At 46.9% G+C, this 72089-nt stretch overlaps 1 long non-coding RNA gene across 1 annotated transcript; it reads right to left on the reverse strand.

Annotated features, from left to right (window-relative positions):
• Window positions 1-12521: 12521 nt before the first annotated feature.
• LOC146802154 (uncharacterized) lies at window positions 12522-48743 on the reverse strand. Its single transcript, XR_014967365.1, has 4 exons — window positions 47991-48743; window positions 25954-26099; window positions 14979-15069; window positions 12522-14863 (listed from the first exon to the last, which is right to left on the reverse strand). It is a non-coding gene; the product is annotated as an uncharacterized LOC146802154 (long non-coding RNA).
• Window positions 48744-72089: the final 23346 nt, after the last annotated feature.

The following is a 72089-nucleotide window of genomic DNA, read 5'->3' on the forward strand; positions in this document are numbered from 1 at the left end:
CAAAGATTCTGATGTGGTCCCCAACCCAGACATCTCCAAGGAGCGAGATCCCGATGCTGTCCCACCGGTGAAAGTCTCGAAGGGAAGAGGCCTCTCGCAGCCACACGCCACACCAAAAGGGCGTCTCTCTGGTGAGTTTCCGGGCCCATTTCGTGTGGCACAATGCCGTGTGCCAAGCCAAGAGAACCATCCTGGTGACGGGGGGGAAATCCTGAGGTATGGGGGCTCCATACAAGTAGGCCTGGAGTTGTGGGAAGTCCATCGAACCAAGTTCTGCCCGGTACGCCGGGTCGGACCAGCCGCCCGCGAACCAATCATGGACCACGATGAGCCTCGTGGCTAGATAGTAAAGGTGGAGGTTGGTGACTCCCATGCCCCCATCATAGGGAGGTATGCGGCAATGTGCCACAGACATTCGCGGTCTCCCGCTTCCCCATAGAAACCGGGTAAGGATACCATCAATTTCACAGAACCAGCTCCCCGGAAGATGAAAGGCGACATTTTGTAGAATGTAAAAAAAACGGGGGAGAACCATCATTTTAAAGAGGGCACTCCTGCCAAGGGGCTTGAGAGGGAGGGACTGCCACCTCCGAAGGTCCGCCTTTGTCTTGTTGACCAGGGGCGTAATATTCAGGGCCCATTCGAGTTCCGGAAGTAGGGCGATCTAAACACCCAGGTATTTGAAAGACAGCCTGCGTAGGGGAGTATTCGTCTGCCAGTCGAAGTAGGCACAGGACGGGTGAAGAGGCACCAGAGTGGACTTCGCCGGGTTGAGCCGCAGGCCCGAAACCCGTTCAAAGGTGGAGAGGGCATCTAGGCATTGTGGGCCGGAGCTCTCAGGGTCTGCCAGAAAAAGGAGGACGTCGTCGGCGTAAAGGGCAATCTGGTCGACCTGAAAGGGGTCCCAAGCCCACCCGCAGGTGCCGGAGTCCTGGCGTATAAGAGAGGCCAGGGGCTCCATTGCTAGCGCAAATAAGAGTGGCGAGAGCGGGCAGCCTTGGCGAGTGCCCCTCTGGATGGGAAATTTCTCCAAAAGCACCCCGTTGATTAAGGCCCTCGCCGAAGGACTGAAATAAAGGACACGGATGAGGCGCCGGAACGGAAGGCCGAACCCCATAATTTCCAGCACGTCCTCCAAATAGCTCCAATCAACCGTGTCAAACGCTTTCTTAAAATCAATGAGAAGTAAGGCCAGATACGGGGTGAGGCGGTGGCGATGCGCGAGGGGGATGTGGAGGCGGCGTATACAGTGCCGAGTACCTCGGGCGGGCATAAAACCACTCTGGTCCGGGTGGACTAAGACGGGTAAGTGGGGGCGGATACGCTGAGCCAATACAGTGGCAAAGATTTTCACCTCGGTGTTGATGAGGGAAATGAGGTGGTAGTCCGCACAGGCAAGAGAGGGCGGCTGTGTCTTCGGGAGGACCACAATGGTGGCCACGTCCATTTTGGGGGGAATGGAACCCGTGTCCACCACGTGTTGGAACAGCACCACTAGGTGCGGGACCAGTAGGTCGCGGTAGGTCGCATAATATTCTTGGGGGTAGCCGTCCGTCCCAGGCATCTTGCCCGAGTGTAGGAGCGAAATAGCCCCTTGTATCTCTTCCGGGGAAAGGGGGAGATCCAGGGTCTTGGAGACTTCCCAGGGAAGGCAGGGGCAGCTGGGTCCCGGTCTCTAACAGCACTGCAGCCAAGGAGGCCGTGCATAGAGTGGCATAGTAACCTGCAAAGGCTTGGGCGATGGCCCGCGAGGTGAAATGGTGACAAACAGCCGCGTCGCAAACCTCCAGGATGACGCCGTGCGCTTTGGGGTACGAGACTAGGTTATGGAGTAGTTTGCCATTTTTATCACCCCAGCCATACACGCGCGCCACAGAGGAACGCCATAGCATTTTAGCGTAGTCTAAGGAGGTGTGACAAATTTCCTTGCGGAGCAGAGCAAGTTGTCGGGTGGAATCAGGACTATCAGTATCGGCCTGGGCTGCCTCCAACAGTGCAGCGCATGCCTACAGTTGTAAGGCGGGCGGCCTGAGCTGCGCGCCTTGCATGGACCAAGCCCCTAGCCACTCCTCATATAGTAGCCTTGCCTGCCTCCCACAACGTAGCAGGCGAGGTGACCGACCCGTGTTGATCAGAAAGTATTGCCACAGCTCTTGTTCAAGGGAGTCAACCAACTCCTTATCCTGCAGGAACTAAGCGTTCATACGCCAGGTCGTACGACCTCCATCGGGATGAGTCCCGAGACGGAGGGAGACAGGGGAGTGGTCCGAGATGCCCCGAGGCAGAATATTGGCCCCCGACACCAACTGACAATCGGTGGCCGGCAAGAGGAATAGGTAGATACGGGAGTGAGTGTGATGGGCCACCGCGGTGTGGGTGTATTGGTCCCGACGGGGATTCCATACCCTCCAAGCGTCGCAGAGACCCAGGGCGGAGGACCAATCAGAAAGTCGCTTAGCGGAGGTTAGACGGGACGCAGAGGGAGCGCCTGATGTGTCGCACGGTGGGTGCATAACAGCATTGAAATCGCCCCCGATGACCTCCAGCCCCGGAGGAAAGGAGGGAAAAACGCTTGTGACGTGCCGAACGGTAGAAGGCAGTGTGGTGGGAGGAACATATACACTGAGGCGATTAATAAGATGCCCCTCGATCTTGCCATCAAGGCCACATAGCGGCCTTGTGTGTCTGTCTCGGCCCGTGTCAAGGAAAAGGGAAGACCCTTACGAATCCGTATGGCCACCCCCCCTTTCTCTCCCCCCCCCCCCCCCCCCCCCCCGGGAGCCCTGCCAGACCCTGTCAAACCCATAGCGGGTGAGGAAAGTGCAGTGAGTACCCAGAAGGTGCATCTCCTGCAGGAAAATAATGTCAGGCGCATGGCGTTGGGCGCTGCGGAGAACAGCAGTGCGTTTAATGCAGTCTAGTAGGCCATTAACGTTCCTGGACAGAATATGGAGGGGTCTACCCATGGCGGACAGCATTGGGGTGGGTATTGTGGGCAGAGGATGTGTGGGGGTACCCGGTCCCAAGGGAGGTATCACCCCATGGCTGGGGTACGGGGATGTAGTCTGTGTGGCGTAGCAAGGCCCATGCCCTCACCGGAGTCTTGGGTGCTCGAAGAGGTGCTATGAGAAACAAGAGACAGCAGCCCGTAGGCGGCCGAAAACAATAAACAACCGGGAGACAACAGTCTATCCCCCTCCCATACCCCTCAACTCCCCCCACCCTACACTAATCGGGGCCTGGGGTTGAATTCCGTGCTGTCTGTTAAGGCTCATGTCATTGTCGGTGGCATGTGTGCATAAAAGGCTACCAAGGAAAACAAGAAACAGGCAACAGAAAAACAAAAACAGGAAACTTGGGACAGCGGTCCCCCCCATGCTCATCCTATCCCCACCCCCCACCCTATACTTCAGGAACAGAAGCATCTGTCGCCCTATCAAAACAACAATACAGAAACAAACTAAAACGCTTGGGATCGAACAAGGTATGGAGGACTCCTCCTCGTGACAGGATGTCCGTAATTAAGTTCAAGAAGAGAGGGAACAGGGTAAGCTGGACTGTGCCACCGGCCGCGAAGCCAGGCCCGGTGGGCAGAGGCGGACTCAGGCTGGGATGCTGAGAAGTGTTGGGCTACGAGAAATTTCAGAGTCCAGGAGATCGGGCATGCAGGAGGATGGTGAGGCCCCCCCACGTCCCAAGTGGCCAGAGGAGCCGGAGCGCCGTACAGCCCGAAGGTCCCCCTGGGACGGCCCGGTCACTTGGGAAGGATTCGACGGGGAGTCAGATCGGGCCCCCCTATGCCCACGGCGCCTACGTGAGCGTTTGCGTTGGGGCCAGTGCGAGTGGGTCCGCTCTCCGCACCATCTTGAAAAGGAGTCTGATCAATTGGCCTAATGGGACGCTCCTCCATGGCCCAGGTCCATGCATCCGCTGGACAGTCAAATAATAGGGTTTTATTGGCGAAAACACCACCCAGCGGCGTGCCGGGAAGAGGAGTCGATATTGAGGGCTCGTAGCTTCTGCTTGACCTCACCAAATGAGCGGCTCTGACCTAGGACCTTCCGAGTGTAATCTGGAAAGATCAGGATCGAATGTTTTTCATAAGGGAGGCATCGCTGCTTGCTGGCTTCAGCCAAGATGGAATCGCGGTCTTTGTAATTGAGGATTCTCATTATAACCAGGCGGGGCGGGACGGCGCACCCGCCGGAGGTCTCGGGGCCAGGGATCGGTGCACTCGTTCTATTGCGAACCAGGGAGAGAGGGAGCCCTCCGGGAGCCAGGATCCATTTCTCAATGAATTCAGCGGGGCGGCCCTGCTCTGCCCCCTCCGGGAACCCCACCAGGCGGAGATTGTTGCCGCGCGATCTGTTTTCAGCGTCCTCGGACCGCCGATGCAGCTCCTTTGTGTGTGCCTGGAGAAGCGCCACCTGCCACTTAAGTTGCTGAACGTCGTCTTCCACTGATGATATACGGGATTCAGTTTCTGTGATCCGGGCCGTGGCGTATCGGAGGTCCTGCCGGTTGAGGGTCATGTCCACCCGGACCTCTGCTATCTTGCCCTTCACTGAGGACTGCGAGGTGTGGATGGCCTGCAGGATGGTGGATAGATCTGATGCCAGTGGCGTGTCTTTTTCTGCAGCACCCCCCGTGGCCTCACTGTCCGTGGTTGTGAAGCGGTCCATTTTGGTCTGGGTGGCCGGGGTATTGGCTGGTCCATTCCGGCCCATGGCGCCGCTCTGTGGGGCAGAGGGGGAACCACTCCGAGTGACTCGAGGCACAGACGCCACAGGAGGGCCACCGAGTCGCCCAGAGGGCTTGAGATTTAAGGGGCAACCCGAGGTGGAGGCAGTGGCCCCTCCAAGGCTGCCCGTAGCCTGACTAAGATGGCTGATGCAGAGACACCCGGCGGGAAGACGAGGATGTCAGTTTCAGATCACCAGGGCTCTGTCAGCAAGCCGGGGGGGGAAGGTCTCACAGGAAGACCCATTCGCCGCTCGATAGGCGTGGCCGAACACTCCCTATCGTCGCTGCACCAGCCCTGGAGGGAAGGGGAAGGGCCCAGTGCCAAGGTCTGCCTGAGGAGGCTCAGGGAGTCCGAAGGAGAGCAGCAAAAGTTCAGGCCTTGTCTCCAGGAAAAGGGGCCCAATATTCAGGCAGGCCGCCAGAGCTCCGCGGGTGGGCCTAGGATGTAGGAGGGCCCGAGGGAGGACCCCCTCCGCTGCTCGATGCACGCGGCCGATCACCCTATCTCCAAAGCACCAACCGGGAGGCTGAGCGGGTGAGTGCAGCACCACTGGCGGCTAAAGGGGAGCGTGGGCCCGGTGAATTCAAAGCCGCAGGCCTGAAGGCTGGAGGAATGCAACGTCGCGAGGATCACCACCGCCGCTCGAAGAAGCAGCCGATACCACCTTGCCCCTGAGATGGGCCGCCCGCGCTTGCAGAGGCGGCCCCCTCCCAACTACCCCGGGACCCCCTCCTGCAGCCGGGACTTATCACCAATGAAGATGTTATGCAGCGCCGGCCCCTCAGGTCTTGTGCCCCCACTCCGACGGCCGAATCCAGCTGCGGTGCACCCGTGCACAGGCCGGGGGCTCTCGGGTCCGGGTATCGGCCCCAGAAGATTGGAGGAATCTCCGCTGCTCAGGCCGCCACCCTACATCCAGCCACCCCACCGCTCGACACAGCTGCCGAAGGGCACAAACCGCCACAGGGATGGCCGCGATGGTCCCCGGTGTGGAGGGCTTGCCCGGCGGCTCCTTGTCACACAGAGCCTGCCCGACCAGCTGGCTCAGCCGGGCCCTCAGCCACGCACTCACAGATAAGTGCCCCAGGGAGAGCGAACCGTGCTCCGGCGCCCACAGCACACCGTCAGGCTTCCCCAATCGCGGAGAGCACTCCGGGTACCTCCGCGCAATGCCTTCCGAGACGGAGCTCAAAGTTCCAGGGGCTTCAGAGCGCGGCGAACAGCACGGCCGCTCCGCCATCTTGGAGGCCGGTGCCCACCAATCGAACAATCCTCCTCAGAAAAGCACCCCTCCGCTGAAAATCGGCTGTCAGGCATGCAGCCGGGTGCACGGCAGTCGCCCAGGCGATGAAATGTAAATTAATGGCTCTCTCTTTGGCTGGATGGCAAGCGGATGGCGGAGGGGTCCGGGAGCGCACTCAAGGTGCGACCGCCATCTAGGCTCGGCAAACTCCGCCCCCTATATATTAATTGTTAATTATGAAGCACGTTTTACTCAATTTTATTTATCTTGTTCTTTGGATAGATTGTTCATCAGCCTATATAAAAATTAAAACAATATATAATATAAAATGAAAAAAGGAATAAAACAGAATACATAGTTTATTTTAGTAACTATTGGTATTTTTGATGACTTGAGAATTTATGACAATTATTAAACATATTGTAACACATTGCTTTCATTTGACAATTCATTTTTTTCCTCGGGTGTACAAGTTTGGAACACTAACTCTTCCTCCTTTTTCAGATAATTCTGCATAGATGTTTTTCCTATAAGGATGCACCTGTAAGACTTTGCTTCTGGAGATTCAAGTCCAACTACTCTTCTCCCTAGCACCTTCACTGCATCCTCCTATACTTCACCTTGTTCCCGTTTGGAACCTATACGTTTCAAAGAAGAAGAAGAAGAGAAGTTTTAAGTGTTTGATTACAGAAAATACTTATTTTCTCGCATTTAAAAGAGACAGATCAATCTAGATGCATGACTATTGACCAACCTGAAGATTCTATTCTAGATCTTTCACTTTGTGATGTATTGCTTTTAAGTGGCTGCTTGGAGTGGCATTAAAATAAATATGCATATTGTTAGCCTCTGTGTCTTTAATGAAATCCAGATTCTCTGATCATAATATTAGGAGAATCGCAATTCTCAAGTAAGTAGTGAAATGTACATCTTTTTAAAACAGTGCTGAACTACACCAGTTTTTCATAATCCTTCCTACAGTGGGAAAGGGCCACTGGGCATTGTAAACCATCCATTTATAATATTGAGTAGCCTCCAATTGAAACGTCCACCACTGGATGACCATCCATTAGTGGGTGGATGGTTGTGATAGTATATGCATGATGCCACCCTGTTCAAATTAAACTGCTAATTGTTTTTTTTTTGCACTACATAGTGCAACTGTTTTTAAGGCTTGAGTGTCATTGATGTTGCTATTCATTATGTTAACCATAAGACTTTGCCCCTGCTTTTGTTAGTTACTAATTTTGAACAGGCTCAACATTCCCAGCTGCAGAATGCCCAAAACTGCTTTTACTGAGGCCAGCCTTTAAGATCTGAGTAGCGAGTATTCCTGTTCTAGCAGACACTCACGCTCAGGATCACTATTACGCTCTTCCAATTGGTTGACACCAAGTGAGGAGAAAATATTTCTGAATAGCACTCCGCAGAGGAAACTAGGTGGATTAATGTACTAGTCCCTTTTTCCAGCCCATCATGGTGATGACTGGTTACTTTGCATGATATCTCTTTCCAATTGTTTTGCCACTCTTGTCGTCCTATGTGGCAATGTTCTGTAATGGGGATGGAATGTCTAAAAGTTTTTGGAACAAGTAATACTAACATTTTGTTTCTTTCAGAATTCACAACTTTAGCAGAGAACGGACAGATATGATCTATTATGCAGCTAAACCATAATAGAGATGTTTATTGATTGAGTTTGAATAACTATTTCTGTAATCTAAAACCGTGGTACTAATCTAGATGTGTCAATGTTTGACCTTTGAACCAAATCTTTTGAAAACCTTCAACATGCTAGATTCTGTGAGAGACTGTGTTAGCAAATGTACTGAATAGAAAAGAGTGTCAGCTGTACAAGTTTCAGGAAAATATCTAGCACCTACTCATATGGCCCAGGAACAATAACACTTGCATTGAGACAGAGAGATTCTTAATAGGTAAGAAAGGGCCTGGAGTTGTCACAATCTGAATTCTAACATCCTACTGGGTACAGAAAGTGTAATCCAAAGGCTATGTTATCAAGGAAGAAGGGCTGATCTGGGGGTCATGAGAAAAGTACACATTGTGGCACAATTTTCATTGTAATTACATAAAATTCAATGCCACCTAAAATCTACTTTCTTTTCCTTCTGCCGCTTATAGAACTTACCAACCTGGGAGGATCTCCCATCAAGAAAATCCATTGCTATCGGCAACGATAGAGCTTGTAAGTGATATTATATCCTCCATTATATTTGTTTGCACTTAAATTTCTTCAGAATTTTTGGGAAAGGGAGTGCAGTGCTACTTTCATCTTGCATCAATCTTGTGAGAGATAGATGTGGGGGTGCGGGAAGAGGTATGGTAGATGTTAGAAATGGGATCTCTGGTTGGCTAAGGCTTGCGCCAAAGCCAGGCAGAGACCACCACTCTAAGTCAGGGCTGGGGAGTTACACGCCAAAGATAACCCCTGCTCACCCCCTTGGTAGCTTGGCACGAGCAGTCAGGCTTATCCCGGAGGCAATGTGTAAAGCGTTTGTGCGCGCACACAGCAACAACACCCTAGGCCCACCACAAAAGAAACTCCACACAAGGTTATATATAAAAAATAGCCTTTGTATTATAATAAACACATTAGATGATAATCACATAATTTACACTGTGCCAACTGGCACTGGGCAGAATTTTACAGGGGACTATTTACACAAGACAGGGCCACATGGGCCACTGTCAGAATTAGTACAAAATCACCAATTGTAAATGTAGAACATATACCAACTGTAACACACATTATAACGGTAAAGCACAACCAGTAACTACTGGCGCAATAATGACCTCAGCATTATCACAATAGAATCAGGTATAAAACCTACCCTGTATACATCACAGGGGCATAAACACATTATGCAATTTATCACAAGTCTAACGCATTAGACTCTACCTCCTAAGTATAATTACACTAGGGGCGTACATCACACAGGGAAGTATACTCTCCCTAACATAAACCTAAACAGGTAAAACAACCTCCTATGCAGAAATCATATCTAGAGGTATAAAACACAGGGTGCGCAAAACATACTACACACGGTACATTTCCTAACACCAAAATCACCTTAGGGCCTGGCGCCATATAAACCTAACAATCCCAACAGCCCCCCTGGCCAACTGGCCATCGCAAAGGAGGGGCTCAAATGCCCTGTGTCCCAACAGTCAAGGCGCGCTGCCTAGCAGCGTAATCCAATTGCGCCACTGCGCAAACCTAAACGGTGCAGCTGCCCATTACTTGCTGTACAGCTGGAAAACAGTCAACTGGGGCTTGGGCTCGCAATGGCCCTTGGAACAAGTATGCTAGGCGTTGGAGCCACACGGGGCTCTGAAAGTAAATAATGTGCCCAGACAATAAAAGCATGGGCCCCTCTGGGCATTCCTAAAATAATGATGGCAATCGTTGGAGCCACCTAGGCTCTAGGAACAAATCCGGCGCACATTGGAGCCCTCTAGGCTCTTGAAAATAAACATGTCCCCTGACGTTGGGGCGGCCCGCTCTCTTGCGGGACCGCCCAGGCGCCGACAATGCGCCTCGATTTGCCACTATGACTCTGGGGCCCACTGGGGCTCTTTTCCACCAATTGACCATGTCTCCCAACCGCTCTGAGACGGGGCCGCTCTGACTCTGTACCTCGCATAGGCACAGTAACCAAGCAACACCACGGAGCCCCACTCACCGGCTCTGCCTGGAGACTGGACTGGAGGCTGGACTCTTCCGGTCTCCTTCCTCGTGGTGCGGGGCTCTCCTTTCCTCACATTGGCTATCTCTGGGTCGCGGCCTGCTCCGGCCGCCTTTCTTCACCCGGGCCCCCTCCTGGGACACGGGACTTTTACCTCACACCCGGAGCCCGCGAGGCTCCACAGGACTTCTCTCCGGTGCAGCGCGCGGGGCTTCCCTTCACACACGGGAGCCCCTCGCGACCCGGCACTGCCTCTCGTCTTCCGCTTCCGTCCGACGGCCCCGCCCACAACCAGGCGTGCCGCGGACGGCAGCGGCGATCTCAGTGGGAAAAGAGGGGTAGGCTCCCTCTCAAAGTTTAAACAAAAAGTGGGGTAGGCACCCGCGAGTCAAAATCAAGATACCGGTGGGGTGGGCAGCCGCCGGGACGGCCAGTAAGCGGGGCAGGCACCCGCCAGGATGGACAACCAGCGGGGTGGGCACCCGCCAGTCAAAATACAAAAATAGCCAGCCATGCGGGGTGGCACCCGCTTGACTACGGCAATGTGGGGGGAATCCCTACGCTGGGGATTCCCTCCGGAGCGATGGGAAGCTTGACGCGGAGATCCCCTCTCCTAGGGGAATTGAAAGAAAGCGCACACGTGACGCTATATGCAGTCCCAGTCCTCCAGGCCATGGAAAATGATGAGTCCCTAGGAATTAAGGGAAATGCAGGGCAGAAGGGTCCCCCAAAAGAAGTCCTCCAGGCATCCAGAGGCTGAGCAGGGGCCAGGGAGGCAAGCCTTCCCTGAGCCCCAGCAGCAGCACGCTCCTGGTAGTTTCTAGTCCAAGAACAAGAACATTTTCATGGGGTCACAGCTCCTCTTTTATACACAAAATCCTTTGTCTCCAAAGGTGCAGGGAAGGGGCGAACCAGATGCAACTGGTTCCTGAGCACTTTGTTTTGCTCAGCCCCTCTCCCTATTCACAGGACAGGCCAGGGACATTAGACGCACCACAGGGGGTGGAGCCAGCATTGTGTAGGGAAAGCCCAGCCTTATTCAGGTCCCAGGTGTACTCCTCCCTGCCATCAACATGCAGATCTCTCCATTCACCACCGGGGCAGACCCATCCTGACTCCTGGAGCCAGACACACCAGCCAATCACAAGCCAGACAGTCACTGCACATTACACAGACATGCCAGCTTCTAGAAGTGGCACTTCTACACTAGACACCGTAACGCAGCACACATCATTGCGCAGCATTCACTCTCACAAGTTCGCACATACCAAACTCGACCCTGCACTCCTCTCACATCAGGACTTAACACGGTCACTCAGATCCCCATGCATTCCTATGGGAGGGCAGGTCAGTCTCACTAAAACATACACAGAGCGCACACACTTTCCACTGGGACACAGTGTAAAAGCGCCTAGAGGCCTAAAACCACTAATACAACATAGGAAAAAGGCTAGGATAAATGCAAAAAGTTCTAGGGGTGAACTTGCCAGAAGGGCCAAGTCCAACAGTAGAAAAGACTGAAGTGTATAAAGAAGGGCAGACAAACTGTTTGCACATTTCAGAATTCTGTGTGTGAAAATTTCCACTTTCAAGGGCATGAACTATTCTTACTATATATGATCATGGTTTCTTTCTGCCAGACAACAGAAAGGTTCCCATCAAGTGAATCAAATAGTATTCAACTTTTGTATGGTGCTTCATATAGCTATTTCGATTTCAAATGATACCTTGAAAAAATATGAAAAAAAAATACCATTCTGTTTCTTAATCAGATATAACATAGAAGATGCAAGAGTATTAAGTGTTTTTCCACCACATTTATGAAGGAGTTTTTTCAGGTTAACCACAGATGATCTCAGAACATAGTGACATTTGTTTTAGGACTTAATTTTCATTCAGTATCTCCTCTTTATACCCCTTATGTCTAGACTAACTTTTAAATTATTTTGGTAGGGTGCACTCTGGAATTGTTAATGTCTAGAATTGTTCCAAGTGTGAGATAAAGATAAACAAAGAGAAGGACCATTCTAGTTGTTAGGTTTGCTTCCATGACCACTATGTTGTGGAGAACTATGAGCAGTTTGCATCACAAAATGCCAGTGAGTGGAAGTACTATGGCCAAGATGTACTAATATCTGGTTTTAGAAGACTTGTCGTAAACTGGCCCCAGAAGTTTTGCAACCACTAAACATTTTTAATAATTGACCTATGTAGTAGTGCATCATAATCCAACCTATCTCATTCATATTGGTGAGGTAGCTTGCAAATTGCGTCTCACTGACACTGGAAGTCATCACACGGGTAGTGGCCTGCTGAAGTCAGCGTCCCTCACAGCTATAATTTCTTTTTAATACAGCAAACATTTTTTTTTTTAAAGGAAACTTTTGTTTACATTTATATACAACAAACTTCCCTTCTGGGAATGGGTTCCCACCTCTTTTGAAGTGTCAGTTAAATATCAATGTTTTGCAACCGATCGGAAAACACTGATATATTAGATACTAATTCAGTATTTGAAAAGGACACCCAACTTTCATAAAGAAAGGACACCTACAGCACACCCCTTCCAGATATCAAATCTGTGTTCATTCTGAATTACACTTTAGAAGTATGAAAAACTTTTCAAACTGCTAAAATAGGAAGAAAAAAGAAGAAAAAGCATTTTAAGGGTAGAAAATGTAGAATTAGTACATTTGCGACTGATAAATGCTTAGCACATCTGGTCTTATGTCCTAAAGATGCATCTAGCTTTTTCACCCCATACACTTCTATTCAGAATCTCTAAACAAGCACTTTATACAAAGAAATGGAGTATGCTGATCACCCATATATATGTTACAAAACCCAATAATAGCGCAATTGCTCTATCCACAACATGTGGTGGGAGACTGGTTGAAAATCAAACACAGGCAAATTAGAGCTATGCTCTTGGCAAGTTCAATTATTAATATGCATTGGAAAACTCCCACCCACCCTGCTTATGAGGAGTGGTGAAATAAAATTAAGATGGGCTTCTCTTTGTAAAGGGTTTATGCTAAACATATTTTTGGGGGAAATATTTTCATTGCAATTTTGATTAAATACATCACATGGATGAACATTAGACCACGGAGGTGCAGGAAATTCATGTCAAATGCAGGTCTGAAACAATGATAATGCAAAACCCACAAACCAACCACGCCTCCCCTCCCTCCAGCATCGGGAAAGGCCCAGTGATAAACAAGCACATGGAATAGCAGACAACAACACTAACAGATTGAAGCCCCATGTCTGTCTCTCACTCTCTGCACACTCTCCGATCAGTGTTCCTTCTTCCAGTATGTCGTCCAAAGAAAAAATACGATATCCACTTGCCCCAGACTGAGAACAGCAAGTGGGCACGGGGCAAGTCACCATCATTGAGGATATCCAATATAAAGAATTTCGGTTCCAAGGGAAGAGACAGTGAGTATATAGTTCTAAGTTCCCCCATAACAGCACACCAGTAGGTCTGTATGCGGGGACAATTCAAAAGTGTATGAAAAAAGGAACCCTCCATTTCTCTGCATCTCAGGCAGTGCGGGTCGGGGGCCCTCCCGATAGTGTAGAGATGGCGTCTATTATAGTAGATGAGGTGAAGAATTTTAAAATGAACAAGCGAGAGCTGCATCTTAATTGCCACCTCCCTAGGGTGGTCCCAATCAATATCTTCCATGCTTCGCACATCGGCCTCCCACCTCCATCTCAAGCCCTGTAGGTTACCCGGTTTATTGTTAATGAGGGTCCTATAGGTAGATGAAACAGCGCTTCATCCTAGATTTTCCATCAACAGCTTCCTTTCCAGTGGTGCGAAGTCAGGGATACCTTCCACCAGGAGCCTTTCTGCCCTCCATGCGTGTCTGACCTGAGCATATTTAAGGAATTGATTTTTGTGCATGGCATAGTCTTGCTGAAGGGAGGAGAACGGTACAATATCACCATGTTCAATGAGATCTCCTAGTTTAGAAACCCCAATCAAGTTCCAGGCTTGAAAGCCTTTCAACTTGTTGAATTCAAGCAGCCATCTCCCCTCCCACAGCGGTGTCTCCCTAGAGGGTTTTCTTTGCCACTCCGTTGACTTCTTAGCCTTGACCCAAGCTGCAATTGCCACTTGTGTTGCCCAGAGGAGCTGGCAGGCCCCACTACACCAATATAAATAAGGAAGATAGGATTTCATCTTCCGCTGGGAGAATTCTAAACAAAAGGTAGAATGAGGTGGGATGCCTAATATTAGGCACGTATGTCCGGTAGTGCGATGCCACAGTTATACTGATTTCTTTGGAGGGTCAATAGGGGGTGCCTGCGATCCCGCAGAAGGGTCCATAGATCGCCCTCTATCATAGTAAACATCTCTGGTGGAATCGGATAGAACATGTGTTGGGGAACATAGACTAATTTAGGCAGCAACAACATTTTAAACATGTGTAACATAAAGGAGAGTGATCTTATTAAGAGTATGGGGGGCTGGGATCAATACATGATTCATCTCAAAGGTGTGCCATCCTACACTATCAATCTTATGACATCTCACCTAGAAAAACCTTGTCATTGTTTCTCTAGCCGTCAATTAAATGACACCTGACAATTTAAGCATTCTTAACCAACTTACACTGAATTTATCACATCCACAACTTAACCATAGTCCCAAGGAGATGAACAAGGAATTATATTTGTCAGTAGATAATTTAGTCAATAAAATATCTTACATTTGAAAAAAGCAGAGTGTACATATGACATTGTTGCCCACACGTACATATGTGTGCAATTTAAACAAATCAATTAAGGACAAACATGCATAAACTGGAATATTACATCAAAATGTTTAAACGTGATTATAACAATCAAGGCAACATATGTAGTGTCCTGCAGTTTAGAACCTAAAGGGGTTATATCACATTTTAACCCTCTCCTGTACAGTCTAAAGCACACTGTTAGGCCTTTCTAGTGGTGGTCGGAGCACTTCATCTTTTTGAAGGTGGTGTCATGATTTGCATCACCAATATTGTATGAGTCAATATATAATCCTTACAATTGATGATAGTTCGTGGCCACACCCGTAGGTGCCGTGACGCATTTCGACCTTCGTGTTGGGCCTGGAATGTATTTCAATAAAGGTCTTCTTCAGGGCTCAGGGTTCTTATTGGAGGGACACTGTTCGAAATATCAAATTAAACAAATATTGTGTGTTAGATATTCTTGTATTTCCTAAATCAGTTTTAAAATGGGAAATATTTCCTTAGAGGAATATACTTGTGTGGCAACATACCGTTTATGCAGGAACTTCTTGCTGCTGTACTCAAGATAAACGTTATATTTCTTTTATGGGTTCGAGCCGTACATCGATTCGACATGTGACCCTAAATATAAGAAGAAAAGAGATTTGGTAATCAATTTTATTCTTTTTTTCTATGTTGGAAGATTTTTTAACAATTAGATACTTATTCTTTGTATAACACAAAAGGAATAAATGAGCGGACATACCTGATGGAATAAATGATCTGAGGGTGAGTGTAACTAGACACCATAGTGTTTTTATGGTGGCGAAGTGCCTCCCGTTGTGTGAATACTGAATGCGAGTGGTAGCCTTATTTATTCAAAATAATTTTTATTCGCGATTTTGAACTTCATATTCATGCAGTCCCATCCTTTATAGACCCAGATAACTACGAGGATAACTGACACTCTCCCTTTTTGGATCTCACATGTGTCGCTTCCAGGAAAAACTTATGTATGCCCTAATGGGATAGCCGAAAACCCTTATAGTGCTCGCCCGGATATTTATTGTGACTGCGAAGTGCAAATTGGGTGCGGACAAAACTATTTTAGGAGTGCGTATCGGCAACCAAGTGTCTCAGGGGATAGAGGCGATATACCAATTCTTTATCATTTACCTAAGTCATGTGTTCTGAACTTTTTCTGCCAAAATGGAGTTCATGTTTCCTCCTGGTGGAAGTGGAAGTGTGGGGTTTTTTAAAAAGTCAACTTTCCCTGATGTGTGTGCTTCTAATTGGATTGAGGACTCTGTCTTGCAGCGTGTTGGTTTTCATTGCCATAGTGAGGGCTGCACGCTAACACCAGGGAACGGGAATACCAGCGGAAAATCAATCATTGTTATTCACTGTTCTGCTGGTTCTATCATTTCGTCAGCTTCAATTTGCACCGGTGTTACAACAATAAATTAATAAGTTATTCAATTTGCATGAGGGATACTTCCACCTTCCCTAATCGGCATCTTTGTTCAAATGGCCTCCACAGCCATTAACTGCACATCGAGGAGCATTCTTTTGAGTGCACGCAACTTTATTTACTTACACATACTATATCATTGTAACATGGCATGAAGCTAGCTGGGCAGGATTGTAATCTTTGCCTTCCCTGGTGCTTGTGTTCTAATAACTCAATAACTCATCTCCAAGGCTACAACCCCTAATTGTCTATGAGGTATTAATTGTCTGTTGGCCCTGGCTTCAGGAAGGTGTATTTTAGCAGGGCTTAACTCGTATATGAGTCTCCCGGATCTTCTCCATTATTCGCTGATAGAACATCCATTACTGGTCCACTGGCATACATCCTAATTCTCTATGTGGGTAAATTTCTAAATTACACAAGATAGTAGACGCTTTTATCTAATTAGAAAAGGTTTTAAACATAGCAGCCCTCCCAAGCAGTGTAAGGAGCAAGCCTCACCCATCTCCCTTCTCCTCCCAGCAAACAAGCACAACCCTTCCTAAGTTTCGCTTAAAGTATAGTTCCCTCCGCAACGCCAGAAAAATCCCTAGATATTTAAAGACCAAAGTGTATGCATTAGGCGATGATTGGGGGGGGGTACTACGGTATTTTCCTGTGGGAGATAGAGTATGGACTACTCCCAGTTGACACGGTATCCAGAGTGGCTTTTGTATTCCAGAAGCACCTGGAAATGCAGGGGAACAGACCAGGTAGGATTAGTAATGAAGAGGAGAAAATTGTCCGCATGCAGTGAGAACTTTTCTTCAAAGATGGTCGTCACAGAAACACAGAAGCCCTAGATCTCTGGGTGATCTTGAATCTTACATTCAAGCAATTCTATGCTAAGAGCGAATATGAGAGGGAACAGGGGGCATCCCTGTCTTGTGCCTCTCCCTATCAGGAATTCTGAAGATTGCACACCATTGACTCTGACGGAGGCCATCAGGCCTGATATTACAATCGGACCCACTTCCTACTGGGGGCAAAAACTGAAAATTTCAAGTTTGTCTCTAAGAAAGGCCAATGCACCGCATCAAAAGCTTTTTCAGCATTGAGTGCTAACAGAAAATGTGAGTTGAGTTGATACTGTATTGCGTTTAGCCAGATATGTGCTCTACGTAGGGTATGTCGGTTAGATCGTCCAGGCATAAAGCCCAATTGGTCTCAATGTATCAAATGTGTGATGAATTGATCTCTATATTCAGCAGGTAGATCGGGTGATAAGATCCACACTGTCCCTTGGGTGTACCATCCTTATGTATTACTGCGATGGTCGCCTGCATGAGATCAGAAGGGAGAGTCTCTCCCTGATAGGCCTCCAGAAACATAGCCAGGAGATGGGACCCCAAGAGATCCAAATACCTTTTAAAAAAATCCATGGGTATCACATTGGGGCATGGTGTCTTGTTAGGTTTCAGCTTGTTCACGGCCACACAGACTTCCTCTAAGGAGATTTCTGCGTCTAGGGCTTCCCAAGGCCAAGTCTTCCAGGACTGGGACTGTGATCAATTCAAGGTAGGACGCAGTCTGGGGCGAGGGTTGCAGTTGTCTAGCCCTCAGGTGCGTGTGGTAGCTGGCTAAAGCACCCGCAATTTGACTATTTGTTTCAGCAGTCTCTCCATCTGGCAGGACTATGCAGTGCACCCATCTGGCCTCTAATCCCTTCCTTCCTAGCCAGGCAAATAGCCTGCCTGCCTTATCACCAGACTCACAAAATTAATGGAAGGTGGCTCTCATCTGGGTCTTGGCAGTGTCCTGCGCAAGTGCTCAGTATTCCTCCCGCAGCAATGTTAATTGGCGGAGGTCCCGGGGTCAGGCTCGGGGTCCAAAGATTTTCAACTGCCAGGAACCATCTGTCCGGGCATTCCATGGAGCTGGATGCTCTCTCTCGCTTCTGTGCAATTAAGTTCTAGGCCTGTCCCGGAGGACCATTTTGTGTGCTTCAAAGAGTACTATTTTCGAAGTGACGGAGTCTACATTCTCCTTGAAGTAAAGTTTAGCATTAACCCTAAGGCCGATCGCCACCATGCAATCATGTACGTCCCAGGCGTTCAGTTTCTACTCCTATACCCCCTGCCCAATAGCACCAGCAAGAGCAAGTGGTCTGACAGGCCCCTGGCCAGATAGTCTACCTGTTGCACAACAGTCGACTCTCCTTCAGGGGACAGAATATTAACTAAGCAGGAAAAAACCCTACGGGGCCCTGAAAAATAGGAGTAGCCCCTATCAAATGGATGTACACTCCTTCATAGGTTGGAAAGTTCCAGGGTGCTCGTGAAGCTCGCAATCGGGGTGGTGTGGATGTGGGAACCCACCAAGCTCAACCTGTCTAGCTGTGGTGCCATTACATTGTTTAAGTCTCCCCACACGATATGAAGTGTGGATCCCGCCTCTAGTAGAATATGCGCAACTTTCTCCAGCATAGGGGACTGTAGCCGAGGGGGTGCATAGAAACTGATCAATGTAATGTCCACATATCCCCATAGCCCCTTAACTCTGATGTAGCGACCCAGTGGGTTGACCCATGACTTTGAGATCGCGAAGTGAGGATGTTTCCCAATAAGGATGGCTACCCGTCTGGACTTGGATGTATATCCTGCATGTGCGAGCATAACGTATACTTCCCGTCCCATGAATTTACACTGTGACCCCTTTAGATGGGTTCCATGTAGTAATACTATAGAGGGTTTATCCCGCCTTATATTGTGGGAGACCAGACCCCTTTTGACTGTCTCCAAGACCATTCACATTCCAGGTTAGGACTGAAAACTCCCCAGTCTCCATTTTTGAGGTACTAGCTTATAAAAGGTTGACACCCCTCGGGCGACAGACAGGGTGCCATCCAGGACAAGAAGGTGGCCCATATCGAGACAAGTTTGTTGCTCAAAATAGATCACAAAGAACATAGAGAACAAAGAAAACTAAAAACCCCCACGCTGTAGCCCCCCACCCACTAACACAATTTAATCCACTCCAAAACTATAAGACCGCACGCGACTGTCCCTGGTAACGGTGACCCGTTGAAAGGTAACCAACAGAAGTCATTGTGCTCACAGGTCCAGCATCCAATGCAGGTGCCAAAGTGCTATTATGGTTCTGCTACAAGGTCTACATTGGGACCATCCAGTTCTTTTTCTACGGCATTGATAGCCTCCACTAAAGGTTGGGGAGTCTCTGCTTCTGTCCCTTGACCTACCCCCGTGGACTCTAATGAGGGAGCCTCGTCCGAATCAGTATTATACTAAACATATTTGAACGCCAGGATGGTATTTTCACATTACATTTCAAAACTGCATTTTAATACGAATAGATTTGCATCCCCGTTGTCTCTTAATATGTGTACCTGGTCTTGATTTCTTCTTTTATCCAAATGTCATTTATTTCTCCTAAATGTTATATGCAGATGATCAGATATTAGTTTGAATATTTTATGATTTATATTTTTCATAAGAAAAATAACTCCAAGAAACGTAGTGAGAGCAGACTCACCCTAAAATAAAATGAATGATTTTTCATCTGAACTTTCATTTTTGGGTCAAAGCATCTCAGTTATCCAAAGTGCCACTGTCAGATGGTACAGTGTCTTACCTTTAGAGGTGACATTGACATGCTTTCCAGCTTCTACTTCAGCATCAGGATTGATACTACCTTCAACAACACGTCAATGTTCTGCAAGCTTCTCATGCATATAGAATTGGCTTCGACAGTGAGGTTCTCTATGCTGGATGTCTGCCCCTATGGCTTTTGCAATTGATGAATTCCTCAATACTGAATCACTTGTCAACATACATGAGTATACTAAGAGCAGCAATAAAGGTATTAGCATCATGGAGACTTTTGAGACTGAGTAGCCATCATGGCACCTACAAATAATTGCCATAATTTCTAGAGCTGATAATGCAAATGTGTTTCACTGCAGCATCTACTGGGCCATGCTCTCAAAGGCAGGATAAAAATTCTAAGGTTCCATAAGGAGATTCTCTTTTGTAGAGGTCAGGGTCCAATTAAGTGGGTTGTGGCTTTAAAAGTTAAAACAAGTTAATTTTAATCAGGCACCCTTCTCTCTTTGGGAAAGCTCGATAAATAAAGCAAAATAACTAAAGAGATAAGCAAGATGGCTTGTGCCACCAACTACCTACCTATTGTTTTGCAATAACCTGGGCCTTAGGGGCCTCAACTCCAGTCACCTCTCCTATAGGAAAGAATCTAGGTGTTCCAAATTATCATTGATTCCTCAGATATATCCGTCTCCTGAAAGCTACTCCCTCCAGATCTGTACTTCAAAGATTTAAAAATATATATTTTTGCATGTCTGCACAAGTATTCTGCAATCAATGCACATTTGTTTGCTTGCTTTGATTCTTTTAATGTACTGTATCTGGTACAGTCAATAGACGTCATCTGCAAATTCTTATTCAGAATGTAGATGGCTTGTGGTCCACTGGTATTAATCGTATTTCACTTTGTTTGGTACTTAAGGTTGTATGAAGGTGCAAGAACAATGTCATCGTGTACCAATCCTTTTGGTAGTGCAACCAAGGAGATGCATGTAGCAGATGGAGAGATTGTGGGAACACTTTAATTAAACTTGTCAGTTCGAAATGACGGCCGTGGTCAAGATGTGTTCACTAGATGAAAGCTGAGTGTGTTGCAAGAGCATAGTATGAATAATTAGTGACAGTACAGAATGCTGCCTGATATCTGTGGATAAAAATCATAAGGACTTCTCTACCCAAGTGGGCACAAAATGGAGGGCCGATGGCTCTAGATTAAGACAGTTGTGAAAAAGGAGCCTGATTGATGGGAGCACCAGATTAGGCAGCAATGCAAGACTTCTTAGGACACATGAGAACATGATTAAAAAGCAAACATGGATTGGCAAAACTAATAGGCCTGATGTTGGCCTCTAGCCATTTATCATTCAGGAAGCTGCAGGGCCCTCAATAAATCGAACAATATATATATAGGCTAAAGGCAATACTGTATTTCTGGTCTCAAAAAAGTACACATTAACATTGTTCACCTGGCAGTGAAGGGAACTACTGTGTGTGTGGGTGTGCTTCTTGTGAAAGGGCAAAAGACACACAATTTATGGACGGAATGCAGAACAAATCAAGCTATTCACCCCCAGTCAAGAGATCTGGGTTAAATCCATCATTCTTTTGCTCACCATGCCACCCCAATTTTTATGAAAATCAGTCTTGACCCTGTGCCTCATGGGAACATTCCAGCCTGAACCGCCAGGCCAGGTACTCCCTGGACTGGAAATAAGCATCCTAGGACCGGTTTTGGGGTTTGACCAGGATAGCTTGTGAAAGGTCAGCATGCCATAACTCATAGTAAAGTTGGTCAATGGCTGAAAGTGGACTAACATTGCTTTATGATGCATCCTGGAGTGGGAGAAAGAAAACATGACAGAAATAACCACAGACTAATGAATGAAGTCTGTCTGAAAACCCTGATAAGTAACTATGTTATACATATTTTTAGTAAAATTAAAACACAGACCTATAAGGAAGGAAGGAAGGCAAAGGGAAAAAGGAGGGAAAGAAGGAAAGAAGAAAAAATGAGGGAAAACGTCAAGAAAGAATAGAAGAAAGAAAGAAATACAGAAACAAGCAAATAAACAAAGAAAGGAGACAAAAAGAAAGAGAAGGAGAAAGAAAGATTGTAGAAGAGAAAGAAAAGGGAAAGAATGAAAGAAAGGAGGAAAGAGACATATATAAGGAATTAATATAAGAAAGAAGGAAGTAAGGCAAAACAGAAATAAAGAAAAACAGAGGGAGAGAATGGAAAAAGGGAAATAAAGCAAACAAGAAAGAACAAACAAAAGAAGGAAATTAAAAGGCAGAAAAGAAAGGAAGTAAAGAAAGAAGAAAATAAGGTAAAAAGAAAGAAAACAGAAAGAAGAAATGCAAAGCAAAAGTAAGAAGGGAAGAAGACACAAAAGAAGGAAAGAAGAAAAGAAAGAAGGAATGAAAAAGTAAATAAGGCAAGAAATAAAGATGCAAAAATGAAAGATAATAGAAAGAAGTAAAGCAAAGGTAAAGAAGGCAAAAAGAAAGAAAGAGAAGAAGGCAAGAAAGACAAAATGAAAGAAGAAAAGAAAAGAAATTAGACAATAAGGAACTGAAGAAGGCAAAAGAGAAATAAAGAAGGAAAAAGAAAGAAAGCAGGAAAGAGAAAGGAGGAGTGAAGGAAATGAAAATGGAAAGAAGGAAGAATCAAAGAGGAAAAAAGGCAAAAAGGAAATTAAAGGAAAAAGGAAAGAAAGAATGAAGAATGCCAGTAAGAAAGAAAGAAAGAAAGAAAGAAAGAAAGAAAGAAAGAAAGAAAGAAAGGAGGGAAAAAAGTAAAGGCTAAAGGAGGGTAAAAGAAAAAGGAAGAAAAGAGAAGAAAAAGGCAAAAAAAGAAAGAAAGAAGGAAAAAGGAAAAAAGAAGTCCAAAATGCAAAAAGGAAAGAAGGGAAGAAAAGGGGAGGAAAGAAGGAGGGAAAGAAGATTCAGATCTTAAAACATTTGATTCTAAAACGCAAATTACACCCCATCTATATTTAAATAAAACTGTTACAGGGGTGCTGCAAATTGGAAGTGTGGTGTTCTTTCGGGGCAAAGTTTATTAACCAACTATTAGGGAAACCGGGTCTAGGAACACAATATGGTATACTTTGAAATAGCAGCGGTCCACTTCAAAAGGAATTTACCAAAGCATTGAAAGGAGACAGGAAATTGATAACGCTGGAATGTGCCCTATGCTCACTTCAAATGCCTCCAACTATCATGTCAGGCAACACTGGCACCAAAGGGAAAAACCTTGCGTGAGTATGTCCACCTTGTGAAAGGCCAAAATACATTCACACAAAGTGACGTTAACCAGAGGCTTATGTAGGCTGACCCACTACCCCATGGTCTATGCTGCAGTGGGCAGAAAAAATATGATTGAAGCAACATCAGACCAGTGGGTGAAGCAAGGTGTCTGAAAGCCCATTTAAGTAAGTTTATTATACATATTATTGTAGTAAACTCAAAAGGTCTTGGCTAACAACAGATCTAAATAGGAAAAAGGGAAGGAAGGATACAGAATAGTTACTTAGTCCTGGTTTGGCATCATAGAAATTTTCATTGAAGTCATAAACAGTGGAATAATACCTCGCTGAATGTGTGGACAATTCATATCAATATATCAGTCCATATTTCAAGTTAGGGTGATAGGTCTATCACGTCCATGTGTTGTGAAGCACCCTTTAGAAGCCTATCAAAGGCAAGATGTTCCAAAATTTGGTAAGTTTTACAACAAAGAGTCTATTTCCAATACTGTATTCTAGTGTCTAATACTTGCAATGCAATAGGTCTCGCATTTGCAAGAGTTTGACCTATTGGCATTGTAATGACAATTTTAATTTGAGTTTTGAAAACCTGCAAGTAGTGCGTAAACACCCAGTTTGTGCTTATAGTGCTAGCTGAAAAGAAGCAAAGCTGCCAGGAAAAAAGGCACAGTTCTCTCCAGCCTTGCTTCTTGTAAGCAAGGAATGTAAGTACAAAGTGCGTGTTTATGCACCGTTTGCAAGTTTTCAAAAATATAATTAAAAGGCATTGTCATTTACAATTCTAATAGCTCAAACTCTCGCAAATGCCAGACTTATTGCATTGCAAATGTTTGTTACCAGTTGCTGTTGGAGTTAACATATTCTGCAAGTACATCAGACTTTAAAAATTCTAAACTACATTTCAGATACTTTATATTCATTCAATAATATACAATTGTCCTTAAAACTAACTTCCGTGCATCTGGTTGGTAAGTGATTAGGTGCCATTTTAAGAGCCAGTCTACAATTAGGAGATTTGAAACAAAACTGAACCCATCAATGGAAGCATACTGACATCAGACACATTTGGGGTAGCCCAACGGCGTTGTCCATTATACAATCGGAGTGGGTTTTTGTACAAAAATGTAGACATATGCATCTGGCTTTCCACAATGAATCCGATATGCCAAAACAAGAGTCCCATACTAAAATTTATAGCAATATTTGCCAAAATGTTTCTTATGCAAATTGCAATTTCTTATTGGCATGCTTTTCTTTTGCTCAAGGTGGAGTGCCCTAGGTGATTCTATGTAAGCTATTCCTCCACGAAGATGATTCAATAGCAATAAAGCTCATCCTCCTTAATCTCGCAAAACATAGTTAATTAAATATGCCAGATGGCTGACCATGTCATGCCCTTTCCCTGATACTCAGATGTTCGTAGATGTAAAGAACAGTAGTTTGCACAGGTTGTGGAAGTCATCTGAACCACTCACAGCACTGTACGTAGGATCGGGCTCTGAAGCACGGTTACAATTTCTGTAGATTCACTACAGTTTTGAAAACAGCCAGCAACCCATCCTATTGATTAAAAAAATGTAAACATTGTATCCAATATATAAAAGTCACAGTATCAGTGGGCACCTTAGTTTCGAAGAAGGGGTAGATCATGCCCCCAAAAGATGTGGAAGGCAAAAAGTAAAATAACCTAAAATTGCAATGGCGCTTACGCACATAATGGAAATCCCAAAACATTTCACTTTGTGTAGGCGTGGCACATATATATACTACGGAGGACAACCTCTGGTCCTAAAGGCTTAAAGAAACCCTGGATAAATAAAAAGGAACATGATGCACTACAATTCAAATCTAGGTAGTCTGACGACAAGAATTAAAGAAATCACCTTACTGCCTATAACACAATATTACAAATCAGCAATCAAAACCATAGAAACTGATTTTCATGAATGCAGAAATCTTTCCCCCCAAAATTGTTCTGCAGCCCAAAAAGCACCACCACTATGATGCCGAACTCACAGGTCTTCTTTGGCAGAATTGCAGACCAGCTTATCTCCAGAATAAACAAACTTGAAGACTGTCTGCAGAATAGAACAAAAAGAGCTGAACCCACAAAAGACAAAAACCCACGGAACCAAAACAACCACCACTCCTTAAGCTCCTTCAAACTGTTTTCCAAAACTGAATTCAATGAACTGGTCAAAGCAAGTAGACCATCTGGCTCTCCAGCAGCCCTCGCAACAACAAATGTTTCAAAAGCATTGTTCTAACAACATGTGCTGTGTCTAAAACAAGACTCAAGACTGTTTAAATCAGATTGATAAAAAAAAAAACATTCTATACAGGTTACATTAGAAAAACTATAGAGCAAAATGTGAGATCTTGAGCACATTAGCCTATATGCCGTTGTCTCTGTTCTGTCTGTCAAATGTATGGCACGTTTTAGAGATGGTGGACTTTGCAGTACCAATTATGTTTGACAATATCTTAATTTCTAGTGATGCAGTTATGCAATGCCCAGGACGTTTCAGTGTGTATTACAGTTTATGTTTTATAGGTGAGTTAGAGAGCGGTCAAACGTGACATGCATTAAATATGTAAATGATCTCCGTTCATTTTACTTTGCACTCGCATGTTAAGTGTTCACCCTCTCAATCTGTTTGTATGAAATATTTACTGTCACAATCACAAATACATAACTGAGTCACATGCCTAATTGCGCACCACAGTATTAAACAATGAATTAATGGTCGCTTCTAACCACACTGATATGCATTAATGCTGACATGCTGCCTTGCCCGTGCCTGACCAGCACTGACTGAGTAAACAGTATGCCGCCTTGAGCCGGCAGGAAGTGCGGGTAAATCACCAGTGGAATGAAACAATCAGAGAAGGTAGGAGTGGCCCATTATCAAACGAGCTGCCACTAGATAACTTTATCTCCTCGTGTTTTGTTTCGGTTTAGATGGCAAACACTCATAATATAATAATCAACAGATACAAAGCAGGAGCACATTTTAAAATAACCACGTCTCTCAAACTCAGCAAATACATGTGTAAAGTGAAAGTAGCCCATGGGTATAACAACCTCACACCAGTTACTGTAATAAAAGAAAACTTAGTTCCACAAACTCGTCCCAAAAATTGACCGACTGCTAATTGTTAAAAAGAAAATATGTTGTAAACTTACGTTTTTGAAGTTCCAAAACGTATTTCTCGCAAACACGTGTCCACGTTTAGCAGCACTCCTGAGCTGTCACACAAAGCATGAACGCTGCCGTGGAGGATGATTGTCTGCAGTGTTGCCAGATTTTGGTTGGAGACTGAAGCCCAAAGCTGTCCAAGTATAAGCCCAAAATCAGCCCAACATAGAAGCAGTATTAGCCCAAAAACCAGCCCAAAGTTATGCACGAATAGCGTTCAGAATGTTTTTTTAAGTGGAAGTCTTAAGTATATTCAGTATACATATAGTTAGAGAAGGTACAATAGACTCCAATGCATGTCTGCAATCATGCACAAAATCTATTAACAACACAAATTTTGAAGACCAATGCCCACTGTCACCTTTTAATTGGCACTTCTGTAATCACAAATCCACACTCAACCTGGCATTAATGAATCTACAAGAGCAGATTATAATCAGTTTAAATTAATTCTAAGAACTAGAACATCATAGCTCTTTCAGCAGTGTGGCTCCAAATAAATACCACGGAATGGATCTTGAAGAAGTAACACCACACAATGCATAAATGCCAATAGACCTTATTCAGACAGGAGACGCCACATTTTTTAAGTCAAAATGTGGTTTATTTTGCCCGTCTTCTGCCTGAAATTGGCTCCCGATCATTTTTTAAACATCTTCCACTTTAGTCTTCGAAAATGTTGGCATGCATAACAAGGATATCTGTTTTATGACACAACCCGTGTGTGAAAGTAATTCCTCTAGGACTTGTCTTGCAAGGTTTCCATTATATCGATTTACATGAAGATATTTGAACAAAAAACTTATTTTTAGAAGGCATTTATGACAGTGTGGGACAACAATAAAAATAAAAAGTATGACAGACTACTAACTATTCTGCTTGAATATGAATTGACGGGGTAAAAACTTAAAGACTAGAAGGAGAAAAGTCTTGTTTGACAGCTGCGAGGGTCACTACAATAAGATGATGGGCTCACTCCCTTCAGTTAAAATGTCAAGAAGAGGGCAGAAAAGAGACAGACACTTGCTCTAACCAATTCCCTTCTCTGCTCTCCACTCCAGAGTCCTTCACCATGACCACGTAATCGGGCACTGTAAGAGATATAGTACCAGTGTTGTTGGCTTTGTGCTACAGCAAAAACTAGAGTAAAGCTCCCAGTCTTGGCATGAAACCGATGTATTTGCTTGGGGTCTAAAAGACCCATTTTCCCAGAACTTTCGGCAACATCCTCCCCTCAACATCTGCACACTCTCTCAACTCTGTTGACACGGTAATCCTCCCTCTCTCTTTTGTTTAAATCTGTTTTTTATTGACTTTGGTATTACATATTCATGAAAGGCAACGTGCCACGTTAAGAGCCATCAATACATTGCTCCGTCTATCAATATTAGAGATACATTACTTTAAGTGGGTGTTAAACATAACATGTATATCTATGTCATCGTTGGTTCAGAAACGAGGTTAACCCCAACAAACAATCCATTTTTGACTCAGGGTAGAGGTTACAGTATAGTAATTGCATGGTCTTGTTAGTGCGTTTTACAGAGTCCTTTCCGATCATTCAGCGTGTGCGATTAAACAGATGTTATGGTCAAAAACAGTCAAAATCAAAACTAACCATAGGAGCATTAACCAATGTCTGCGTGATTATCCATCACAGTGCCCCCTCCCTCACCCCCATCGTCCCACCTCGTGGCATCAGCTTGACAGTTGCCCCCACTCATTGGCTGCGGCTATGTCCACCCTGAGTGTTAAGTGGTATATGTGCGTGCACATGATATTATGATTGACTATTGGCAGGGTGTCCGTCACTCACTGCGGGCTCGCGCCCCTTACCCTCGGGCTGTCCCTCAGGGCTGTCCTCCTCCACCTGCTGTAGGGCCCGGAGCAATCCCTCCCACTGGGTCACTATAGGCTCCTTCCTCAGCCCCAACGTTTCTTCCTGCAGGATGGCGATTCCCTCTGCTTTGGCCCATGCTAAAAGCGAGTACCTCCATGCACATATATGCGGCAGATTGTGTGCCTTCCACCGCTTAGTAAGAAGTCGCTTGGCAACCACCAACCCCAGGTCAAGGAACCTAGATGTGACTTTTGTGACCGGGGTTCTACGGAAATGGTGTAATAGGTAAGCAGTCCATTCAAAGGGTATGTTGCGGCCTGTGCATGTGTGTAATTGCTCACTGACTGCGTGCCAATAGGTATGTAGTCTGTGACAGCTCCACAGCATGTGTATCAATCCAGCCCCTGGTTCTGCACAGTGAGGACACACTGCATCCGTGCGTTGGAAGTACCTGTTGATCGTCTCAGGTGTAAGTTATGCTCTGTGGACTATGAACAGTTGTATTTGTTTGGACCTCATGTTTCTGGGTATACGAACTGGGCTCTTTATTATCTTTTCCCATTCCCTGTCCCCAAACTGTCATCCTAGATCTGATTCCCATTTGTGAAGGAGTGGATCCAGACTGATTGCTGCGTGTGTTCGGAGTGACGCAGTGAACCAGCGAACCAAATGCCTGCCCCGCCCCATGACGTGGAGGTACTGTATAGTGAGGTGTTGGCTCGGTTTAGTGGTCATGTCCCCCCATCTAGCAGTTAGCGTTGCAACCAGCGATCGATGCCTTAGGAATTGCCCCGGTGGTAGTCCCACATCTTCTACTAGGGATTCATATGGTATAAGTGTGCCATCCTGATACAGATCTCCCAGGGTCTGCATGTCGACTTCATGCCATTCCTTGAGTGCAAGAGACATGAGTTTCCCAGGCCCACTAGTGGAGCCCTCCAGTGGTATTGCTGGTGCATAGGGGATTAAAGCTCTGGTGAGAGGCTCCACTCGCCACGGCCGAACTGGAGCGTGCGATAACGGACCTTCGCTCGGGCAAAGCTCATGGACCTAATGGTCTCCCAATCGAGCTTTACAAGCTCAAACCTGACGCCCTTAGTCTACACCTTAAACAGATGTTTGAAGAGAGCAGAGCGACAGGAATACTGCCGCGTGACCAACGCCTGGCCACAATTGTGGCTATCCCTAAAGAGGGGAAACCGAGGGAGTCCTGTTCCTCATACAGACCCATCTCATTGCTTAATGCAGAACCGAAAATACTTGCCAAAGCACTCGCCAACAGGCTCCATTCCGTCCTGCCCACGCTGGTCCATCCGGACCAGTCCGGCTTCATGCCCCAGCGCAACACGGCGCTCAACATTCGACGCCTGCATGGTGTACTGGGGAGGTGCCACAAGATGCAAGAGGACGCGGTGGTGGTGTCGCTAGACGCCACCATGGCATTCGACACCCTAGAATGGCCCTACATGATGGCGGTTCTCCGCAAACTGGGCTTCGGCCCACACTTCATAGCCTGGATCCGTCTTCTCTACTCGGAGCCCCTGGCCCAGGTGGTTGTCAACAACAAGGTCTCCGAGGTCTTCGCCCTGGAGAGGGGTACCAGACAGGGCTGCCCACTCTCACCCCTCTTATTTGCACTCTCCCTCGAGCCGCTAGCGGCGTGGATCAGGCAGGATGTCTACCTCACAGGGATATGATGGGCGGATGGTTGGGAGGATAAAATCTCCCTCTACGCAGACGACATCCTCCTTTACCTGTCCAAACCACGGAGGTCTATTGTGGTAGCAATGGACATTCTCACTAACTTTGGGAAGAACTCGGGGTTCCGCATAAACTGGAGCAAGTCTCTCCTATACGTCCTCCATGGCAGCCCCCCCAGGCTGCCTGGCGACTGCCCGCTCACCGTTGCGGAGGACGGATTCAAATATCTTGGAGTTTTTGTCTCCACTGACAAGTCCATTCTGTACGAAAAGAATCTACTACCCCCCTTGCGCCGGCTCCAACGCGACTCCAAGACTTGGCAGAAGCTTCCTATATCCCTGCTGGGCCGTGCGGCCCTTTTCAAAATGATGGCACTCCCTCGGTTTCTTTATGCCCTCCAAAACTATCCGGACCTAGTACCGAACTCTTACTTCGCGGCAATAGAGGCGGCGCAGCGAGCCCTCCTCTGGTCCGGTGCACCTAGAATAGCGTGGCATAAACTCACGCTGGGATGGTACGATGGAGGGATAGCACTCCCTGATATCCGCAAGTATTACTGGGCCGCTCATTTATCGGCGATAAACCAGGGGACGTATAGTGACGGTAACGACCCGGCTTACGGGATGGATAGATGGTTACTCCCAGGAGGGAACTATGAGGTCGCGCTCTATTCTAAACTCGGTAAACATCAGCTTACTGGGCCGACGAAACATTCTGTGCAAATATGGCATGCGGCGCAGCGTAAACTAGGTTGGTCCGATACTTTGACCTTGGCCACTCCATTGTGGGCATCGGAGAGACTGGGCAGCTTGGGGCGCACCAAGGGGTTCCATAGCTGGGACCTTATTGGCATCTCACAGGTCAAAGATTTGTGGGGGCCCGAGGGGATAAGACCCTTTGCTTACCTTCAGGACACATACGACCTGGCCCGCACCGAATACTTCAGATACATGCAGATTAGGCACGCCCTCCAGTCCAACATACCACCAGGAACTAAGCCCCCACAGGCCTCCCCACTCGAGGACAGGTTGTTGGATGGCCACATGCCGGAACACGCCATCTCTCTCACATATAAAAAACTAATTAATCATTCCCCTGATCCACTCAGGTCCCTAAAAGAGAAATGGGTGGCGGATGGACTTGAGATTGATGATGAGGACTGGGTGTGGGCGCTGGCGTCCCCTAGAGAGGTGGCAATTTCGGCCAGATTCCGGCTTATACAACTGAAGATATTGCATAGAGTATACATCTCTGGCACGAGACTGCAGGCGATGGGAAGGGGGGGGGAGGGATTGTGAAGGCGGGGCTGCGGAGAGACCGGCTCCTTCTTCCACATCCTATGGGACTGCCCGAGTGTGCGGAGGTACTGGAGGAGGGTGGTGTCTTGCATGCAGGAGGTATGGGAGGTAGAAATACGCCCGGAGGCGAAGAGATGCCTCCTCAACATATGGGAACCCACGGACCTGCCTGTGAAAGGGAAACTCTGGGTCACACTTGGGCAAATGGTGGCTAAAAGGAACATTGCCCGCCTCTGGGGTGCATCCGCTCCGCCGAAATTGGCCGAATGGCAAAGAGACATGGACTGGTGTATGCTGCAGGAAAAGACTGTGTACACGGCACGAGGGTGCCCCCGGAAGTGGGGGGAGGTGTGGTCCAAATGGAATGAATACAGAGGTAACATCTGTGAGCCCCCGCAGGCCCGCTGCTCCGGCTTGGAGGCCATAGACTGATCATACTGACCGCTTCTAGCTCATTCACAAGAAACTCTAACTCAAACTGTCCCTGTGTGTTACCGATGTGCGAACGACGTTAATGCGAATCCATCGACCATGTTGTTGATTTGTTTATGTTTGTAATAAAAAGAAATTATAAAAAAAAAAAAGCTCTGGTGAGGTAAAGACTATGGCAGTAGTACTTGTACACCACCGCCAGGAGGAGCGGCGCCGGCGTTGCGGCTTTACAGGCCGGGTGAATGAGCCTGGTTATTTGTTCCAGGGAGCGGGGAGGTAGTGTGGTTGCAGTGTCCCACGACCTCTATCTGCAAGCCAATGGGCTATCCACTGCAGTTGTGCAGCTAAATAGTAGTGTTCAAAACAAGGCGCGGCAAGACCCCCCTGGTCGGTTGGCGTGTACAACTTTGTCAGTGCCATTCTATGCCTGGCGTTCCCCCAAAGGAAGTCCCTGAGTAGTCTAGTGAGCGTAGCAAAGAAAGACGCCGGAACATGTAGAGGTAGATTAGCAAAGTAGTACAGGAGGCGGGGGAGGATCACTATCTTGGATAGTGCCACCCTGCCAGTGACCGTTAGTGGGAGCGTGCTCCAAAAGTGTACCTGTGACTTGATTGCTGCTAAGGCCTTTCCCAGGTTGCCGTCAAATAGATCTGTCGGTTGACGGTATATCTGGATTCCCAGGTATCGGAAGGTGTCTTCCCTCTATTGCACCCTTGTACTATTTAGTGTATAACCCGGGTCTTGGCTTCCCTCCCCAAATGCGTAAAGGACTTTCTAGCGTTTACACTGAGTCCCGAGATGGCGGCGAAGTCGCGTAGTGTACATGCCAGCTGGGTTGGTATATTCTATCTGTCCCTCACGTAGATCAGGAGGTCGTCTGCGTACAACGACACTTGGTGCACCGCATCACCCAGGGATATTCCATCTCCCAGTGTCGCACGCAGCGCCGCCACCAGTGGCTCTATCGCCAACGCAAATAGGAGGGGTGACAATGGGCACCCCTACCTGGTGCCTCTGCATATCGGTACGGTGTTAGAAATATATGGCCCCAATCGCACCCGAACTTTGGGATTTTTGTATAAGAGGTCAACCATCTGAAGAAATCCCAGGCCCAGCTCATATCTCGACTGCACTGCCGCTAGATAGCTCCATTCTAAGCAATCAAAGACCTTCTCCAGGTCTAAAACAAGGCATCCCGCTCTGGGCCACGTCCGCACACTGTTTGACGCCAGTCTAAAAAACCTTCACAAGTGCAGTGATGTGCTATGTTTGGGTACAAATCCATTTTGGTCACTGTGAACCAATTCGGGGACCACCAGCGCCAACCGCTCTGCTAGCACTTTAGCAAATATTTTATAGTCCGCATTAAGCAGCGGTAAGGGTCTATAAGATCCCAGGACTGTGGGGTTCCTGTCTGGCTTCAGCAAGGACACCAGGTAGGCCTCACACATTGAAAGGGGCAGTGTGCCTTCTTCCAGAGCTGTGATGTAAAGGGTGTGTAAACTCTGCACCAAAGATTTCCGGTAAGCCTTGTAATATTCGGCGGGTAGACCGTCTGGCCCCAGCGTTTTCCCAGACCCCATAGACCCAATCGCCTCCCCGAGTTCCTCTAAGGTAAGGGGACCATTGAGTGCCTCCTGATGTGCCTCTGAGGCTGTGGGCAGCTGGACAGGCTCTAGAAATCGCTCTAGATCAGGACCTGGGCAGCATCCCCTGGACTGGTATAGTTGTGTGTAGTGGTCTGTCATCATCTTGTGGATCTCTCGCTGTGTATACACCAGGGTCCCCTCGGGTGTACGTATGGCTCCGATTGAGGTGTGATTACTCTCCTGCTTCAGCAGCCAGGCAAGCAGGTGGCCCGCCCTATCCGCTGTGGCATGTGTGCGAGCTGTGTGAGCCATGTAGTTGTGGCATCGTAATCGCTCCATAAGTTCCGCGTGTTGTGCCCGGAGGGTTTCCAGGCGGCCCGAGTGTCTGCCCCCTCCCTCTTCCTCACGGTCATATTGGAGTAACTGGGATTCTAGGCGGGAGAGCGATAATGCTACTTACGGTTCCATGTGGCCCCTAGACAGTGACCTCTACCGCTATTTTGTGGGCATCCCATTCCACCAGTGCATTGCTCGCCGTTCCTTCATTGAGTTCGAAATATGTGAGGGTAGCCGTCCCCAGTGATGCACGGAATTCAGTTTTCAGAGCGGTTGGCTGGAGACGCCATGTGGGAATGAGAGGGCAATCAGCTTCCCAACTGAGCTGGATTTGCATATGGTTATGATCGGAGTGTGTACGCCCTAGGTATTCCAATGTCTCAACTAGTGGGATTAGGGATTGGGAGCCCCCCACCCTATCCAGGCGTACATGTAGGTCATGTAGTGCGGAGTAGTAGGAATAAATACGTTCATTGGGGTGGAGGACGCACCATATATCTAGCAATGTCCAGTGTGATAGCCAGTCCGTGAGCGCCTGCGCGTTTGACAGAGCCGATGTCTTCCGGAGGGGGGGGGGGGTGGGGGGGGGGGAGAGGACCTATCCATGTGTACATCGAGCACCGAAGTAAAGTCCCTGCCCAACAACCGGGGTAGCCCAGCTTAAGGGGTCAGCATTGATGACAACTGTGTTAGGGAACGATGGCTGGTCTACATTCGGGGCATATATCGAGCCCAGTAGTATTGATTGACCGTTAAGTGTCCCACGCACTAAGGTGTATCTGCCTTCGGGGTCTACCACCACATCCGCACAGACGAACGGGGTGCCCGCTGTCACCCAGATTAGTGTGCCCCTCACATGTGCTGAGTATACCGTGCCATACACCTGTCCCCTCCAGGGCCTGCGCAGTCTGTCTAGTTCCGGCTGTGTCATATGTGTTTTCTGCAATAGGGCAATCCCAACCGAGTGTCTCCGGAGGTATGCGAATATGGAGTAGCGCCGCGTGGGTGTGTGCATGCCGCATATGTTCCATGTAATTACGTTAGCCCGTGCCATTTCTGGTGTGTTTAGTCACTGGGGGCGTCAAGGGTGGGGCGTGCCGTGGTGTGTGGGGGTCATGGACATATACTAGTGTATCGGTCTGCTGCAACAAAAACAACAGTTGAACTAAGAACAACATAACAGTTGGGGCAAACTTTGCGGAATGTCCGTCCAAACCTCTGTAACAACTGAGAAGTACAAACAAATTCAGTGTGTTGCCTGAAGGGGTATGCGCACAGATAACATTCTGATGCGGCTGTCCCCCCCATTCCTGTGTATGTAGTGTGCCATCTAGATAGTCACCCAGATAAGTGTGCGAGTCCAGTTGGGTTCAGGGCTTAGTGACATCTCATGTGCACCCACTCCCTGTGGTAATATACGTAGCTTGGCCGAGCGCAGGTATAGTGGCCTCTGTATCGTCACCTGATGGGGCGTGAGTGTGGCCATCAACCCAGCAAACACGCCCCCATCTGTAACACACTGGAAGAACACAATTGTTAACAGTCAATGGTCTACTTGCATGAGCTGCCCGTGACAGAGTTCAGCATGCCAGTGCGTTATCCTATGTTACCATCAGCAGTTTGTGGGGTTACCACTGGTAGGCAGAGGTCATCGGATATTTCAGTTGATGGTGATGAAGAGCCACTGGCCACCAATGCGTCCCTTGTGTAGGAGTCCAAGTGTTCTTTAGAGTGTGGGGATCCAAGGGTTGTAACCGCTTCCAGGGCATCTTGTCTCTCCCTTCTCATTCTCTCCGGACTCGGGGCTGCCATCCCTGGCTTCGCATTTCGCACCGTTCCTCTTTGCCCTTGCCACCTGTTTCTCCTACCTAGTGGGCTGTCGCCATCTGGGTCCGAGGACCTAATGCCTGTCCACCACCCCGTCTCTTCCAACCAGTCCCATGCCTCCACAGGAGAATCAAAGAAGCGGGTCCCTTCTTTCATAACCACTCTCAGCTGGGCAGGGAATAACAGTGAGTACGGTAATTCCAGAGCTCTGAGTTGGCGCTTCACTGCCGCATAGTTGCTTCTGCGGCACTGCACTAGAGCGGTGTAATCTGGGAAGAGCATTACTTGACTACCACCCACTTTGAGGCTGTCCATTTTACATGTTTTACATAGCACCGCATCTCTGTACCTGTAGTTGAGTATCCTGAAAATGAACGGACGCGGCCTGGCTCCTGGTTGAGGTTTCTGTGCCGGTACATGGTGGGCCCTTTCTACTGCAAACTGCATTGACAATGTTCCCTGAGGCAGAAGGTTGTGCAGCCAACGCTCTGTGTATGGTTCTGGGCTCCTACCTTACTCCCCCTCTGGCAGGCCCACCACGCAAATGTTGTTGCAGCGGGAGCGTCCTTCCGCATCTTCTGCTCTATCTTCCAGGGCATGTATATGATCTATCATGTCTTGTAGCGCAGCTGCGTGGCTTTGAGTGACAGGCTGGAGATCCTTGAGTGTTTGGCCTTGGCCAGTGACTTTTTCGGCCAGTTTACGGTGATCTGCATGTAGCAGCGTGAAGTCTGAGGTAACTTTATCTATCCGGGTTTCCGGAGAGGTTCTGGTATGTTCTAATGCGGCACCAATTTTCTCCACTGCTGCAAGTACTGTGTCCATCTTGGCCACCAGGGCTGTGGTCGTTGGCTCCATCTCCCCCTCAGTTCCTATGCGCGTGGGATCCAGGCCACCTGCGCATAGGGGTCTCTGCTGCATCTTGGCGCGCATCCGACCCATCACAAGCTGTTCTGCCGTGGGCATTCGTGGCTAGTTGCTGGAGGGGCTGTTACGTTAGTAGTAATGCCCCTACGGAGACTCTGATCAGGCGTCCGGCTTCTTCGCAGGTGTGGGCCTCTTAAGGTTTGCGGCCTGGTGGGGTCGCTAGTGGCAGTCACACCGTGCGTGACTGTCTATTCCCGAGGATGCATGCTATATCCTGCGGGTCTTATCTGCGGTCTCTGCGCTAGCAGTCTTCCTGTAGGGCAGAGCGTCTGGGCTTTCAGCAGGATGGTAGTCGGTGGCGGCCCTCAATGGCAAGGCATCGGATTGCATCAATGTAAGTTTAGCCGGGCGCTAAGTTGCGATTTTTCTCAGCTACAGGGCATTATGGCTATTAAGAATGTCCCCGATGGCAGCCAGTTGTATAGGCCCTATTCCTGCTGGCCGTGACGTCATTTTGGATGGGAGAAGGGGGGTCTTGCAGCGCCCACTCACTGCTAGCATTTCCTCCTCTTCCCTCCTTGATGCCCATAGTTGTTGTGGCAGAGCGTCTGGTCTTTGAGGATCAGCGTCTCCTAGGCCGCAATGTATTCCCTCGTGTAGGCCTCAGCCCGTACCTCTTCCCTCCGTCGATATCGGGCAGATCACCCTTCGCTTCTTACCCCTGGCTTCCGTTGTCTGCCCTGTCAGCACGATGCCTGTATGCTTCCCAGATCACAGTTTTGGGGGGTGTTTACATTCACCAGCTTGCCCCTGCTAGGCCACTCACCTCGATCGGTTAATCAATTTGCCCACAGACCACCTCAGTTTACCAGCGCTGGCAGAGTTCCACCGAGGGCCCCCCCCCCGCGGCGAGCACCGGGCTTCCGCTCCTATTCCTCACACCGCGGCTTCTCCAGCATGTGGTTCACATCCCCCACAGTGGGCTGCCACCCGCGCTCTTCTCCGACGCGGTCTGCGCTATGTTTTCGGCACCCACCGGGAGGTTCCAGGGCAGGGCGGCATCAACCTTGGCCTCACGGCTGCCAGGTCACTCAGTGCTGTCGCAGCGGCCCAGGCTCACCCCGCGGGGACTCGGCTTACCTCGCAGCGGTCTCCCGCTCTCCACCTCAGCAAGGCCTCACCAGGGTCCAACTCGCCAGGGGTCTGGCAAGCCACAGGGCGCTCACCATCAAGGGCAGTTCCCGCATGCAGCGCCGTAGTGCGGCGCCCTGTTTGGATTGTTCCGCCTAACGCTCTCGACACCGGGGGTGTTGTGGGGAAGCCGCCGTCTCTCCGCTTCTGCTGTCCTCCGCCGCCACAGGGGTTGCCGCCAGAGCGCGGGTGTCCGCTCACCGCCGATAATCACCCGCGAGTGGGCTCGCAGTCTTCAGGCCCCGGCTTTCCTCACCGCATCAGTTTCAGTCCCGGTGGGCCAAGCGGTCTGACATACGTTGTTTCGCCGATCGCAGCTTCATTGCTCTTGGTTCCGGGCGTCGTGTGGGGAGGCCGCTGTCTCTTCGCTTCTGTTGTTCTCCGCCGCCACAGGGGCCGCTGTCCAAGCGCGGGCGGCCTCCTCTCGCCGATGATCACGTGTGCGCAGCCTTACAGTCTGTAGGCCCCGGCTTTCCTCACCGCAGCAGCTGCAGTCCTGGTGGGCCAAGCAGCACGATTCGGGGCTCCCCGGCCTCAGCAAGTCTTTGGCTGTCTGGTCCCACTTGCTTTTAACGTGGATGGCTCACTTTGAGGATAAATTTGCCGGATTCAGGGGGGATGTCAGTCCGAGCGTTAGGGACTTGCATCCGCCATGATGGCTGGATAGCCACGCCCCCCACGGTCATCACCCCAATCAATTCCACTTCATCATTTGGGTTGTCATACCACTGCTGACCTGGGCAATCTCATGAGCCTGTGCAGCTGCTTTATACCGATCACCCCCAATGAACTTTACACGAGGAGGCCCTGAAACAATGCCCAATTAATATCTATATGAGTAATTACACCAATGACGTAAATACCACTCACTAATTCATTTTTGTATTACATTCTTTATAGCGCTGTTAATCCTAATGTAGGGTGTCAAATTACTTTACCACAAACAAATATGTTATACATAGACAATGAATCCTACAAGTGTGTAAATCATTGTACACAAGGTTTCTATATAAAGTAATTAGTGTTACAAGGTGTAGGAGTCACATATCATCCATACTGTTAGGCCTTATAAGTTAAGAGTGCATGGTCGGGAGAAAAACAAAGTCTGGCTTTAAAACATAATACAGTGGTTGCATGTGCTGATAAGACTTTATTACCCAAATGTACCCTTTTTAGTAACCTTGGAATAATGAAAACTTGAGGGAAAAAAGGATCAAAGCCATGCCTAACAATTTGCATACAGCTCCTTGATACCCGTTCATTGCTCACTGTGCTATATTAGACGGATGTTAACTTTTTAACTGCCAGTAACTAAAGGATCTTCGTAATAAACGCAATAACCTATCGAGTGCTCTAAATACAATACAAATCTGTGATGTGCATGTTGCAGGTAAGGGTGTCGCCCGGTCTAATTTGTACCGGCATGACCAGTATTTTAGGGTCCCACAGTACTGCCTAGTGCCACACACAACGGGTTAATGTAACTCATTATAGTGCCACCACAGGGTCACCAATTTGTCACATTTATTAATAGATCTGAGATGATAGCGCATTCGTTAACATTCTGCCTTTCCATCTTCTGGAGCTCAGAGGACCTTTTTCTGTCCTAGGACACAGTTTGATTAGTTAAACATTAGTATTAACCACTCAGTTTTGATTCTATCTCTCCGATCAGACAGATAAAAGTGCACTTTGCAGCTTATTTTATAAGGACGAGTGGAAGCTGCTGCATTAATGTTCAAATCAGGCCAGGCACAGGTGAACGGACTTTGTCACAGCATGGGGTCTGCCCAGGAGCAAAGCTATGAATGATGCAGTAGGTGCAGGTGGCATCAAGGCACAGGGCTGTGGGTTGCCCACTTCACCCTAATTGTGTCGGGCTGATGCACTGTGTCTTGGGAGACTGTGCAGGCTGCACTGGACTCACACATGAATCTCTGCCTTCAGCTAGATTAGCTCTCAGAAATGTCACAAGCTAGTGAACCTAGAAGAAGAGAGCTGAAGCGACCATCATAAGTTAGATACAACTTACAAACGTACAGGCCTGTGTGTGGAAATAATGGATGTCTGAGACTACACAAAAGCTTGGTAGTAAGGTAAATAGATACCTCTTAAACTCATCCTGTCATCATGTTCAGCTACAGTGTTGTTTAATTCACTGTGTTACTCAAGCAGAAAGAGCTACAAAGGCAACACACCACATTACAGGAGTGGTAGTGAAGTTCAGCAATAGCCTGGAGGGAAAAAGTGCAAAGACTGTTTTAGTTGGTAACAGTAAGAATCCTGGGATTTGGAGTTTCACCACATAAGTCACAGTGTTACTGTCTAAAACAGCCCTGGGTGAAATTTGCCATTACATTGGGTCGATTGACTGCTATGATGAAGTGAATAATGCAGACACAGAGAGGGGGGATTCTGTACCACTACTTGTGGAGGAAATACTAGGGGAAGTCAGCTGGGTGTGTTGCTGCATCCTGAGAAAAAAGAACTGTGGAGTAGACTGATAAGGGTGGGGGTGCTGCAGATGCACAGAGGAACATGGGGCCAGTGGGTTCAGGCTGTAGGGGCTTGAAAGGAGGTACTGCTACAAGATCATGGAGGGAGGAGATAACACTCCTGTAGTGGCACTTCCTGTAGGGTCCGATTGTCACTACAGAGAGTCCTCCTGCTGGAGCCAAAAGGGAGTGAAGTCTGCAGTACGACAAGTGAATACTGCATGAACCAGGATTAAAGCTGTCAGCGTTGTAGTCGCCTGGAGGGATAGTGGAAATATGGTGCCTGGGAAGGCAAGGTGCTTCGGGGATCTGGAGGATGGGTGAGAGACTACATCAGCTGTTCAAAAGAAGTGTTGGCGTCAGGTCAGTCATGAAGGCACCGAATGTCTGGTGCCGAGACAGACTACATTGTACTCAATTAATGCGGGACAGAGTTCTGAAGTGTTCTGATTTTATGTGAGTCCTAAGACCAGTTCAGGCTTTTAATTTTTATTTTGTTGGCAGTAGTATTTTTTCTTTTATGATGAATGCAAGACTCAAGGTACGAGAGAGCAAAGGAAAGTTCTTTCCTGGATGCGATTTTCACACATGGAAACAGTAAAGGACAGCTTTGGCGCAATCTACCATGTCCATGTTATTTACTCATGGGCATGCTGCTGGTACTGCATAGAGTAATTAAATGTGGAGGGCACTATGTTGCACTGATTTGGCAGTTTACATGATTCGAGTTCATAATTAAACTTTCAGTGAAGTGTCACTCCAGGTGTCACACAGAAGACATACAAAAGTCACACATAGGCATTCTTGCAAACATGTAAATTTCACACATAAGCAGGATGAAAAACAGGCAGGCCAGGTCCCAGTTGGTAGAAAAATAGCTAAATCAAAGTCATTTTCACCATGCCAACAATGAATGCATTGGATTTTACGCAGGGCTTGAAGTGGGATGAAAAAACTGGAGTCTCTCAAAATGGCGTGGCTGATGTAATTGGGGCATGGCTTAAAACCCTTAAGCTAAAAATCTGTGCTTAGCGTAGTGTGCCGCCCGACTGGTAATTTGCTGCTTCTGTCATAGTATCCAGATTTATAATACAACAAGTAACATTACACTTACAACAAGCCAGGACTATTGGCTTTGCCAATGGGTGTTAATTCCATAAGCTATATAAGGAACAAATATGGCTTCGTTGTATATAATATTGAAAATGTTTCAATGCTGAAATGATGAGAGTGTGAAAGAACTATTACAAGTCTCTTTGAAGTTACATCTAAGGCCGGTGAAGGGTGGTACTGCTGCAGAGTTATGATTTATTTTTTCTAATCTTGTGAGTGAGGGCAAAAACAGCCCGATAGTGACCCGTCTCAGCACCTGCTTTTAAAACTGCTGGACCACTTAAATCCCTGATTATATGTAATCCCAAATGATCTTATCTGGCTTTAATCCTGTGTAAATTTGATGACACGCACATGCTCTCAGCACAGCATCACGCTGAGAAAGTCAAGACCTGGAGGCTGCCGCCCACACTGCACGGAAATCCATACAAATAAGGCCTGCCCCTAGAGACCACATTGGTCCAGTCACTCTGGGGGCAGGCCAAAAGCATTTAGCAGGGCCGTCATAGGTAGCACTTTCGCGCTATGAAAGATTGACGGCCCTGCTCTGCGGAGTCCGGAAGCTTAGCTGGATTTTGATTGGCGGGCGCGGCCCCCTCTAAGATTTTGCACACACAGGGCCAAGTAAAGCCCAAGTTTCTGCCCCTCCCCCCTGCCTGGAGAGGTATTTTCTGCAAAAATGGGAAAAATGTCTAGCAACACTGATTGTCTGAAAAGAACGCGTGCCCTGAAAGCCTGAACACAGATGTGAGAAACTCGCCTCAGGCAAATATTTGTGAGTCACCTGAATTACAGGAGCCTAAACCTAGGAGCCGTACCATCTGTCTTTACAACGCACACCAGTTACTAAAAAAAACCTTCTACAAACACTTTGCAAAATTGACCAACTGGTAATTGTTTAAAAACATGGTATAAACTTGTTTTTGAAGTTGCAAAAGGCACTTATTACCCGCACACCTGTGTCCACAAAAATTAATCGACTGTTAATTAAGACTTTTTTTTATATAGACATATGTTTTTGAAGTCCCAAAATACACTTATTTCCGGCAGACCAGTGTCCTCTTTAGCTGATACACAAAGCGTGAATGCTTGGGGGACGTTTGTCTGAAAAGAAGGCGGTTTGAAAACCTGAACACCAATGTGAAGAACGCGCCTCAGGCAACTGTTTGCGGGGAGAATGCTAACCTAGCTGAAAGAGGGAGTTCAGTGCCTCTGTTTATATAAATTGGTCTACTGTTTTTTTTCCCCGTATAGCTAATTTTAGATTACCTTCAACTTTGCCACTTGTTGACGGCGAGAGCATGATGGGAAACGCCCACAATGACCAGCCTGCACTGCATTCCAGTTGCTTGGCTGTTCATACCTAAAAACTGGTGCCTGAGTACTGCGGCTGCCCTGCACAGAAGCAAAGGGGTGGGGTACGCTCTCATCACTAGGTGCCGAGTGTGTGCACCTTTAAAGCATGCTGCCTGTACACAGAGTGCGCTGAAGCAGCTTTCACAAGAGGAACAAGCCAACTAACATCATTAAAAAAAAAGTCCAAATGACGGTCGACAGCGAAAATTGCTAAAAGCCTAAAAAATTTAACCATGAAGAGGGAGGCATGGCGAAAGACGTACCCCCAATACAACTGTGGAATTAGGAGGAGGTGGGAGGGAGGAAAACTATATTTAAATGTAATCAGCTATGGTGCCGAAACTACACACAGGCATACAGAAACAGAGCAGGAAACCAAGAAAAAATGTAGTCCCCCAGAGAACAGACAAAGAACTGTGGTGTGATGAGACAGTACTTAGTCCTTGCTGCGTGGGAGGAACAGAAGAGAAAAAGGAGGGACAAAGAGGCAGGACTGACAACTGGCAAGCAAGGAATTGTGAAGGACACTGAACCCAACAAATTAAAAGCAGGGGGATGGCTTTAAGCCAACATAAGAAATTGCAACAGGTCTCGAATGCTCGACCTAAAAAGAACACTGACAATCACCTCACATAGTTCTTTTGAAGCATATAGTTTAGATTTGGAATTACTGAAAATTAAGCTTTTAGTTTGTTTGCTCAAGAAAACAAAACCGTTGAAGACAGAGGATCAGTCAGTCAGTCAATCAAAAAGTCTTTATTCGATTTGCATCATAAAAGACATACTACACATATTAAAACAATTCAACTACAATGCAATTCATTTTACAATACAAAATCAAGCTTATAAAACCTTTAAAATATTACATAAAACAGTAGATTTAAAATGATCGCAACATGATAAAAATACATAAAGTGCAAATAGGGACACGCCGTTTAACCCAAGGTCCATAATGTGATGCTAGTTAATAACAGCTAACAACACAAATCACGACTTAAGTTTCCTAGCCCTAAGGATCCATGCCCAACTAATAAATTTGGCAACACCAATTACTAAAGGTTTTGAAGTATCTGTTTTCAATATCCTACTAGCAACCTGTGCAGAACGAGTGCTCATTAGTCTGCAGATCGGTCGAAGCCAAACACGTCTAGGGAGTTGGTAGATTGGGCAACAAAAAAGGAAGTGATGGTTTCAATCTTGTCTGCACAAAAGGGGCATTTATCACTACCAAGAGGACTCCAACTTTTGGTGAGTCCTCGCAGTGGTAGGGCGCCCACTCTAAACTGGTGATACAGATCACGATCAAAAAACTTCAAAATGGTATCCCAGTAGCTTTCATAAACAGACTCGTCCTTAAAGACTAGGAAGGTGACAGTCATCGTGGAGCCTATGAGGGAAGCACATCTCCTGTTCTTAATGAAACTCCAGTACGCATCCTTGAGGACCTTTTTTGGCGGGAAGACCTCTGTAACTGGGTTAGCCCATATGTCACGCATCCCGAGATCAATCAGCAGGGTTTTGATACTAGACAGCCAGGGTATCCTGTGCGACCCCTCCAGCCCTTTGATCTCCAAAAGGGCTTTTGCATAGATAGTTAGTTCAGGAGTAGTCCACAGACGACGCCAAAACGCCAGGGGTCTGTATCCTGCCCAGTCCTCTATAGGCTGGATTCCCAGATCGTACAATAGGGGGATGCGCGGAGTGGATTGGGGGAGCCCAATAGCTGACCGGAGGAATTTATTCTGGGCGGACATCAACTTAGACAAGTTATTAAAACCCCAGATCTCAGCTCCATATAAAATGGCAGGTAGAATCTTGGAGCCATAGATCTTCATGAGTGGAGCTATTGGTTTTGTTAAAGAGTGTTTATGCTCTTTCAGCAGAGCTCCTCCCAATTGAGTATGCTTGAGAGCGAGAAGATCCAGCTGGTGAGACCAGCTGCATGTCTCGCTAAAGGTGACCCCAAGATAAGTAAACACCGCCGTTTGGGATAAGTTGACACCACCCAGACACACCTCCGCCTTAATGCGCCGGGGACCACGAAAAACCATAAACTTGGTCTTCCCAACATTTATCTCCAACTCATGCTCGCGGCAGAAGATCTCGAAGCGAGACAGGGCTAGCTGCAAACCCTGTCTCGTCTTCGAGATCAAAAGAGTGTCATCCGCGAACATGAGTAGGGGAATCTTCATTCCAGCCAGGGTAGGTGCATCAGTAGGGTTGTTTAAAAAATAATTTACAACCCCATTGATGAATAGTGAAAACAAAGTGGGAGCGAGCACACACCCTTGTCGAACACCTTTGGACACTTTAAATCTATCTGTCAACTCCCCGGGTTTACCCCAACCGACACGGGCATACGTATTTTCATGAATGGTGACCAAAAAAGAAACCAGTTCTTTTGGCATGCCCATATCCAAGAGTACTTTCCATAACTTGTCCCTCGGCACAAGGTCAAACGCAGACCGTAGGTCCACAAATGCCGCATACAACTTACTACCCCCCAGAAAAACTACCTTCCAATAAAGGAGTACTACCCTGAATACTTGGTCCAGGGTCCCAATATGTGATCGAAACCCTGCCTGAAGAGGGGACAACACATCAAAGTCGGACATCCAAATTTGGATACGACCCAGAACGAGGCGGGCTATAATTTTTTGTACTGCGTCAATTAGACTAATAGGTCTATAATTGCCCGGGGCAGAGCGATCGCCTTTCTTATAGATTGGCAATATCTCTGCCCCGAGCCATGAATCAGGGACAGCAGCACCACCCGCAAGGGCGTTAGCCAGCAGGGTCAAGTATGGGATCCATACATCTTGCTCCTGAATGAATAAATCAGCAGGGATACAGTCTGGTCCCGGGGCTTTACCACTCTTAATCATTCTTAACACTAACTTGACTTCACAGGGGGAAAATTCTATAGAGTTTTCAACACCTGGAGGACGAAAGATCTGCTTATCTATCAAAGCACCAACCTTAAACTGTTCCTCGAAATACGCTACCCACTGTTGTGGTTCAACTTGATTAGAAGGACGTATATCCAAGGGGGAGTTGCCCCATTTAAGGAGGTGCCAGAATTGGACCATATTACGGTCGTGACAAGCCTGATATAAATCCCTCCAGCGATCCTCGTCCCAGTTTTGCTTGGCCTTAGATTGGGCAGTTTTGTAAACAAGTCTGCATTTTTGGATGGTAGAAGGAGAGCCAGATTTAATGGCCTCTTTCAGAGCTCTTTGGGCCAATCTACAGTCCTTGTTGTACCACGTACAAGGTCTCAACTCTTTACCCCTACCAGTGGCAGGAAGACTTTTCACAAAAAAGGATTTAAGCTCGGCAAAGAGCTTGTTGTGGGTATCCCGGATATTATCCTTGATCAGGTTTTGAGATTTCATCAGGTTAAGTGAGGCCATGGTGTTATTAATTAATTTTCTGATGGCAACCCGTGAGGTTTCACAAGTGGCGATTTTCGGCCATCTCACCCTTCTAAGGTCATTTGTAAGGATGACATCCATAGGGGAACGGCCATCGGAAAAAGTGGGGGAGACTGCGAAACCGTTATCCTTGATACACAATGCAAGGGGGTTGTGGTCGCTCTCGACTCTACTTACTACCACCATGTCGTCTATGAGCGGCCACAAATCCAAATTGACTAATATATAGTCAATTCGGCTCCCTGATCTACCATTATCAAATGTCATCTTCCCCATCCTATCAGATTTTGTTCGCCCATTAACTGCTCTCATGCCCTGATTTAAACACAAGCCCTTCATAAAAAGAGCTGCATGAGACCATTTACTTACTGGTTCCAACTCCAGCATGGGAACACCCCAGGTTGAGTCTTCTTCCTCAGTGAAGTCCCCACAGTCGACCCCCAGGGGCTCAAAACAGACGTTAAAATCTCCAGCCACAATCTTGTTAGTGAACATTGGAACGGTCTCTAAATAATTCTCCAAAAGATGGCAAGTGGGAGAACATTTGCCTCCCGGGAGACCTCTTACATAGATGTTAATTATAAGAAAATTGAGGCCGCTACGGGATTTAACCCTGATGATCAGTATATCAGAACTATCAATGGGAACCTCTATCACGGTGACACCTTCACATTGACGGACCCAGGTGGTTAGACCACCCATGGGTCTGCCTCTATGACCCTTAACAGCAGGCTTGTGAAAATTCAAGAACCCTGTACGAAAGTGGGGAGACAGTGCCCAGGTCTCCTGAAATGCCCATATCTCAAACTCATAAACAAAATTAGCCCAATCAGGAATATCAAGCCTTGACCCCAGCCCTTCAATGTTCCAAGAGCCCATTTTAAATGTAGAGTTTGCGACCCTGGTTTCCGCTGCTTGACCTGAGACAGTCTGGGGGTCAATCGCTACGACAGACGGTAGCGATTTAAAACCAGATGAATTAACCATACAGGAGCGATCTTTGAGGGAAGATGTCTTAATGATAATATCCGGGCTCTGATGACAATTAGGACCCACAAGCCCTGGAGCAAGCATTGAGGAGTATGGAGAACCGACCATAAGTCAATCATTATCCTCCAGTGAAGAGAGGATTTCAAAGCGGTTAAAGGTCGCAATGGGCATATCAGACCTGACGGGAATTGTTGGAAAGACACGATTATCCCGTGTGGGTTGTATGAAGCCTGGCCTATAAAAGAAGCCCAATGGGAGGATTTTGATTGAATTAGGAGCTGGAGGAAGATGGTGGGCTACTTCCAATATATATTTGACTAGAGCAGGAGACTTAAAGCTCAACACAACACAATCCCCGGGAAGAGACTTGTAGGACTGACCAATCCAATTGATGCGCCTAACCATATTAAAATCATCAAATAGGGCCTTACTATTTCCAATTTTGGAGCTCAAATAATGAAGGGATTTGTTCTTAAGGTTGGACCAGTGTTCGTAAGAACCTTCCAGGAGGGGTGGAACATTTGCCAGGACTATCGAGTAGGGGGTGGCTTGGGGAGGAAGATGTAGACTAGGGGGCAATGAGGAAAGCCCTGCTCCCACCCCCTCAGTGCCAACCCTATTAACTAGAGAGGGGCGTCTTTGCAAGTCATAATGAATATTAATACCCCTGTCGGTAACGACTTCATGACCTGAGTCGGTATCCCTCTCTTCCCCTATAGATGGTAAGGAAGGCATGGCCCCCACTGGCCTTGATAGTCTAGCACAGCCGGCCTCGTTGGGCACCTCCACTGACGTCACCCCGTTTAATGGTGTGGGGGGCCCTGGGACTAGAGGCTTATTACTAGGGAATCTAGCTTTCAATTTGTCCAACCTATCCGCTACAAGGTCTAGTTTATGATGCACAGGAAGACGGAGACAAGCTAAGTGGTCTTTAAGGCCAACAAGAAGTAAATCCAGAAGAGGTTGTATCTGGGCCTGGCTGGAAAGAATAATATTGTGGTCTGAGCAACGCCCTTCAACAGTGGGCCCACTAGGCTTGGAAGGGGGCGGCTCAACAATAAGCTTGCTTGTTCCTTGACCTCTCTTTGTTTTGTTAGTAACTTCTTTTTTTTTACCTTTATGGGCCAACCTCCCTCTTGTTATAACCCTGGTAGGACTCTGGGTGGTGACACAACCCTGTACGGGATCCGAAGACTCCTGAGCAGGGAGAGTGTGTGCTGAAGGGGAAGTGTTACCATCTGCTAAGCTAGAATGAACAGAAGCAGGCGAGCCAGTCTGTAACTGGGCACATGGGAGGGAGGAGTTGGTTGGATCTAAGGAGAGTCTACGTTCCACCGCTAAAATCTCAAGGTTCAATGCTGACTCTGCTCTTATTAAATAATCATCTAATGTCCCCCCCGCCTTATCACCAGCCCTCCTTTTAGACATACTACTGGGACAAAGAGGGCCGAACTTTTTTGTGAGCACCCCACCTTCCCTTGTAGTAACACAACAACTTGGGGTGATACACAACAGAAAATTGTAACAAGTCAATACCCCCACTCTGGCAACTCACAGTTCTTGGATTGAGCCACCTAGGCACCGAACCCCTCACGGCAGCGTCGAATGGCACTGTGGCTGAACGAGATCCCACCACAAATGTTAGGGGGTAGGCCCAGCGACCTGGGTTTAAGAGGGATTCCCCTCAGCTGATGGTGAGCGCGCTGCGTGCGCTAGGCCTTCTGGGGGTTGTGGTCTGGATAGTGCAGCCGGCCGATACTGTTCCCTTCGTGACCCTGATAGCACCAACACGAGCAGACCAAGAACAGGGGCAGCAACTCAAAACAGAACCGTTCCCCTCACGGTGAGCCTGGAAAACTTCTTCGCGCGTCCCGCGCTGCGGTGAGCGTCCTGGGTTTAAGAGGGATTCCCCTCAGCTGATGGTGAGCGCGCTGCGTGCGCTAGGCCTTCTGGGGGTTGTGGTCTGGATAGTGCAGCCGGCCGATACTGTTCCCTTCGTGACCCTGATAGCACCAACACGAGCAGACCAAGAACAGGGGCAGCAACTCAAAACAGAACCGTTCCCCTCACGGTGAGCCTGGAAAACTTCTTCGCGCGTCCCGTGCTGCGGTGAGCGTCCTGGGTTTAAGAGGGATTCCCCTCAGCTGATGGTGAGCGCGCTGCGTGCGCTAAGCCTTCTGGGGGTTGTGGTCTGGATAGTGCAGCCGGCCGATACTGTTCCCTTCGTGACCCTGATAGCACCAACACGAGCAGACCAAGAACAGGGGCAGCAACTCAAAACAGAACCGTTCCCCTCACGGTGAGCCTGGAAAACTTCTTCGCGCGTCCCCAGCTCACTGTAATTACGCTAGGTGTCACTGTGGCATTATTTTTCCTAGAAGAAGCTTGGAATGTCCTTGATTTTACAGTAATTGACAATGTTGAAATCTGTTCAAAGTGAATCTCGAGAGTTTTATTTGGTGTAGCAGGCTACAGGAGCGGGTTAGTGGCCAGAGAGTACGTATATCGGGAGCGCGATTACAGCTGAAAGGCATAGGATCATTTTTCACAACCTTTTATGCGCCAGACAGCTCCTGTACACCGATACATGGGTCCAGCTAAATTCAGCATAACAACCATTTCTCCAAAAATACACACTCAGAAAGGCCTCAAGCAAGACTGAGTTCTTGCCCCCACGTTCCCTAAGCTGTATTTTGCCGATATGAGCACTAGACACAGCAAACTCAAACCCTTCAACAATCAATCACAAGCTGATTACTTCATTACATTACGCCAATTATGCTGTCCTTGTAAATCTAACGAAAGTCGTAGTCAAGAAGTTACTAATTAAACTTAATTTCTACTGCAAAGCAAACCAAATGGCAGTCAATTTTGACAATTCAAAGATTTTAAGGAGGAAAATAAATTAATAATAGGCACTTGGTATCTGGGAGAAAGATGGCTCGACAAAAGTACAGGTATCTGGGTTTGTCACTTGTGGACCTAGGTGGACATTTACGGCATCTCAACTCGCTCCAAGCCAAGATATCCCTACTCTTCACTACGCAGGACCAGCAAACCGTCACTCACTCAAATCCTCAAAGTGACACACGCAAAGCTAATTCTGACTATTGCTTATGGCACAGAGGCATTCCCTGATAAATGTAAATATATCCTTAACATTACACATGGAAAAATGTATTGATTCTTTTTCAAACTCCCACATAACTCAGGGCGCCACTCGGAAATACTACAAATGGAAGGAAACTAAATTAGGTCTTACCTCTTAGAAGAACTCATGGTCACCCTTTCTTAATAAATCTTTTAGTTCCCTGGGAGTAGAAGCTCTGTGTGCCCTAGTTTTTCCATACTTCTGTTTAAAAAAAATGCTTAACAAATTGGCTTAGCAAAAGTCCATAACAGCAAATAAACATTTTAACAGAAAAGCCACACATTTTTAATTTTAAATTCGTCATATTTTTCCAACTTAAGGGTTATCCAGTTTACACCTCCAAAGCCTGTTATAAAACTAGACTCATGCAGCTTCACTTTTGGCTTTTTTCCCTTCTTTCGATTTTCCACTGAAATAGGCTAAAAAATCCTTAATGTCGGCTCTGAACAAAATAGAAGGAAACGCTGGCCAATCTGCTGTGCACCTGTTTCAGCTCACTCAATCAGTGCAGGTGTTGGCTATCCGAACTCTTTAACCAGTTCACTATTCACACTTGTCTCCAGGCCATATTTTATATGCACAAGTTGCAAATATTTTCACCAAATACATTAATCTTGTTGACAGGTTGCTACCAAGGTTGTTATGTTAAGTGTAATTCTGAAGCTTTAGAATTGCCAGGCAACGTTGATCCTAATAGCATTAGACTGACCTCGATAGTGGTGGTACCAAGATCTGTTGCCGAATTATAGCAAATATAAACAGCATTTGAGGAACGGCAAAGGTATAAAATGGAAATGAAGGAAACGCATGACCAGTTAATTGAAAGGGCATTGCCAAGTGAGCCCAGTTCTGGAATCCTGGATGTGAAGTCTTAGTATTGTTTATTTGCTGGTATTGCAAATATGCCTATTGATGGATGACCCCATTCAGTGAAGACTTGCAGAACCATTTTTTCAGCCAGTAGGTAGTTATAGTTAGGAACTAGTTTCCATACGAAAAGCGTTTTTTCTTTTGCCAATATCTTTGGCGCCGTTTGCTGAATCTTCGCGAAATGTTCAAAACTAATGGGGCACTCTGGTCAGCTCCTGTCTTGAAAGTTTCAGGGTGATTCATCAAGCGGGGGCGAGAAAAAAGGGGTTCCAAAAACATGTTTTCTCCATGTTAATTTCCATAGGGAGCTTTTGTCGCAGCTACAGCCCGAACTGCTGAACGGAATCACCCCAAATTTGGTGGAAGGGTAGCTCTTGGTTCAGAGTGCACTCTTTGCTTTAAATGGTGTAAATCCATTCAGTAGTTATTTAAATATTAAAGGAAAAAGACATTTATATATCTGGGCTGAGCCTAACCACACATCTCATCGTGAGATCTGATTGTCTGTCAGCACTTCATCCAAGAAGTGTTGGCAGTCATCTTGGGACCAATATACATGATAGCACCCCATTAAATTGCATTGTAGTGAATGGAATGTTTGGAGGGGCACCAAAAGTGATAGAAGACTTTAATTACATTTTAAATCCTTTGTTAATGGTACCATTCTAATTTTAGGAATTGTTGTGTGTGATTGCTAGAACGCATTTTTACCTGTGTGGGTCTTGCTGCCTGGGTCTTCTTGCTCCTTCAGGTTTGTTCCACGGTCCACCACAGCTTTTGCTGTTTGTGTGGAGGGAACATTGACGCCAGATTTTCCCTCACTTCCGGTGGGACATTCAACAGACGCCATCTTGTGTAGGAGACGGTCTAGTATCTACAGAAGCATGCCGGCATTGCAGCTATAAAAACAGCTGATGGCGCTGACACGCAGAGGACGCGCGCAGCGGGCGCGCCGGCGGTGCACCGAAGGCACGCCTAAGGCAAACGTCCAGCGCCAGCCATGCTGCCGGGTTACAATCAGATAAGGTATTTTCTCCCATCTCCTTAAAGCAATTAAATATCAAAAATCGGAGGAGCCAAGATGGCGACCGGAGCAGACGCTTGAGCGCCCGGCTCCGCCGGCCCTTGGCCTCGGACTATCATCCTGATTCCTATCCTCGCCGATTTTCGAGGTGCAACGTGCGCGACGACGCGCTGACCGCGCCGCCGCTTTCCCGGAGTCTGGGCCCGCCCGGATGCCGGAGTTCTTGGTGCCTTTGTTCTCCGCGCTGGACCCCTGCTCTGTTGTGGCCTTGGCCGGCCCCCTGGAAGCTCCGCAGTCACTGGACCCCCGGCGCAGATCTGAGCCCCGCGGCCCCGATCCCGCCTCACACCACGGATTGTCGCCAGATGAGCCAGGGGAGAGACGCCCGGACACCTCCTTCACCTTTCACCTGACGGGCTGGAGCTATAGGGTAAGCCCCGGTGTGGCGGGTCTCCTGCTTCGCTCTGTGGCCCGCGCTGTGGAAGGCTGCGGACCCCCTTCTTCTATTGCCTAGTCGGCTGCAAAGAGAGTCCGAGGGAGGGGAAGCGACTGTTGGCTTTCACCTGTTGCGGCGCAGACCTGCGTGGAATTGCCTCCTTGTTACGACCCCCCCCCTGGCCACTGTACCGTTCAGCGGTAAAACATGGCGTTGATTGCCTGCTCGCTGCTGGGGGGCGATGCTCCGGTCTCGCCCGCTGCCCGCTTCGCCCTCCCTCTACCAGACTCCAGCTCCACAGTGCCGTCCCGGATTGCTGCCGATGTGGGGGCGCAGCTTCCGCTGACATGCGGCTCCGTTCTGGCTGCCCTGCGGGACCTTCGTCTGCAATTGTGTGTTGGCTTGCAAACGCTGAGTGAGCGGTTCGACTCCATACCGTCGGCTGCGGGTCGTGAGCGCCCCGTTTGTTCTCAACAAGACGTGGGTCTGCCAGTGCTTCTGTCCTCTTGCGGGGACGCAACGACTGTGTATAACCGTGCTACACTGGTGTCTGCATCTGGCTTTCCCGGCACCCAGGATCAATCGATCTCCTGCTCAATTGTGGACACTTTGTTTCCCCGTTTATTGCTGCCTGCTCTGTTGTTGCCTGCCTCACCGCGTCCGCAAGAGTATCCAGCTGAGCGACGCCTGGCGTCCTCGAGGAACCGTTCGCGGTGGCCTGCGGCTTCTTTTGTGTGGAGCTCCTGTACTTTACAGGCCAGGTCTGGATTTTATGTGGTGCACGGGGGGACCTCGGTGGATGATCGGCGGCCATTTTGTGACTCTGCTTCTCCATCTTCTCCCAAGCGGCCATGTTGTCTTTGTCTGCACGGGCTGCGGGGCCTTCATGTGGGGGCTAGTCTAATCTTACGCCCGCGATCGGGCCAGGGCTAGATTGATTTCTATCACCATGGTGTCACGGATGGGCTGGACTGGGACTGGAACTGTCTGCATATGTTGTGCGCACTCGTCGCGATTTGTCTGCCTTCATTTATATTGTTGTGACACGTTATCTTCACACGACCGCCTTTGGGTGTAGTGGGTTCTCAGTGTGTGGAGACGTAGTTGGCCGGTGGTTTCGGGCGCTCCGAGGTTACGTGGGCTCCTCCCCGCTTTCTTCTTTGTTTTCTTATTTTCTTTACTCTATTCCTACTTTCTCTCCTGTCTATATTTCGGGTTCATTGGGCGACAGGCACTATGCCGGGGGGGGGGCAGGCCGTAGCCTCCGCATTGGTGTAGGGTGGGGGGGTAAATTACCTTTTCCTTTTAGTTCTATGGGCCTCTTTCTTCTATGTCTCTGCGCTATACTTGTTTCCGATTCGGGGTCCGGGTGTGGGGTGGATTGAGTGGGGGCGGCTTTGGAGGGGTGCGTATTTACTCATGTGACTATCCTGTTATATAACTGCATAGCCTCACTGTCTGAGATTTTCTATGGCCGTTTTAATGATGCTGCTGCTCTCCCGTGTGATGAAGCCATCTTGCGGACTCGAATCTCCTTGGTTCTATCCTCTACTGTCTTTTTCCTCGATAAAATTATTTTGAAAACCTTAAAATTAACCTTTACTTCTCCTTCCCCTGGTGTCAAGGATCTCTCCAGTGTATAACTCCTGAATCGTTGCTAATCTTGACCATTGACGCACAGGGGTTGTAATGTGTGTCTCAGTGCTTAACCGTTTTGTGGCCGGCCTGATGGTTGTAGGCCCGTATTTGTCCTTTTCATATGCACAAATAAAGGTTTTTAAAAAAAAAAAAAAAAAAAAAAAAATCAAAAATCAGTGTCAGCATCAGTTGGATGTGGACAAAATTAGAGGCCCTATTATTTGTAGAGAATGTAGAGTGCAGCTACCACCTATGAAATTTAATCAGGTAAGGCCAAAAAACAAAAAGGCCAGTCATGAATTAGTAATGAGGGGGGGCTTAATTAATGCACGCTCCCTAGTTAAACATGCATTTGACATCAGGGAACTAATCACTGATAATTACTTAGACTTCTTATGCATTACCGAAACATGGCTTAAGGAAGATTGCAACCCTGATATTGCAGTTGCCCTACCCCCTAATTATACCATCTGTAGAAAAGACAGAGAGGATGGTAGGGGTGGAGGGGTGGCTTTCATTCACAGAGATACTCTAGTGTGGGAAAACTTTATCCTACATGAACTCAAGGGAGCCGAAAGTCTTAGTTTCTGCTGTGCCGTAAATGGTTCAACCTCATTCGCGGGAGCCTTAATTTATCATCCCCCTGGCAACAGTGGTACTTTTTTAGGCTCATTAGGGGAAACTCTTGGCCAAGCTCTGCTTAGATATGCCAACTTTACATTGCTCGGGGACATAAACCTCCACTTAAAATGTGGTGATAGCCCTGCGGTTACTACATTCCTGGAAATTATTACTCCCCTTGACCTGAATCAACTAGTTCAAGGTCCGACACATAGGGCAGGACACACATTAGATGGCGTTTGTTCTAATTCTCCCTCAATCCGGGTAGAGGCATCTATTCCTCAGGCTTGGTTTATCCCCTTGGTTATCCCAATACCCAAAGCGCCACAAGCAACTAAGAATAGCCCTATAGGGGTACCAAATCGGAAATGGCATCTATTAGCCACTAATCCTGTCATGCCCAAAAAAGCCCAAGAAAAAAGCCTGACACTGACCGGAGAGCTAGCGGAAGAATCCCATAGCTTCAATACCTGGATGAGGGCCATAAGTGATGACTTAATGCCTCTAAAACATTCCTCTAGAAGGGGCAAAATAAAATCACGTAATGATCCATGGTTTACTAAAGATCTAGCGAAGCTCCACCTACAAAGTAAACAACTAGAATGTAGATGGAGAAGGGGCTATGAGATAGCAAATCTACAGATCTTTAAATCATTCAGGAAGCAATACCATACAGCCATCAAACTTGCAAAAAAAGATTATTTTGGGAATAGAATAGCTATGGCAAAGTAAAACCAAAAAGAGATATTTGCTATTATGAATTCTTTTATGGAACCTAAAGCCCTACATTCAGAGGTCCCCCCCTCTCAATCTCTCTGTAATGACATTGCAACATTCTTTGAGGAAAAAATCACCAATTTCCAAAAAGATTTTGGAGTATTAAGAACAGAAGAAGTGGTGAATGAGTTGGGATCAAATCAGAGGCAGGATAGACCTTTTCTTCGTACCTTTTAAACAGTTATCCTATCTCAGACACATGAAGCTATCCTTGCATGTAAATCAGGCTCCCCACTAGATGCATGTCCCCCAATAATATTGCATCACATTATGGATATAGTGAATCCCGTGATTAATAGGATTGTGAATTCCTCGCTGTCCTCTGGCATAGTGCCTGATGCATGGAAATTCGCGATAGTGAAGTTCTTAAAGAAAAAACAAAATATCGACTCTTCCAATCTCTCCAACTATAGGCCCATATCCTTACTACCAATCTTGGGTAAGGTCACAATCTGGTTTCCGCCCGAAATATTCCACAGAATCAGTCCTATTGGAGATATCTGACACTCTGAAATTCATCACCGACAATGGCAGGAAGGCGGTGCTGATCCTTTTAGATCTGTTGGCTGCTTTTGATACCATATCTCATGACATCCTTCTGGCCAGATTAATATCTTGCGGCATTTCCAACACAGCTCTAGCCTGGATCACATCCTTCCTGTCCAATAGGAAGCTAGCAGTCTCCTTGGGCACCTTTCTTTCTTCAGAACGTACTATCAACACAGGAGTCCCCCAGAGGGCCTGACTTAGTCAACTCTTGCTTAATATATATATGGCCCCACTTATTTCCCTCATTTCGGCCTACGGGATTGAAACTACATCCTATGCTGACGATACTCAGCTGATCTTGTCCCTTGAGAAAAACTCTACAGAGGCTGAAGAAAATTTTTAATCCTGTCTCACAGCGGTCATCACATGGATGAAATACAACCATCTCTGTTGTAATACGGACAAGACAGAAATCCTGTTGATCGGGAAAGACAATCCCTTTCAACCGAAGGATTGGTGGTCGGAAGAGGCAGCAGCTCCCCCGGCCACAGTGGAGGTGGCCAAAAATTTGGGAGTGTGGTTTGACTCCTCTCCTTCCTTCAATACCATACCCTTAAGGTGGTGGGTACCTGCTTTGGAATGATTAAAACTATGAAAAAATAGTTGAGTTGATTCCACTGGCTGCAAGGAAAACAGTGGCTGTGGCGTTAATACTTTCACAACTAAACTACTGTAACAGTCTGCTAGTAGGGGTTAATAAATCCACCTTGAAGAAACTAAAGGTAGACCAACATGCAGCGGCTAGACTTGTTTTGAAACTTCCACGTAGGTTATCAGCATCAGAAGCTCTGAAAACTCTTCATTGGCTGTCGCTACACAAGAGAATTCTATTCAAACTCTTGGTCATCACCTTCAGAGCTACCCGTCAAAGCGGACCAGAATATCTCTCTAGGAGATTTACACCATACATTCCAGGGAGGACACTTAGATCCACATCTGCTAACCTCCGCAAATTACCTGGTTTTAAACTTAAAACCAGGGGAGGGAAAACTGCTACAGCATTAGGTGTAAAAGCCTCAAATTTTATGCCTAACAAACTGAGAACGATGGCATCAGAAAAACTGTTTAGGAAAGCTCTAAAGACCTGGTTCTATGGAATAAGTGATGTATCCAGTCTTGCCCTTATATAGGCTGTAACTCCTTACTAGTTTGTCAGTTATCTGTATAGCGCCAGGAGGCTCCTTTGGGAGCACCAGTTTGCGCTCTATAAATGCCCCATTTCATTTCATTCTAAGGTGTTTTTACCCTGTGAAGAAGCCTTCTCATGGGATATCATGAATCATGTTTCAGAGAAAACTATTTTCTCATGCTTTTCCCATTGAGGTTTGGAAGGTGCTCTAGAAGCTAAAATGAGAGCATATTTTCTATAAATTCACATTATCTTTCTCAGTCATGTGAGAATGAAGTCTGGCATTTTCAGTAAAATGTGTACTTCCAACTGTCAGTTGATTCCTTTGTGTTCTACTGAAGCTTCCCAGAGTGTTCTAAAGAACAACTAGAGCGCTAACAGTCTTACTTATGACAAAAGTATGGCACACCTGAAGCCATCTTGATTGGAATAAACTGGTAACATTTAAACCATTTAATTTAAAAAGAAACAAAATGAGGGGGTTCATTTTGCCATAGAAATTATGATTAATACTGCAGAAAGAAAAATTAGGGCACATTTTGAGTGGCTTCTCAAATCCTCTTCTATTTCATTAAAACAGTCTGATATGCAGACTGAAACATGCACTTTCAATATTAGCAGCAGACTTCCAGTTAACCCCCGGTGAGCAGTAGCATTACTACAGTGATCTGATGGGCAACTAGAGTGCTAACATTCTGAATTTTATGGCAAATGTGAGTGTGGAATCAAACTGAAAGCATTTCTGACTGAAAAGACTGCAGTAAATGAGGAAATGAGGAAACTTTATAACAAATAAGTCTCCCAAGATGGCCGTCAGAGAAAAAAGAGCCCAAATGTAGCGCAAATTGCTGGTATTCTCCTCCTGAGGCTTGAGCCGGGAGGTTGATTTTTTTTATATAGTGTGCTGTATTTCATTTTCCTCCCTTGTGTCCGCTCCCCCCTCAAACTGTTTTTAAAGTTGAAATCTTTTCCTATACTCAAGCTACTTGAGCGCCGCTCCCCTTACATTGCTGGGACAACGTTATTTTAGTCTATTCGTACTCTTGCCTGTCCTGGGAAGCGGTCGACTGTTAGACCGGCTCCAGGTGGGACCACAGAGAGGTAGGAAGTCAGGCAGCGGCCATCTTGGTGAGGGCTCGCGCTGCACGTCGCGCTTCGAGCGCTTAAAACCGGATTTTCTGTGCAGTAACAGTGATTGCTGGTATTCTCCTCCTGAGGCTTGAGCCGGGAGGTTGATTTTTTTTATATAGTGTGCTGTATTTCATTTTCCTCCCTTGTGTCCGCTCCCCCCTCAAACTGTTTTTAAAGTTGAAATCTTTTCCTATACTCAAGCTACTTGAGCGCCGCTCCCCTTACATTGCTGGGACAACGTTATTTTAGTCTATTCGTACTCTTGCCTGTCCTGGGAAGCGGTCGACTGTTAGACCGGCTCCAGGTGGGACCACAGAGAGGTAGGAAGTCAGGCAGCGGCCATCTTGGTGAGGGCTCGCGCTGCACGTTGCGCTTCGAGCGCTTAAAACCGGATTTTCTGTGCAGTAACAGTGATTGCTGGTATTCTCCTCCTGAGGCTTGAGCCGGGAGGTTGATTTTTTTTATATAGTGTGCTGTATTTCATTTTCCTCCCTTGTGTCCGCTCCCCCCTCAAACTGTTTTTAAAGTTGAAATCTTTTCCTATACTCAAGCTACTTGAGCGCCGCTCCCCTTACATTGCTGGGACAACGTTATTTTAGTCTATTCGTACTCTTGCCTGTCCTAGGAAGCGGTCGACTGTTAGACCGGCTCCAGGTGGGACCACAGAGAGGTAGGAAGTCAGGCAGCGGCCATCTTGGTGAGGGCTCGCGCTGCACGTCGCGCTTCGAGCGCTTAAAACCGGATTTTCTGTGCAGTAACAGTGATTGCTGGTATTCTCCTCCTGAGGCTTGAGCCGGGAGGTTGATTTTTTTATATAGTGTGCTGTATTTCATTTTCCTCCCTTGTGTCCGCTCCCCCCTCAAACTGTTTTTAAAGTTGAAATCTTTTCCTATACTCAAGCTACTTGAGCGCCGCTCCCCTTACATTGCTGGGACAACGTTATTTTAGTCTATTCGTACTCTTGCCTGTCCTGGGAAGCGGTCGACTGTTAGACCGGCTCCAGGTGGGACCACAGAGAGGTAGGAAGTCAGGCAGCGGCCATCTTGGTGAGGGCTCGCGCTGCACGTCGCGCTTCGAGCGCTTAAAACCGGATTTTCTGTGCAGTAACAGTGATTGCTGGTATTCTCCTCCTGAGGCTTGAGCCGGGAGGTTGATTTTTTATATATAGTGTGCTGTATTTCATTTTCCTCCCTTGTGTCCGCTCCCCCCTCAAACTGTTTTTAAAGTTGAAATCTTTTCCTATACTCAAGCTACTTGAGCGCCGCTCCCCTTACATTGCTGGGACAACGTTATTTTAGTCTATTCGTACTCTTGCCTGTCCTGGGAAGCGGTCGACTGTTAGACCGGCTCCAGGTGGGACCACAGAGAGGTAGGAAGTCAGGCAGCGGCCATCTTGGTGAGGGCTCGCGCTGCACGTCGCGCTTCGAGCACTTAAAACCTTACGTCCATGGCTCCGCGCAGCGGACGCGCATTGCGGGCACGCCGATCGCGCGCCGGAGTCGAGCCAGAGTCCTGCCCGTCTGCGCCCGTCCGCGACCAGACGGGACGCGGGACAGGAGACTCAGGCCACAGGGGCAACACGCAGACATCCGAGAGAGCGCTCCTTCCTAAGTCAATACGCTACACTCGCGAGGCGATATTCGAAATAGGTAAGACCCCCACCTTATCATGTCATCACTCCATAGACCCTAACGTATTATCATCTCAATGCAACTCATGCTACTTTCGCCTTGATGATGCCTCCATCTTTAATAACCCTGTAACCTGTCTTAACCTGATGCTACTTAATTGCAGATCAATGGTTAAACACAAACTGGAACTTCGTGACCTTCTACTTCACAATGACTTCAATATATTGTTTCTAACAGAAACCTGGCTAGATGAATCTTCATCTCCAGACATACTCGAGGCTGTTCCTCTTAGCTACAGCCTACTGAGAATTGACAGGCCGATACAGCGCGGTGGTGGCCTTGCAATGATCTTTAAAAAAGAACTGGAGTGCACCCTCACTCACAAAGTCATCACTAATAGCGAATGTGGCTTTTTCACCATTAAAGTGTCTCCTAACATGTCCATAACTGGCCTTCTCATTTACCGGCCCCCTGGCAATGCTACTCCTTTCTGTAACCAACTAATTGATACTGCGACGCAACTAGCTATCAAATACAACAACTTCATGATACTAGGCGACCTGAATCTTCATTTTGAAGATCTACTTGCCAAGGAAGCTCAACTCCTTAAGACAGCTTTGCACGCTCTGGGGATCACTTTGCTTTCCACCTCACCTACACATAAACAGGGCCACCTCCTCGATCCCATTTTCGCGACTTGGGAAGGCATTAATATACAACCTCCGGTCCCTATAATATGGTCAGACCACCACATGATTACGTTCAATATACCCAAGACCAGGATTAAGGATAATGCCCACAAACCTGTATGTGCCAAACGTCGAAATTGGAAAAACTATACCCCAGAACGCCTCTCTGACGAATTAAAAATTCACCCCCCCCCCCAAGGTCTATCCCTTCAAGACACCTGGAATTCTTACGAACTCTGGTTGGGTAAGGCACTTGATAAAATCGCCCCCTGGACTTGCAAACCCCCAGCCAGGCGAACAAAATCTGAACCGTGGTTTTCAGAAAAATTAAAGGCAGCTAAAGCCCGGTGCAAAGGGATTGAAAGAAATTGGAGAAAGAACTACTCCATGGAACTGAAGGAAAATTACAAACGTGAATTAAAAGCCTATCAGAGACTTATAAGAAAGGAAAAAAGTCTCTTTTATCAAAATAGAATTGAACAGTCTATAAATCCCTCTAAAGAACTGTTTCAGATTTATAAACAACTAACAGACACAGCGAGCCTGGATACGCAAGACACATACTCTGATGAGTTATGTGAAGAAATTGCTGATTTCTTTGTCAACAAAGTAGACAAAATCCACGCTACTTTTTCCGCGCCCCCTACTCTGGGTACGATACCTCCCTGCCCTCATAAATCCACTCTTACTCATTTCTTCACTCCGGACAAAGCAAAACTGTCTAGCATAATCAACAGTATCCACTCAGGCTCCCCAAACGATGTGTGTCCATTAGACAAATGCAAAGACATCATGGACAGTACTCTCATGGATCAAATTTGCCATCTCGTCAACCTATCCTTCAAAGAATGTTTCGTCCCTGAGGCTTGGAAAAACGCCCAAGTCATCCCCCTGAAAAAAAAACCGAACATTCCTATTACTCACTTTCAAAACCTCAGACCAATATCTCTATTGCCTCTTTGCGCCAAAGTAATAGAAAAAATAGTGAACTCCCAACTCATGGCGTACTTAGAGCAAGAAAACATCCTCCATCCCACCCAATCCGGCTTTAGACCCAAATACTCCACGGAAACTGCTGTCTTGTATTCCACGGAATTTATCCGCAAGATGGTGGACGAGGGTGAAACTGCAGCGCTGGTCATGTTGGACTTAAGCGCCGCTTTTGATACGGTGCTGCATGCCACGCTCTTGTCCCGACTCTCTGACATTGGAGTGAAAGACGGTGCACTGGAGTGGATTAAATCCTTTCTCTCCAACAGAACTTTCCAGCTTCACTGCCCGCCTTTTAAATCATCCTCGCGGTCCGTGAGTTATGGGGTTCCACAGGGCTCTAGCTTGAGCCCTACCTTGTTTAACATCTACATGGAACCCCTGGCTCAAATCATAGAGAACTTCGGCGTGGGCATTGTTAGCTACGCCGATGATACGCAGCTCATGTTCAAGCTTACTCCGGATACTGACAAGCATGCCGCAAACTTTTCGGAGTGCATGACTGCGGTCGCTAGGTGGATGGACAGTAATTGTCTCCGGCTAAATGGTGACAAAACTGAGGTGCTTGTGATTGGGAACAACACCTCCCTTTGGTCTCAAGCATGGTGGCCTATATCGCTTGGCGACTGTCCTCAACCGGTTGAGAAAGTCAAGAACCTCGGGATCATGATCGACTCGGATCTTTCAGGTAAATCCCAAGTCCACAAGATCATTGGCAAATGCATCGGAACACTAAGAATCCTTAGAAAAATCATTGACCTTATACCCATCACAGCCAGGAAAACCATTGTACATGCTCTTATCACACCGCACCTGGATTATGGGAATGCCCTTCTTCTGGGCATTAACCAAAAACTTCTTCACCAGCTGCAATGTGTACAAAATGCAGCCGCCCGGGTGGTACTAGGCCTTCCGAAAAGAATCTCGGCCAAGACTGCACTGTCCAAATTGCACTGGCTCCCCGTAAGGGAAAGAATTAAATTCAAGAGCCTCTGCTATATTCACAGGATAGCCCACAACAAGGGCCCCTCATACCTTAGAAGCCTCATGACCATCCATCGCCCTACTCGTCATCTGAGGTCTTCAGGAATGTCCCTTCTCAAACTACCCCGCGTTCATAAAGCCAAAATCGGGGGCCGCTCCTTCAGTTTTCTAGGAGTGAAACTCTGGAACGCCCTTCCGACTCATTTAAGAATGGAACCCTCTGAAACCCTTTTCAGAGCGAACTTGAAAACACACCTCTTCCCTCAATAACTCTGGCCCTTTTCCGTCCGGTTGTCGCGGATGAGATTTTTCAGCAATCAGCGCGGGGATACACAACTGTGCAGCCATGCGCTCAATAAATGTTTTATTATTATTATTATTATTAAATATCGCCCAGATGTAGCCCACATATAGCCCAATTAAAGAAGTGTGCAAAACACTTTTTATTTTATGTTTTTTTGCAGTTTTATATAGTGCTATCTGGTCAGGTATTGGAGCGTTGCATCTTACTTTGACCCCTTACTGTGTATTTTGCACTAAGTACTGGAGCTTGATCTTGCGAAACATTGAACTTTACTATTCTGTTAAACTGAAGATGCTCTGAGCCGGGCTTTGTAACACTAGTTTTTACCTACGGAATTTAATTAATTCTCATTTATTGTATTAAGAAAGAGGATTTACTGTTTATATGTACACTTTTATGATCTATGTTTCTAAATCAGATTGAATAAAGTGTATTGAATTGAATTGAAGTCTTCCAAGATGGCCTCCAGAGAAAAAGGAGCCCAAAAGTAGCACAAATATCACCCAGATGTAGCCCACATACAGCTCAATGACAGAAGTGTGGAAAACACCTTTTTTAAAACATGTGAAAGAACCTAAACCTGTGCTTTCTTTACTAATGGAAACCCTGCCTTTGCTTCAGAAATAAAGAACTGCAATTTAAAGGTGACACGCACATTTCTGTGCCACAGAGTGAAAACATGAGCTCTTGAAATTCACAGACTTCAGCCAGACACTTTAATTTAGCAATTTATGTAACCCATGTGCAAGTAATTCATAGTTTGATTTAAATGTGTTTAGTTAGATGTTGTTCTCACTATGAAAATGTGACTCTAACTTGTGAAAACTGTTAAATGTGCATTAGTAGAAAATAACTTGCATTTGAATTAGCACAACATTTTATAATGTAGAAAAGAGAACCAGCTGGTGATTCAGCTCGGTCTGTTTGTTTCTTTCGAAAGGAATGTTTTTCTCTCCCTGCGAAGAGAACAGTGGCATGATTTACAGCTGTGACCTCAGTCTGAGCTTTATCTCTGTAGTTGCTGGAAATGTTGAAAAAAGCCTCATTTAATTATTTGCTTTAGTGAGAACAGAAAATCACGTATTTCAAAAGTGCATTACCAAGTTTAATGTTTCTTGCTTAGTTTAAAAAGGTTATTTTGCAGCTCATGTTATGTGTGTAGTTAGAAATAAAATGTCTCTTTTAAAAGGTTGGTTAAGAGATGAAATTGTATTAAATAAGATGCCGAATGTACCATGGGAAGGATCTTTGCCTGTCTGACAGATGACGTATGAAATCTGCAGATAGGTGGAGGCATCCTTTTGGAGAATGCTGGATTACAGTTGGAGGAAGAGACAGTCACGCCACATGCTTTGTAACATTATTATTTGATAAACGCGTTCCTAGTTAGGAGTTTCAGAGAGAGGAGAGAGCAGAGAGAGTAGAGAGAAGAGAGGAGGAGAGAGGACGCTTTTAAGAATGCAGGCAGGAAGACTTTCAGAGCCCTTTGAGAGAGACAGACAGACAGAGATTTAGAGACACAAAGCTGCAGAAGAGTTTCAGACTCCGACTCAGAAATGAAGGAGAGGGCAGAAGTGATTTATAGATGCAGTGAAGGAGAGGGCAGACCTTTGATGGAGAGCAGAACGTAGGCAGACGTAGGCAGATTAGATGTAGGTTTAGTTCCATTTTGACTTGTGCTTTGACTCATTGGCTTTGCCAAGGCTTATTTGCTCTATTCTTTGTTTCCCTTCATGGGAGATTCTGCAATTATTAATTATTGATTGGCTTATGCTAACTCACTCTTGCTTCTGGAACTTTTCAAGAGTTCTGACTGACATCTTTTGAGCCCCATTGTCTTAGAATAGGGATTATTTCCTTTATGGAACGCGCTGTTTGCAAATTATGATGCTTTGTGCTAACCTATTTTTTCTGTTATCAATTCTGTAACCTGATTGATACCTGACTATTGAATGAAGAGTCAGAGATTCTTAAATTTTGATTGGAAAATAAATCCCTTTAAAATTGCTCATAACTCTCATTATTGGCTAAAATGTTTATTTCCATTTTATGAATTGCTCATGTTTATGTAGAAGCTCCCTGGTCATAAACGGTGGCAAAGATCCATTGACCTTTAGTGGCAATCAGGGTAACGGTAATCAGAGGTAATGGTGTCACATTTCCTAGATTTTCCAAAGTGAGATTACTGTGGGATTACTGCTGGAACACATGTTTGCAGTTTTATATAGTGCAGACGAGTCAGGTAATGGAATGCATTACATGAGCATTGGTTCCATCACACAAGGACAAATTAATTTTGGTTGTAGGCATTGTGAGAAGTAGGTCTGGTATATGCTGTCCACTAGTTATAGTGGGCACCTTGCACCAGTCCAAACAACCCCTTATTGATGATAGGTTAAAGACAACTTTTTTTAAAGCTATCCTAGTGGTAGCTATGGAGAGCAGCCTTCATGCTAAGTCTTGAAGGAATGTAAAGCAGCTCGTTTTACCAGTCTATAATCTCTTGAATGGCTAAATGAAGGAGAACCACACCAGGAAAATATATCAAATATATGTATTTATTTCTAAACACACCCTACTAGTCTCTTTATGAGGCTAGAGGTAAAAAGCACGTATGTTACACTTCAAATATCACAGTAAATTAGCACAATAGACCCTAGGGGCGGACTAAACCATATACTAAGAAAGTGGTATAAGAACCACGACTTGACTAGACACAAGGCCTACAGCCTGTAGAATCACTGGGACCCAAAGGAACCACCCAAGGTAGTGACACAGGGGACCCACGGGGGACGTGTGCAGTGTGAGAACACAGCCACGACCTCCCATTAGCTTCTATGGGGAAAGTCACGGTTAGAATTTTAAAGTTTAAGGACACTTAAAGGTGGTCTAGGAACAAACCCTTTTGGACTTAGATGGTTCTAAGGCCAACACCCACGGGAGCACCGAAGTACTCGTGTTACCTCACCCAGGGAAGCCAGGTGCATAGGTGTCAAATGGTGTCAGGTCGCGTCGTCCTTTTCAATGGCAAAGACTGAAAAGTGCTGCTGCCGGGAAGAGGAGAAGTGTCCAAAGAGATCCAAGCCTGGATCAAAGATGTGAAGAACCTGAAAGCAGAGGGGACAGAGTCTCGGTCACTTACCAGTGACCAGGGGCACGATAGACGAATGCCCATCGATGTCGGGTGCTTCAGGGGCGACAAGGGGAAGCTTGCCTCTTCAGCCACGAGGACCAGGAGGCTTCAAGGATGAACAGGAGCTGGATTTGAGCTGTCCCACGAAGGATGTCGAGTGCTGCAGCATCGGTGCCCGGATTGGACACAACAGACCTTGGCAACAGCAACCCACGCAGGAAGAGGAAAGATGCTTCGGTGCGGACCAGCAAGGTCCTGGGGACTCCCCATGCAATGGAGAGTCAGGGCACGTCTAGAGCAACCAGGGAAGCCCAATTAAAGTTAAAGTTTCCTTCACAGGGACTCACCGGTCGACAGACCAGGGATCGCGAAGGTACCTCGAGCGAAAACACAAAGTGTGGGCTCACGGAACACTCGTGGAGTATAGGCCAGCAATCTTCGGTAGAAAAGGTGCTCGGGGTCTTGGCTACAAGTAACCCAATGCACAGCCTCAAAGGACATCGAGAAGCTGATGCACTTGCAAATGTGCACGGTGTCCAGGGGTTCCGGTTCCACGGTACCCACGAGGGCTTCGGGTCTCAGCTTTGCTGAGGACTCGGGTCAACCTCTAGGAAGTCTGGAAACCCACCTCCTGTGTTGCAAAGTCTTCGGCATCTGGCGGGAGCTTTGGAGATGCAGACTGGACAGATGCGTCTTTGGTGCCTTTACTCCAAGGAGGATTCTCCAGTCATCTAGTAGTGTAGATCGACAACGTTCCGGGATTTCTGTATCAGAGTTTCATCCAGGTGTAATCTAAAGTCCTGTAGCCAGGGGTTCCTTTCTTATACCCAAGGAAGGGGTTGGACATACTCTGGGACCCACCTATGGGAGGATCAGGAAAGAGGGGTGGCTACACCCATTTCCTTTGTCCAGTTTCACGCCAGAGCAGGGGCTGGGAGCCCCTGCAACCGGTTTGAACTGGAGTATACACAGGGACACCAAAAGTGCCCCCAGTGCTGTACTTTAAAGCACTCTTGGAGTGCACCCACTCAGCCCCAATCCACTAAGGCCTGTCTGGGAGGTGGTAACACCTGCCTGTGACAGGACGCCTATTGTACAGGCCTCCCCAGCCTGAGTTTTGGTCAGCAGCAGGAGGCCAGACTTGTGTCTGTGGCTGGCAGCATCCATTTTGTAATGCCAGGGCTCTGTTATCTGGTACCGGGTATACCGGTGCTGTCATTTCTCTCCCTCTAGAAGGGTGGCAACATACTCCCACACCAGTTACTGGTGTGGGGGTATGATTCCAAGGTGTTTGACCAAAACACAACATGTTTTCGTGCAGCCATCCCAACGTTAGCATTTACTGCGAGGTTATAATGCACTTAAGAGTATATGGTCAGGCTGCATCACAGAGAACCACGGAGAATAGATTTCGAAGGCTGCAGAGAGGCTCTGCTCATGCATGGGCACCCTCTCACACAAAACCAAGCACCCTACCGTCAGGATTGATAAGGCCTGCCTTATGGGTGACTGATCGGTTTATATGTGCAGTGATAGGGTGAGATATAGTGAACCTATATCTCAGTAAGGGGTGCATGCACCACCTTACTCAGGCTGCAGTAGCAGACCTGTGGTGTCATTTTGGAAGGCTTCCCAGGGGTGGCATAATACATGCTGCAGCCCCTGGGGTACCTATGCCCTGGGTACATAGTATACCATTGATAGGACCGATGCTCTATCACCATATACTAGGGACTTATAAGGACACCCCAGAATCCAATCTGTGGTGTACCTAAGGTACATGGGATCCATTTAGAGAGGAAGCAGCTAGGCTGGGGTCCTGCATAGCAGTGCCCCAGCCAGACTAAAGTCGAAAAACAGTGAAACATCAGCAAAAAGTGGGGGTAACCATAAGAAGCAGATCCTACTCTCCTACAGACATGGGGATATTAAGTGATATGACCAGAATCACAGAATGTCGAGGTAAAGCAGAAACTCCAACCTGGCTCCCCAGTTGGAAAGTCTGCAGCTCTGTGAGTAACACCAAATCCTCTCCCCTAAGTGCAACATTTAATTAAGTGGTCAACTGGATAAAAAACACATAAAGATAACAATTAATATAAATGTTCTTTGTCGCTATTTGAGAACTCAGAAAATATCTCATCATTTTAGCTTTTTAGAGCACTAACCATAATTTCGATGCAAATAAGACCCTCTCATTTCTATAGTTTCTGTATTTAGGTATTACACTTTTGATTACATCAAGCTGACATCAGGCGTGCCACACTTTTGTAATAAATATAGAATGTTAGCTATCTAATTGTTCATTATGATACTGTTGAAAGGCAGAGGTCAGGGGCGCGGACTTGGAAAATTGAAGGCAGGTAGGAGGGTGCAGAGGCAACAATTTGACCACACTGGGCAGGCATGAAGGGGCAGTGGTAGCACAACAGACTATGGAGGGCAGTAAAAAGAGGGACAGGGGCAACAAACCAACAATGCAGGACAGGCAAGAGAGGCTGTGGCAATATAATAGAACATTGTAGACAGAAGGAGTAGGCAGTGACATGACAACAGACCCGATTCAGCCAGGATACGCCCAATGATTTCAAGCCAAATGGGCTTTATTTTATCTGTCTCTTGTGTACAATCTCCTCTTTTTCAATGTAAGTCAATAGGGAAAATCCATTCCCCAGATGTTTTTTCAAAATCTCCCACTTACCAAGTTCAAAATGTTACCAAATTTGGTACATTGGATCTTGGAAGGCAGGGGGAATTGGGGTAGGGACATGGATTTGGAACAGAGGACAGGAGGGACATGGACGGGTCCACCAAACTGACCTTACAGGGCAGACATCAGGGTTTGCAGCAGCACAATACACCACACAGGGCATGCGGGATGGCAGTGCAGAAAAACAATCAATGGAAAGCAATAGGAAGGGGACAGGACCATGCAAATGGACAACAGAGAACAGAGGGGAAAGAGGCAATGGCAGCAAGCTCACCATAATGGACAGTTAGGAGAGAAAGCTGCAGCATAACGGACCAAAAAGGACAGGAGGGAGGGATCAGGGGCATTACATTACTGCCGGTGGAGTTCAGGCTTGCCCCGGAGGAGGCTTCACTGGCCCCGGCCAACAAAATACGTAACCTCGGGGTCCTGTTGGATAAAAACCTCCAACTGGACTCACAGGCAAGTAAGACAGCTAGCGTGTGTTTCGGGTTACTGTGGCTGCTACGTCGGATTCTACCGATTCTGCCAGAGGACATGCGACCCCTGATTGTAAGGAGCACGGTACTGAGTAGACTGGATTATTGCAACTCTTTGTACTTAGGGGCGCCTCATTATATCTTGCAGGGGCTGCAAAGTGTCCAGTCGGCCGCGGCGAAGCTTGTGCTAAACCGCAGGCGCGACTCTTCTTCTACTCAGGCTTTGAGAGAGCTCCACTGGCTGCTAGTCAGGGAAAGGGTCCTCTTCAAATCTCTCTGCCTGATTTACAGAGCAACACATGGGATGGGCCCGGTCCCTCTTCAAGAAAGATTTACTTGGTACCTCCCCCAGAGACAGCTGCACTCTTCTAGCGCTAATTTGCTGGTAAGGCCAAGATTCAAGCGAGCCAGAATGGGCGGGAGGGCCTTTAGTGTGGTGGGTGCTCAGATGTGGAACGAGCTCCCACTGAGGATCAGACAGATTGACTCCTTAATTGAATTCAGGAAGAGCCTTAAAACATGGCTTTTTCCCAGAGCCTGACTGTTCTGCCCCGCCTAACCCCTCAGCATCAGTGATATCTGTTGTTATCAGAGCGCCAGGATACCCGTTGGGTGACAGAGCACTATATAAGCACCAATACAATACAATACAATACAATACAATAGAACAGACAAGCTAGGAGGGAGGGAATAGGGTTCTGCACATGGAAAAAGAGGATAGGGCAGGAGCAGCAAGCTGACCATGGAGGTCAGGCAGGATGGGCACTAGAAGCACAACACACCATGGAGGGCAACAGTGAGACTATATGGCATACACACAGACCATGGAGGGAAGGTGGGAGGGGGTCAGGGGCAGCTAGGTGACCACACAGGGAAGTGGGAGGGGCCCTGGCAGCACAGAATGCTGTGCATGGCAAGCGGGAGGGTTAGTTGCAGCACAATGGCCATGATGGGCAAGAAGGAGGGGCAGGGGCATGCACAAAGGACCATGACGGATAGAAGGGAGGGGTAGGAGCTGGGCACAGACAACAGAGTTCAGGGGAAGGTGCCTCACAACAGACCACATGGGCCACGCAGGATGAGCATTTGCAGTACAACAGACCAGGGAGGGCAGAAGGATGTGGCAATAAAAGGGACCATGGAGGAGAGGAGGAAGGGGATAGGGGTATGGAACGTGGACAGGCAGGGTGGAGGTGGAAGGGACAGGTTACAGTCATCTGACAATGCTAGGCTGGTGGGAGGGGAGTGGCAGCTCAACAGAACACTCAGAGTAGATAGGAGGGGCAGGTCCTTGGAACATGGTGGGCAAAAAGGATGGATCAGGGGCATGCACACAGACATCGGAGGGCAGGGGGAAGGAGAGCAGGGGCAGCAAGCTAAACACAGAGGCTAAGCAGGAGGTCAATGATGGGGCATAGAATTGGGCAATAGAGGGCAGGGGTAGTGGACTGGGACATCATGCTAAATGGAGGGCAGTGGCAGCACATCAGACCATGCTTGGCAAGAGGGAGGAGGCTAGTGCATGGATTCAGACAACACAGGATAGGGAGGAAATAGATGGGGCAGCAAGCTAACTGTTCAGAGGAGGCAGGAAGGTCAGGGGCAGAACAATGGCCACACAGAGCTGTAATGAGGGATCAGGGGCATGGACTTGGACAATGGCTGGCAAGGAGAAGGGGAGGCAGGAGCAGCAAGCTTGGGTGGGGGCAGCACAATGCCAGATCAGGCCCTGCTTCCAACTCTCCACCATCCATTGTGATAGGCATCTTACTTAACATTAAAAAAACCTAGAAATTTGCTGAAAAAAACAAAGATTACATCAACGTTATAGCTAGACTTGTACAAAACCAGTGAAATTCAGCAGTTACAGTTACCTGAGCTAACTATAACTTATGCCCCCGCAATGCACTGCTTATGACATCAGACATTAAATCATTCATAACATGGTCAGTGACTTCACTCATGACATCAGTAATGAAATCTCAAATGAGCTGTGAATGGAATGGAACTATAATTGCTAGAACTTTATTTAGGGATAGTGTTTATATATTAACACCTCTTTATTTTATTTTATTCCATGTAAAAACCGTTATAATTCGCAATGTGCCCTGATCAATATGGCTGATAGCCTTTCATTTTAAAGTAATGTGTAGTCCATTGTTTATGTTAATATTTGCAATCATAAGTATGTTTATTATGAATGAGTCACGTTACTGAACATACAGGTACAGCGGTCACAGGGCAAGATATGTTGAAATGACATTGTGTGCATATTAAAACTTGTCTTCTTTTCTCTATTGTATGAATTCCTGAATTTTCACATTGTGACCTGGCCAACTTTCTGGATTAATGTAATATGTAGTCCTTTGTTAATGTTGGTGACTGGAGACATTTGTACATTTAAATAAGGAAGCTACAATGACGTCTTATATATAGTCAGGACCAATGTTTCCATAGAAAAAGCGTTTTTGTTTTGCCAATTTGCCAATAACTTTGGCGCCGCTTGATGAATCTTCACAAAATGTTCACAAAACGTCCCCTTTTTGGTTCAGTTGCTTTATTTTGGTGTGGTCAGTCAAGCAGGGGCTAAGAAAAAAAGGGGTGTCCCAAAACGCGTTTACCCCATTTTAGGTCTATGGGGATTTTTCTTTTTTTTAACACAACTGCAGCCCGAACCACTGAACGGAATTTAACCATTTTTGTCAGGAAGCTTTTTGTGATTTGGTGTAAATCCGTTTAGTAGTTTCAGAGAGATTGAAGTTTTAAAACTATAGATATCTGGGAGCCCAATAGCCTACTGAAACCCTACTGATATTTGATTGAGTGTTGGCAGCCATCATGACACGGATAAACATGATAGCACCCTATTGAAATGCATTGTAGTGAATGGCAGGTTTTGAGGGTCATAAAAAGAAGAACGTATAAAGGGTGAGAACAGATTTCATTTACAATATAAATCGTTTGTTGATGGTACCATACTCATTTTGGTGTGTTCTGAGATGATTTTACCCTGTGGAAAAGCCTTCTGGGTTTTCAAGAATCATGTTTGAGAGAAAACTGTTTTCTCATGATTTTCCCATAGAGGTTATGGAAGGTTCTACAGAAGGTAAAATGAGAGAATATTTTCTGTAAATTCACACTAGCTTCCTCAGCAGAATGAAAATGAAGCCTGACATTCTCAGTAAAACATGTACTTCCAACAAGAGCAACCTGGCAGTTGATTCCCCAGTGTTCTACTGTAGCCTCCCAGAGTGTTCTAAAGAGCAACTAGAGCACTAACAGTGTGTATTATGACAAAAGTATGGCACACCTGAAGCCATGTTGATTGAATTAAACTGGTGAAAATGTAAGCATTTGATTTAGAAAGGAACAAAATGAGGGGGTTCAGTTTGTCATAGAAATAATGCT

Source organism: Triturus cristatus, chromosome 8 (genome assembly GCF_964204655.1).
Source record: "Triturus cristatus chromosome 8, aTriCri1.1, whole genome shotgun sequence".
NCBI classification, from domain to species: domain Eukaryota; kingdom Metazoa; phylum Chordata; class Amphibia; order Caudata; family Salamandridae; genus Triturus; species Triturus cristatus.